Source organism: Acinonyx jubatus, chromosome C2, assembly GCF_027475565.1.
Source record: "Acinonyx jubatus isolate Ajub_Pintada_27869175 chromosome C2, VMU_Ajub_asm_v1.0, whole genome shotgun sequence".
Classification (NCBI taxonomy): Eukaryota; Metazoa; Chordata; class Mammalia; order Carnivora; family Felidae; genus Acinonyx; species Acinonyx jubatus.
In genome coordinates, this window is record NC_069384.1 from 71064541 (window position 1) to 71136629 (window position 72089).

A 72089-nucleotide genomic window follows, 5' to 3' on the forward strand; every position below is an offset into this window, starting at 1 on the left:
TCGTATATTTACTTTTATCTTTTTTTCTTACTCTCTGCCATCACCCCTTATTCTCAAAGGGGATAAATAAAGAAATATTTATTATTACTCTAGGTAGAGGCTGAGGATGACTCAGTTTATCCCATGTATGAGGTGCCCGTCTTTGAGACAGCATTCTGCTGTGTTTTGGTTAATGATAGTTGCCAGAAATTTGATTTCTGGAAGAATTAGGTGGCATTTTACATAAGTAGAGGTAAGAAATTGAATACGATGGGATTAATGAGGGCAGGGTTTGGGGGAGGTGAGTCTTCAGTGAAATCACTAAGGTAGTGACAATAACCTGGTGGAGAAGAGGAGATCCCTGCAGGAGGGACTTTGCAAGATGTGTATGGGAAATGCATCGTGGGTGCAACAGATCTTGGTAACTATGGTGAGAAGCAATGAAGAGGAAGAATGTCCTTCAGAGTGGTGAAATTTGCCTGAATTCAGCCTTTGCACTCAGTAGTAATAATTGGTTCTGACAGGTCAATCATCCTCTGTTGTGCTAGTGTGAGAAAAAAAAAAAAAAGATCACTCCTCCCTGTTTCCGCTCACCAGCTTCCCCTCCTCTTCGGACCCCACCCTGCCCCCAGCTTGTGGCTAAACTGCCCAACTGCCAATTAAAACCCACACTTCCCAGCATGCCTTGCACAACCCAGAAGCCCCCATCCCCACCATTGATTCTGTTCATCAGCTGAAAGCAGCCGTAGCAAATCAGCTTCCAGATTCAGGGCGCCTACCACAGGGCCTTTCGCTCTCTGGGGGCCTCTCCTCACTACCTCCCCTGACTGTGGCTGAACCTGCTACCACTTGATAGCAAACCACACTTGACACAGGAACAGGGAGGAGAATGGGGCCCAATGCCCTACGCCTCTACAAAATCAACAAAGTTGTGCTTCTTCTCCTCCCACAACAGGCTGCTTCTGAGCCTTCCGCCCTTCCTTCCTCTCTCCCAGGGTCTCAGGAGGCCTGGCAGGGCCCCCAGTGGTAGTCTTCTTTTTGACGTGTAGAGCTTCTGGGGGTGGGTGCGTGTAAAATGAATTGGAGAGCTTTTGACTGGTGCTCTGTAGCAGTTTGTATGCGCTTTGCCCCACGCCAAGGCCTCTTGGGTCTCCAGAACCAGCACTTTCTTCTCTCTCTGGTCCTCCCTCCCTTCTAAGGAACCCGCTTCTTGTCCTACAGCTGACCTCCAGACCTGAACCCTCCCTGTTTGAGGAATCCCACCACCATTTTTTTTTTTTTTTTTTTTTTTTTAGATTCTTTTGCTTCCCTCCGCAGCCAGGACCTGGTCTCATGCTTAGGCCTTTCTTTCTCCTGGCATTGCTAGAATGCCCTAGCTGTTGGGAAACACGGGCAGACTGTGGAGCAAGCCAGGCTTCAAATCCTGACACGAGTCCACCATTCTGAAATCTCTGAAAATCAAAGGTGTTTTTGTTTGTTTTGCTTTGTTTGTTTGTTTTTGGTGTCTTTTGTTTTGTTTTGTCTTCTTTTGGTGAGTTTGGCACAAACTTACTGGGTTGCAAAACCTGACCTGAACTGACAAAACCCTATTTTGCTCACTTTATCGTTTGCCCACTTAGTATAAATATTCATGTTTGTTGAAAAAATATTAATTTGTTGATTTCGGGGTGTGGTTCTAGACCCTGTTGAAAGAATTAGCTAGCATATGCACTGTGTTACCCTTGTAAATCATGAAAGATCATGATTTTTTTGAGACACTTTTGGCCCCAGAATTTTAGGATGGGTTATTTTGGACCTGTACTATAATGCCACACAGAAGAGGACTGGATAATTGTAGACATCCAAGTGAGAGAACACCACAGAGCTGATCAAAATCACAGCCATGAAAACTTAAGGGTATAGGAAAATAATTGCAATGCATTGTTATAAATTATTTATGTAAATTTTTAAAAGAACACATGGAATCTGAACTTTATATTTATTTCTGAGAGAGAGAGAGAGAGAAGAGAGCGTGCACAAGCGGGGGAGGGGCAGAGAGAGAGGGAGACAAGGAATCCAAAGCAGGCTCCAGGCTATCAGTACAGAGCCCCATGCAGAGCTCAAACCCATGAATTGGGAGATCATGACCTGAGCTGAAGTCAGTTGCTTAACTGAATGAGCCACCAGGTGCCCCTAAACTTTATATTTAAAAAAACATATTACTTATGCATAGAAGAAGCTTGGAATGCAACATACCATAATGTTAATAGAGAGTTGTCTCTGTATTGTGCCTCCATGGTTGATTTTCTTCTTTTTAGCCTTTCCAGTGTCTATGTAATGCTGTTATAGTCAGCAATTTTTTTTTAAAAAACCACTAACTTACTAAAAACAAGTTGGTACTAACACTTTTTACTTTGTGGCCTTGGGCAAGACATGCGACCAACCACATGACCCCAATTTTCTCTTCTGTAATTTAAGACTATTAGTACCTACTTCACAGAGTTGTTGAGGGACAATGTATGTACCTAGGCAGGTGGCCATGATTTTTGGACCTCATGTCAAGGTCTGCTTTATCCTCCACCAGACGTGGGCTGCCCGTTGTTTTGTTACAATAGCACAGGGCAAGTTCCCCACACCTTGCCTGCTATGACTCCTTGTAAGCAGGGATGATCAATCAACAGCCCATTCAGGTCTGTCTGTCAGTTGCCTTGCTGTCGTTGTAGTCTTCTTCTTCTTCTTCTTCTTCTTCTTCTTCTTCTTCAAGTTTATTTATTTATTTTGAGTGAAAAAAAGAGAGCAGGAGAGGGACAGAGAGGGGCCAAGAGAGAGGGAGATGGAATCCCAAGCAGGCCCCATGCTGTCAGCACAGAGCCCAATATGGGGCTTGAACTCACAAACCGTGAGATCATGACCTGAGCTGAACTTGGCTGCTTAACCGACTGAGCCACCCAGGTGCCCCACGTTGCCTTGACTTCTGCCACATGCAGAGGGTTTTCCACTCTGCCAAGTCTTATGCCAGTTGTGGACTCGATCCCATCTCTGCTCATCTCTACCTGATCCCTCTGCCAGGGAAAATAGATATATTTATATGGCACCGCATGCTTTGCGAGAGATATTCAGCACTGACCCTTCCTTCCTTTCATTTCACCTTATTTCTTGAAAGAGCAGTTGTCCCTCCCTGTGTTTATTTTCATATGCCTAGGCACTAATTAACCAGCACCCTGGCTCCTGACCCCACCCCTCTACTTAAAAACTGCTGCTTTGAAGATCATTCATTCGCTAGTCCATGTACACATACAAGCACCTGATGTGTGTCAGCAGTGAATAAAAGTTCTTTCCTTCAGGGGCACCCAATCTAGTTGGAGAGGCAGACAATTAGTGAGTACATTTATAAGATGTTAGCCAGTGACATGAATTTAAAAATGTTATGCAGAAAAATTAAAGTAAGGGAAAAGAAAGTGATGCAGGGGTGCTCTTTTAGATGCTACGTTCAAGGAAAGCCTCCTTGAGGAGGTGACATTTGAGCAGAGGCCTAAAGGAAATTAGGGAGTGTGGTGTTTGGCTATCTGGTGGAGGGAGAGGGCATTCCAGGCCTAGGAAAGAGCAAATGGCAAAAGCCCTGAGACAGAAGCCTGCTTGGCTCAAATGAGGAGCTATCAGGAGGACAATATGCTCTGAGTGGAGCAAATGAGGAGGAAAGTGTTAGGGTATGAAATCAGAAGGACAGAGAGGGGACCTGTAGGTTCACAGCCCTCCCAGGAGGGTAATCTGAAAGCCCTCCCTCGTGTAATCTGAAACTGGCCCCTGTACTCAGAGGGCAGGGAGAGACCTAAGAAAGGGCAGGCTGCTCAGGGTTGGTAGGTGGCAATGTTAATAATAGGTACGGGAACTTACATAAAAGTCCTGTCCTGAGCAGCAGCAGCAAGATGAATGGATCCCTGCACCCGCCCTCCAATCTGAAAAGTTTATAAGGAGGCCCCGACTGGGCACATAGATACCATGCAGGTGTTTTCAACATCACATCACCATCTCAAGGCTCTGTCCTTGGAGGAGACTCTGGGAGTGGGAAAGGAAAGTGGAACCCATATTCCAAAGGACAGGGGAGGGAAAGAGGAGCCTGTGAGTGCCTAGGTCCAGCTCATGGGTCTGTCAGTGATCATGTCTTTTTTGATCACATTCCCCAACAGAACCAGATCACGCAAGGCGTTGAGCCCATGATAAAGACTGGGATTTATTTTATTTTATTTTATTTTATTATTTATTTTGAGAGAGAGAGAGGGAGAGAGAGAATCCCAAGCAAGCTCCACCCTGTCAGCACAGAGCCCAACGTGGAACTCGATCACGACCCAAGCCAAAATCAAGAGATGCTTAACCAACTGAACCACCCAGTTCCCCCAGTAAGGACTCAGATTTATATTCATCAATTGTGAAGAAGGATTTCTCAATGACCAATAAGTGACTTTTCTTAAATCTTCAACCTCTCCAACTGCTCTAGGGCAAATGACACTTCAACTTTCATTCATTTAAGAAATTTTCTGTTGCTAGAGGCACCTGGGTGGCTCAGTAGGTTGAGCTTCTGACTTCGGCTCAGCTCGTGATCTCACAGTTCTTGAGTTCAAGCCCCATAATGGGCTTGCTGCTGTCACACTGTCAGCACAGAGCCCACATTGGATCCTCTGTCCCCTTCTCTCTGCCCCTCCCCCACTTGTGCTCTTTCCAAAAATAACAATAATAAACATTAAAAAAAATTCTGTTGCTAAAAAACAAAACAAAGAAACAAAGGTTCCCTGGATGGTTCAGCCCATTGGGCATCAGACTCAATTGGGCTGGGGTCATGATCTCACAGTTCATGGGATGGAGCCCTGCATTGGGCTCCATGATGGCAGCGCAGAGCCTGCTTGGAATTCTCTCTCTTTCTCTCTCTCTCTCTCTCTCTCTCTCTCTCCCTCTCTCCCCCACCTCTCTCTATGCCCCTCCCCTGCTCTCTCTGTCCCTCTCAAAATAAATAAGCATTCAAACAAACAAAAAAACGGAAACAGACTCATGCAGAAAACAATCTGGTGGTTGTGAGAGGGAAGGGGTGGGGCAATGGGAAAAATAGGAGACGGGGATTTAAAAGGTATAAGATACATTAAGGAGATGTAGTGCACAGCATTAGGGAATATAGTTAACAATATTGTAACAACTTTGTATGGTGACAGGTGGTAGCTAGTCTTCTCACAGTGATCACTTCTTAATGTATGTAGATATTGAATCACTATATTGTACCCCTGAAACTAATTCAATATTGTATGTATTGTTCGCCAACAACACTTCAATAAAAAGAAAGAAAGAAAGAGAGAAAAACCTTTGTTGGGCACCCACTAGGTGCTAGACCAGGTATTGCTAGGGATGCATACCAATGTGAACAAACCATAGTCCCTGCCTGCCAGGACCCCCTGCCCCCGGAAAGGCAGAAGTGGAACAAGACCTGCCCGTGTGCAGCACTGGACAGAAGAACCTTGATCAGACTCCTGCAGACGTGCAGAGAGATGCCATCATCTCTCCTACAGTCTCTCCTTGGCATGACTTTATCTCATGCATCACCTTCCTGATCTCTCCTTCAGTCTTTGACCCCACACCCAGTCCCATCTTGTAAGCATGCAGTTCAGACGCTGCCTTTTCCACAAAGCTTCCTTTGGAGTCACCCAATGGTCATGCACCTTTCTCCCATGACTCTCCCAGCACCTGTCTTTGCATGATTCATTCCCTCCCAACTCTGCCCTGAACTGAACCATGCCTATCGTGTGTGTCCCTCCCCATCAGTGTCACAGTGCTAGCTGCACCTTGGCACTGACAGGATACTTCTGCAGGAATCTTGTCATCTTTGCCCCACACGAAATCTTTGATCATATGTTGATACTGTCAGTATTTCTAGAAAAGGAAGAGGCAGGGGCAGGGTCCACACGGAGGTCAGTTACTGGAATTAGTGGCTGAGTGAGGCCATGGGCTCATTATCCTAGGAGAGCTTTGTGAATTGTGTAAGTCCCCACCTCATGGGCAACAAGGAGCAGGAGGAGCTGACCTGAGGATTTGAGACCCACCCCCTCCCCAAACAGTTACAGCAGAGGAGTAAACAAGCCAAGAAGGACCTTCAGCCAAGCCACCCTCCCTCACCCTCAGTCGTTGCATTGAACCCTAAGCTTTTCCAGGACTGGCATCATGAGGGGTTGAGTGGTTCCACTGTGGGCGGTGGCCTCTCCTCTTTCCGTTTTTGACTTTTGGTTCTTAAAAACTACATTCCAAACGAGGGAAATGAAACTACTGAAGACTCTCCCCCAGCAGCCGGCTGATGTGGGGCAAGAGAACAATTCCCAGTTAAGGCCCCAAAGGAAATCCCCTCCCTGTCATGTGCCGAGGCCAGGAAAGTGGGGGAGGCACCAGCTCATTGCTTGGCCAGGCCCAGCTACCAAGGTATAGGGCCAGATGGAAGGGCTGCCCTGTCTGTGGTTGGGGCAGAGAACCCAAGGTGGACTAGAAAACACCACAGGGAGATCTCGGTGGGGAGGCTTTGCAGAGGAGGGGAACCCAAGCAATGCCTTGGGGATGGGGAGGGTTGGGGTAGGCGGAGGAGAAGCCATTGCAAATAAGGGAAGCCTCTGACAGAGGGAATACAGAGTGGGGAACATTTGTTCTGTGTTTAGGGAAATTGTGAGCAGACCAGATTGGATGAACCCACTCTCTTCACTGAAAGGAAAGAAGGCTAAGAGGAAGAAGGTAGTCCCAGCCCCCACTGTCGTCAAAACTCAGGAGGCCAAGAAGGTGGTCAATCTCCTGTTTGAGAAAAAGCCCACAAATTTTGGCATCAGATAGGACATCCAGCCCAAAAGCGACCTCACCTGCTTCTTCAAATGGCCCCACTACATCTGGCTGCAGAGGCAAAGGCCTCTTCTCTAGAAACGTCTAAAAGTGCCTCTCATGGGGGTGCCTGGGTGGTTCAGTCGGTGGAGTGTCTGACTTTGGCTCAAGTCATGATGTCTCGGTTTGTGAGTTCAAACCCCGTGTCAGGCTCTGTGCTGACAGCTCGGATCCTGGAGCCTGCTTTGGATTCTGTGTCTCCGTCTCTCTCTGCCCCTCCCCCACTTGTGCTCTGTCTGTCTGTCTATCAAAAATAAATAAAATGTAACAAAAAAATTTTTTTAAAGTGCCTCTCATGCATGATTAACCAGGTCACTCAGGCCTTGGACCGCCAAACAGCTATTCAACTGCTTAAGCTGGCCCACAAATACAGACCAGAGACAAAGCAAGAGAAGAAGCAGATATTGTTGGCCTGGGATGAGAAGAAAGCTGCCAGCAAAGGGCATGCCCCCCCTCGGTGGCCACCTGTCCTTCAAGCTGGGGTTAAAACTGTCACCACCTTAATGGAAAATAAGAAGTCTCTGCTGGTAGTGATTGCACATGATGTGGATCCCATTGAGTCGGTTGTCTTCCTGCCTGCCCTATGTCATAAGATGAGGGTCCCCCACTGCATTATCAAGGTGAAGGCCAGACGAGGGCATCTTGTCTACAGGAAGACCTGCACCAATGTTGCCTTCACACAGGATAACTCGGAAGACAAAGGTGCTCTGGCTAAGCTGATGGAAACCATTAGGACCAATTACAACGACAGAAATGATGACATTCACTGTCACTGAGGAGGTAACGTCCTGGGTCCAAAGTCGATGGCTCACATCGCCAAATTGGAAAAACCAAAGGCTAAAGAACTGGCCACCAAACCGGGCTGAGTGTGTGCTGTTGAATGTTCTGTACATCAAAGTCATAAAGAGTTCTCTTTCAAAAAAAAAAACAAAAAAGACTGGTTGAAACCCACTTGTAGACACATGTTGAAGTGTGGGAGGTAACAATGACTAGAGGCTGGAGGCAAGACCAGGCTACAGGAGGCACCTGGACTTTCTCCCCCAGTTGACAAGTGTCCAGCTTCTTGCTTTCACCTCACATCTCCTCAGAAACCCTGGTGTCCTGCTTGACACTAAATTTGGCTTTGTTACAGTTGAGCAGGAGATGGGTACAAACTCACATATGGAGCAGGCTCAAAGAAAAAGGCTCAGAGTCCCCCAGACTGTCACCATCCCAAGGAGGGATGTGTTTGGCTAGGGCAGGGCTGGATGCATGGTTGAACTCCAGAGGAAGTACCCTGATCCCCTCTGTCTCGACCAGACTGCTTGGGAAGGGGTCCAATCCTGGGCTCTGCAGCCAGGGCTACAGCCTTGCTGGCATGAAAAGTGATCTGTCTTCAGCTGCAAAGCAACATTGGTTTCAACTGGAAGTCTTAGGTCCTTCCAGCTCGCTCTAGAGCTGTTGGTGCAATTTGCCAACAGACTGGCCTGTCTCCACACATCCATGAAGACCACTGGTTTTGTAACCGTTTTTGTTTTTTGAGGGGGTGGCCACTGCCTTTCTTGAGAGAAATTCTGTGAAGAATCTCAAAGCATAAAACATTTAAAAGTGGAATTGTTTGGGATGAGGAGGTAATGAAATGCCCGGAGTCCCACCAAGCAGTCCTTAGGCGCCTCTGAGGAACCCCTAAACTCGTTGAACCTGGTTTTAAGGTAAGAAAGGCAATGGCAAGCCGTGAAAGTGCTTTAAGCAGGGAGTGAGACGATCGGATACACATTTTAGAAAGACGCCTGCGGCAACTGGGTGGAATCTACATCGGAGACAGAGAGCCCTGACAGAGAGACAGGAAGCTACTGAAATGATCCAGACTGGAATTGATGAATCTAGACCCAGGACAGTGGCAGCAAGGATGAAGAGTAAGTTTGGATTCCGAGTTAGAATCAGTACGAATGGGTGGCCAATTGGATGCGAGGGGTAAAGTCTTCCCATGAACAGTGACAGCCAAACAGGGAGAGAAACTGGCTGGGACAAAGGATAAAAATTCAGTTTAGGATATATTGCGTTGCAGCCACTCTGGGAGGAGTTGACTGACCAGCAGACAGTGAAAAACAAAAGTCTGGATCCTATAGGGAAGATCTTGGGAGAGAACGTTGGAGCTGGAGATTGTAATTCAGGAGTTATCAACATACAGGTTGACACAAAAGACACGTGAGTAGAAAATGCATCCCACAAGAAGAAAAAGGCCTGGAAGAGAAACTTCGTTCTCTTCCATTTGACTTTTATTGAGTTTTTCATTAATGTCATCATTATTACCATTATGAATGAATATTTTACGGAGCAAAGACAATTTTCTGGGTATTTGGAGCAGGAACGACTTACTCTTGTTCTCTTAGGATGGACATTCCAAGAATAATAATGCCATACAGAATCACAAATCAATAGGCTATAAGAGATGTGAGCCAGCCCTCCAGGACACTTTAACTCTCTAGCTCTGATGGGAAAGAACAGAACTGAAGATCCCTTCCCTGACTCCTACTGTGGTTGCCTGCATTTCTCACTTGGGATGCAGCAGACACTATAAATATTTTGCCTTCTACACTAGATTCAAGTTCCTCGAGAACAGGAGCAATGAGGTAATGCACAGAAAGCTCTTAGCATAGTAGTGCCTGACAGCCGATGGTGGCTATTATTAGCTCAATTATTCTTTTGACCTCTTGGCAAGAGCTAGCAGGGAAATTTGTACATATAAGGAAAAAAACTTAATCCATGCAACCTATGATCAAGAAGTTCATGGCACTTGATGGGGAACCTGGTGGCTCAGTCTTTGGCTCAGGTCATGATCTCACAGTTTATGAGTTCGAGTCTTTGGCTCAGGTCGTGCTCTCGTGGTTCATGAGTTTGAGTCTCATGCTGGGCTCTGTGCTGAGAGCCTGCTTAGAATTCTGTGTCTCCTTCTCTTTCTCTCTGCCCCTCCCCCTCTCACATTCTGTCTCTATCTCTCACAAAGTAAATAAACATTAAAAAAAAAATTTTTTTTAAGTTCATGGTACTCAAAAAGTTCACCACAAAATAATTTCTGTGTGTTTTTCTTTTTTTGATATGTGGGACACATAAAAGGAGATTATTAATAAACTATCTGAGTGGATGACTCTTCCAAAGGTGGACTCTCTCCTGATTGGAAAAAAAATGCATATCCTACCAATATCCCAAGTCTGCTCCTGCTTGACCCTGGGCTATAACCATGGGGAAGAGTTTCTGGGTCAGCAGAGCTCATAGGAATTGGTTCACCACCCCTCAAAATCTCTAAGGCAAGAGAGTCAAAATGGATTAAAGACCTAAATGTGAGACCTGAAACCATAAAAATCATAGAAGAGAGCACAGGCAGTAGCTTCTCTGACACTGGCCATTGCAACGTTTTTCTAGATAGGTCCTTTGACGCAAGGGAAACAAAAGCAAAAATAAACTGTTAGGACTATGTCAAAATAAAAAGCTTCTGCACGGCAAAGGAAACAAGCAACAAAACAAAACTAAAAGACAACCTACTGAATGGAGAAGATATTTGCAAATGACATCTGAAAAAAGGTTAATATCCAAAATATATGAAGAACTTACACACCTCAACCACCCAAATAATCCAATTAAAAATGGGCAGAAGACATGAACAGACATGTTCATCATTACTTATCAGGGAAATGCAAATCAAAACTACAATGAGATATTACTCATATCTGTCTGAATGGCTAAAATGAAAAACATAAGAAACAACAAGTGCTGGCGAGGATGTGGAGAAAAAGGAACCTTTGTGCACTGTTAGTGGGAATGCAAACTGGTGCAGCCACTGTGGAAAATAGTATGGAGGTTCCTCAAGAAGATAAAAATAGAACTAACCTATGAGCCAGCAAAATACTGGGTATTTACGCAAAGAATCCAAAAATACTAATTCAAAGGGATATATGTTTCCTTATGTTTCTAGAAGCATTATTTACAATAGCCAAACTATGGATGCAGCCCAAGCGTTCATCAATTGATGAATGGATAAAGATGTGGTATATATACTCAATGGACTATTACTCAGCCATAAAAAAGAATGAAATCTTGCCATTTGCAACGTCATGGATTAAGCTACAAAGTATAATGCTAAGCAAAATAAGTCAGAGAAAGACAAATACCATATGACTTCGCTCATATGTTAATTTAAGAAACAAAACAAATGAGCAAAGGGGAAAAAAAAAGAGGGAGAGGCAAACCAAGAAAAACACTAACTATAGAGAACAAACTGATGGTTACCAGAGGGGAGGTGGGTGGGGGAATGGGTGAAAATAGGCAATGCGGATTAAGGAGTGCACTTGTGATCACAAGGGTGATTAAAATAAAACTAAAAAAAAAAAAAAAAAAAAAAAGGCTTTAAGGCAAGAAAGCCTGGGTAACCTTGGTTAGCAGTCCTGGGAGACCCCCCAAAATAACCGGATTCGTGGCTAACGTGCAAGCGGCCCTGCGCGGGGTGGGGGGCCCTGCGCAGCCGCCCTCTCCCATCCCCCTGTCAGCACCGCAGGGCAGTTCCCTCTAAGATGCCTGCTCTTGTGAGTGCTGAGTCGCTGAGCAGTTTGCTCTCCATGTGACTTCAGTTTCCGTCCGTTCCTTCCGCAAGTGCTAAAATAATCTGATGCCCCAGGGAGAGGAGGCAGCCCAGCCCCGCGTTCGGCTGCTCTCGAGGAGTCCGAAGCCCCGGGAGAGGATGCGCCCCGCGGAGCCGCCTGGGCCTGCGGGAGCCGTGAGTATTTCCTGCGGGACAGCCCTGCTGGGGTGGGCGAGCTGGCGCGCGGCTGGGTGGTAGGAGGTCAGCGTCCGTGGCTCGCAGCTCAGGACTGACGGGGAAGTTGTGGCTTGCTGCATCCAAACGCCACCGCTTTTGTGCTCGGTTTGGGGGCCACAGCTCCGGGTAGGTGGAGAAACCTCCCTCAGGGAGCACTTACAGCCCAAAAAGGTGGTGTGGTGCAGTGAAAGCAATGAAGGCTTTGGATTCCTCCTTTGGGGGTTTGAGTCCTGGCTCTCTGGGGAGAACACTTGAGCCTCAGTTTTTTCATCTGTGAAATGGGAACACTAATGCTCCCTTCCTGGGCTGAGTGACTGGAGGAGGTGATAAGACTCTACTGTGAACACTCAGCATGCTGAGTGCTTGGACGGATCTCCTTTCCTGTCCCACGACGTGGATTGAGAATCACCATTTCATAGATGAAGGCACTGAGACTCATTTACAGGGACACATATTTATGGATGTCTTACATGTGTCGGTGCCTTCAAGGTATTGGGGATAGAACTTGAATAAGACAGGCAAAGCCCACTCCCCAGAGTTTTTGTCCTTGGGAAATTCTATAGGGTGTTGTTACTCGGACCCACAGCTAGTAAGTATCAGAGGGAACCTAGACCCCAGGCTTTTCTGGCCCCTTGTCCAGTGCTCTTCTGTAGTAGCCCTGGTGGCCTATCCATGTGGGCCAGATTATAGAGGTTCAGCTTGTATCCCTGTGCACTTAGGAGCTGTCATAAGTAAGGAGCCACTGACCACGCTTTACCCCAGAGAGAAGGTGGCCACGTGCCCAGCTATGGCTGGAACTATAGGAGGCTGAGCAGGATCTTAAGAATGGAGCCCCTGGAGAGGGCTGGTCCTGAGTGGTGCACTTCCAGGGGACCCCACTGGAGGTTTCTTCCCTGATGGGTGCAGCCTACTGGAGTCTGATGGGAGAAACATTCAGTACCTAGAGCTGGCCCTGCGAGCCCCCATGTTGTGCCCCCTTCACCTACTGGCTGTGCTGCAGTAGACGCTGATGGTTTGCTGGGTTTTATAGCCCTGAGACTTATTTATTTTTCTTACACACCCCATAGGTTTGTACATGTATGTCTGAGAGTTCCTAGGGGTGATTAGAAAATCGTGGGGCAAGAAAAAAAAATTGAACAAAACAAAACCTTGATTATTGCCTTTAGGTTAAAAGAAAACAAAACAAAAGTCTGTTTCACAAAGAGGGTGCTTCATCTAGTGGGCGCCCTTATAGGAACTTCATGAAAACCCATATAAACCTGATCCCACATAGTGCTTAAACCATTCATTCAAGAGCAGGGACTTCCCAAACAGAAGGCAGGGCCTGGGGTCTTTGGCCTGAGGCCTTTTTAGGAATGCACGGACCTCTGTCGCTGGCTTGTTTCTTCCTCACAGAAGAGTGATGCCAGTACCCATTACAATTTTCATTCTGACTGCAGTGTGCATCCACACCACAAAGTGTAAACTAGACTCTTGGATGGACAACTAGATGTACCTCACGCTATCCTCAGACCCACATTATAACCACAGAAGTTAGGGGACAGTGGGCTTTCAACCATGACTGAAAAACCTTATCTTGCTCAGGACATGCTATATGCTCAGCGATGCTTACTGACATGCCTGGATATTAGTGACGAATCTTTCTTGCTTTTGATAGAACTCCTTTATTATACTCATTTCCCACCCCTCAAACTATTCTTCGCAACATCACTGATAAAATGTCATGTGCTCAATGTGTAGGGGCTTCTGGGCTAGGTGAGGGGATGATCTCTGAAAGCTCGGAGAGGAGAGGAGAAGGAAAAAGGACACTGGCACTTGGATCTTGTCAAGCTTCACAAGCAACTGTAAACCTGAGTTCAGGGGTCTTTTAGTTAGAAATGACAAAAACCTAACTCAGCCTGGCTTCAGGGGAAAAAAAATATTGTTTCAAATAACCAAAAAGCCTGTGTGAAATAGCTTCAGGCATGGGTGGGTCCAGGTGCTCAAACACTGCCAGCTTTGCCTTTTCCTGTTATTAGGCAGGTCCTAAAGTTGGTGGCAAAGATGATCCCATTCCTCCATGAATTCAAAGAACTGCAGCTCCAAGCTTAGTTCCCACAAGTTTGGCATCTGAAGGCAGGAACAGAAAGCCTCTTTCCCAATAGTTCTAACAAGAGTCCTTCTCTTGATTGTCATGGGCTTGTCATCTGTGATGTACCCAATGTAAACCCATCACTGTGGTTAGGGAAATAGGGGGCTCTGATGGGCCTGGTCTGAGGCCTCGTGCATAGGCCCCTCCTTGGAGCCAGGGACTGAGGTCAAACCCAAACAAATGTGGGCTTCTTAAGAAAGGAAGGGGGTTTGTTGCATGACAATGGAAATGTACTTAACACTATTGAGTTTTACGTTTAAAAATGGTTAATGGGGCGCCTGGGTGGCTCAGTCAGTTGAGCGTCCAACTTCAGCTCAGGTCATAATCTCCCAGTTCATGGGTTCCAGCCCCGCATTGGGCTCTGTGCTGATAGCTCAAAGCCTGGAGCCTGCTTCAGATTCTGTGCCCCCCTCTCTCTGTCCCTCCCCACCCGATGAATAAACATTAAAAAAAATAATAAATAAAATAAAAATGGTTAAGATGGTAAATTTTAGGCTATGAGTATTTTACAATTAAAAAGCAACAAAATAAAAAAGGAAGAAAAAGGAAGAGGTGGTTTCCTCAAAGGGGAATTGAGGAGATGTTACCAGAAGGAGAAATGAGTGTGGGTAGGAAGAACCAACTGATTTCCAGAGCAAATGGAGTCAGGTGCTGACACCAAAGCACATGTATCTTCTTGCTCTAATGCATGAGTGATTTCAGACCAACAAAGGGAATAAAGGAGGAAGTAGAACCCTGTCGTGTTCTCACCAGCGAGGTAGGCATAAGGAGCAGAGCTAGTGCCTATGATGGGCTGAATATGGCCACAAAGCCCTGTGAGGACACAGGGATGCCCCACATCCAGCCCCAACCCAGAAGGTCGCTGTAGTCAGGTGCTAGCTGTGTGCCCCAAGAAACTTTCTGCTGCCACCTCCAAGAAAAAAAAAGAATCAGGAGGGGATTTCTCCACAGAAGATAGCACTTGGGGCTCTGTCTTTTTACCTTGACTCTGTCCTTTTACCTTTTTACCTTGGGGCTCTGTCTTCTCAAGCAGGACCTAAATGTCTGAGGCAGCCCAGCACCCACAGTGCCGGCAGGGGCTCATCTTGATGTGCACATCATGTTCTCCAGTAACTTCATGTCACTCCTTTCTAGATGTCAGGCTGGACACTGGTTCCTTCTGGTCCTTCCTGTTGTTACTCCTCGTCTAGACCAGCTATGGTCCCTTGGGTCTCTCCTGCCTTTCCAATGTCTCCTTGTGGGTCCTACCAGATGCCAAGGCTGAGCTCTCTCCCTCAGGTCTTTCCTGGGTTGGCCCTGGGTCACCTCCTTCAGCTTTCAGACACGCTAACGGTCTCCTTATCACTGTCTAGGCTGACAGCTGTAGACCTCCTCATGGGACTCTCCTGATGGCCTTTCTCTTGGTCTAGGTAGGTTCTCCAGACTTTCCCCAATCCCTGAACTGAAGCTTCCATTATATTTAGTAATACTGGCTTCTTGTTTCCTTCTAAATTCCCAGGTTTTTCCCAGGCTTTGTAGCTCCTTTTGCAAACCTGTAAAGGCCTTCACCTTTGTCATAGTTACACTTCATGGCATTGACAGGTTACCCACAGAAGACCATGGCCCCATGAGCACTCAGGGGTACTTACTATTCAGAATATCAAACACTGCATGGCAGAGGCACTGACCAATCAGAATGGACATTGTCATTAGAAGCAGAATCCTGGGGCCCATGTTGGGTCAGGTGTTAACCTCCCTGGCTGCTCGATCATGGTGGGGCCTGGCAGTTCCAAGAGAGGGGCCAGGCTCATGGGATACCTATTTGCCAACAAATACAAACCTGTGCAACCCAGCTGAACATTCACTCAACATATATTCGTCCCAGGTAGGCGCACATCCAGCACCTCCTACCTGGGCCAGAACTTGAGTTTTGGCTTGTTGAACAATTGATTTGGGTCTTTCTGAGCCTTGGGCTTCTTATCTATAAAATGGAGATAATAAGCAGGGACTTGAACATAGATTTTCATTCCAGTATTCATAGCAGTCTTATTCACAGTGGCCAAAAGGTGGAAATAACCCAAATGTCCGTTGATGGGTGAATGGATAAACAAAATGTGATCTATACATACAATGGAATATTATTCAGCTACAAAAAGGAATGACATTCTCATACATGCTATGACATGAAGGGACTAGAAACCTGATGCTAAATGAAATAAGCCAGGCACAAAAGGGCAGATATTACATGATTCCACTTACACAAGGTACCTAGGATAGGCAAATGTATAGATAAAGAAAGGACTGTGGGAGCCAACCGACTGGATGGCTCAGTCGGTTAAACATCCGACTTCGGCTCAGGTCATGATCTCACGGTTTGTGAGTTCAAGCCCCGTGTCTGGTTCTGTGTTGACAGCTCAGAGCCTAGAGCCTCCTTCAGGTTCTGTATCTCCCTCTCTCTCTGCCCCTCCTCCACTCAAGCTGTCTCTGTCTCTCATAAATAAACTTTAAAAAATTTTAAAAAAAGAAAAAGAAAAAAGAAAGAACTGTGGTTACCGGGAACTGAGGGGTGGGGGAATAGAGAGTTCCTGTTAAGTGGGTACCAAGTTTCCATTTGGGATGCTGGATAGGTCTGGAGAAGGCTTATGGTGAGATCGCATGGCAAAGTGAATGTATTTAATGCTACTGAATTGTACGCTCAAAAAGGTTTAAAATGGTAGCTTATATGGGTATTTTACCACAGTGAAAATGGAGACAGCAACGCCTATTTTATAGAACTGTTGTGAAGTACTAAACAAGATCCAAGGTCGGTAAGAAGACTTTGCAACTTCATGCTGTTATTGCTATTATTATTCAATAGTGTTAAGTTATAATCCAATTGTTTTGGCTTTATCCAAGAATCCCCTAAGAATCATTGGTATCGGGCACCTGGGTTGTTTATTCGGTGAAGCGTCCAGTTCTTGGTTTCGGCTCGGGTCATGATCTCACCGTCCGTGAGTTTGAGCCCTGCATGGGGCTCCACGCTGACATTATGGAACCTGCTTGGGATTCCCTCTCCCTCTCTTTTTGCTCCTCCCCCGCTTGCGGATGCGCTCTTTCTCTCTCAAAATAGATAAACTTGAGAAGAATATTATTTTAAAAATCATTGTTATTTTTGGCGGAGGGGATTTCTTCTCTTAAAATCACATTATTCCCATTCCTCTGTGAATTCAAATAAGTTGTAGTGAAAAAAAAAGTCAGCCTTAGAACAGGCAGCCACCTTGTCAGTGCAATTTGAGGGATTTTGAGAAAGACAAAATCATCTCCCCTACCGTCCTGAACCTACACCATGAAAACTTTATTACATTTCATCATTACCGATATAAAAGAGCCTTGTATTAAAGAGCATATCCGTGTAAAGAGCTGTGAAGTGTAAGATACCCATTAAAGAGCAGTGTATTAAAGGGATATCAGTCATTTACACTGCAGTGTAGACAGCTTTCCTCCTAATTCTGAGGACTCTAAAGCAGTGATTGTCAAATCTTTTTTTTTTTTAACAAGACAAACTTTTCTCCAAATAGCTGACTTTGCAATCTCGATTAAATTAATTAGATTGATCTAGAAGGTTGAACAAGTAGTAGCTTCATTTTTTGTTAAATCGCTTGATATGCATTCTAAAGTTTTTAGGGGGAAGTATACTGATGACTGCAATCTATATCTTTTTTAAAAGTTTGTTTATTTATTTATTTACTTATTGAGAGAGCACAGGGGAGGGACAGAGAGAGGAAGAGAGAGGATCCCAAGCAGGCTCTGCACTGTCAGCACAGAACCCAATGCGGGGCTCGAACTCACAAACCATGACATCATGACCTGAGCCGCAATCAAGAGTCGGACGCTTAACCCACTGAGCCACCTAGGCGCCCTGACTGCAGTCCATTTATAAATGCATCAAAAAATGAGACGACTTGAGATCCTAGGTGGCTCAGTCAGTTAAGCATATGATTCTTGGTTTCAGCTCGGGTCATGATCTCACAACTTGTGAGTGCCAGGGCCATGTCGGGTTCTGTGCTGGCAATGGGGAGCCTGTTTGGGATTCTCTGTCTCCCTTTCTCTTTGCCTCTCTCTTGCTTGTGCTGTCTCTGTCTGTCTCTCTGTCTCTCTCTCTCAAAAGTAAAAAAACAAAAGATCTTAAAAAAAATAAGATGGATTGAAGGCTGGATAGAAGGATAGGTAGATCGATAGCTATGTGATAAAAACAAATATAGTAAAATGTTAATAGCACAATCTATGTGATGGGTATACCAGCAATCACTGTCAAATTCTTTCAACTTTGCTGTGTGTTAAAAATTTTCACAATAAAATATTGGGGAAATGTCAAATTACTCACAATACCTGGTTAACTGCTCATTTTGCTTTTCATAAACATAAAAATCGAATAACAAAAATATCAAAAAACTTCAATAAGAGCTGTAACTCTATGATATATTATTATGTTATATGGATCATTGGGTCATTGCTCAACTGAACTATTAGAATGAGATGAGGAGGTGACATATGCACTGGGCCTTGAAGGATGAATAGGAGTTTGGCAGCTGGAGAAGGCCAGAAAAAGGACCTTTCCCACAAAGGAAACAGTGTGTGAAAATATACAATTTAGTCATGGATAGCAAGTATCCTGGGTGGCTGGAGCTTGTGGCATTGGGTTGAATTTTGCTGGATTCACAGACTAGGTTTGAATCGCAGCTCTGACATTCTCTAACTATATGGCCTGAACCTTTGTGAGCCTCAGTTTACCATGTATAAAATGAAGATGATAGCATTTATCTGCTAGGATTTTGTGAGGATTATTATATGTAAAGCACCTGGCATAGCACTTATCCCAAGGTGAACCCTCAATAAACATTAGCTATTGCAATTGAGAGCCTGGGAAGCAATTTGACAGCTTGAATACCACCCCATTAAGCTGGTCAGTTGTCCGGAATCTACATCATTTCTTTCCTCAGTTGGGCTCTTTTTCAAGGGAACCAAGGTTGGAGGGGCGGAGGCAATATAGTTCCACTCTGGGCCATAAGCCTTGGTTCTCACCTATAACCCCTTCCCTGCCCATAGTCTCCCACAGACTTTGGGTGGTCTCTCCTCTTCTGAACATCTCCAGATCCACACTCCACAGCTCAGACGGATGGGAGAAGGTACTGCCACTCTTCTGTTTTATTTATATCAGTATGAGCTCCCTGTTTGCACAGAGGAATTCTGCATTTAATTCTGACATGACCTTGTCTTACCAATGAAGTCTGCAACGTTTCCTTATATTGACAAAGTTCTTCACACACATTCTCTCATTCAGGCCTGAAACAACCCTGTGAGGTCAGCAAGGCAGGTATTATTGTCACCTATGACCACATTGGAGTGTGAGAGAGAAACCTGTGATATTGAAAGGAAATGACAAGTTTGAAACTAATGCATTGTTGGTAGGGTTCCTGTCCACAAAGATTACGTGGGTCTCTCCTAAATGAAGGTGACAACACATGCCCACTACCACTAGCCATGTAAGAGCAAGGTGTTATGGCCCCAGGGGGAGCATATTTGCATTTTTTTAAAACCTGTGGTCATGGAACAGGACAGAGCGAACTGACCTCCATTGGTTCTAAAGGGCTGACCCTGACCACATAGGGAAGCCGGCTGACTCATTTGTAGCCCTGAGGCCACAAAGTCGGGCAGGAGGATAGTGTTTAAGCAGCATTCCCTCCACACCGGCTGCCAGGAATTGGTTATAGGTAGAGCCCAAGAGAAGAAGAGCTGCTGTGGCCTCCAGCCTCCCTCCAGGCAGAGACAGAACCCAGATGAAGACTCTTCCCCCAAGAGTGGGTAAAGCTTGGCTGATCACGTGTGCTAGGCTGTGGTGCAAACAAGAGATCTATCTGTATTTTAAACCAGTGCCTGGAAACCACTGCACGGTGTTCCCTGTGGCACCTTGTCCATATCATCCCATCTCTCTGGCCTGAGTGTTCTCATCTCTAAAATCCTGGCGGGTAGTTCCTTCAGAAATGCTACAATTCTCCTGAAGAAAAAAAAAAAGTCAGTTACTAGATTTGAACGAACATGCATGTGGCAGAAGAGTCATGTGCAACAGAACTGTCCTTTCTCACATAAATTCTTGGGGCCACACATCCAAGGAGCATTCTAACAAATTCAAATGATACTCCTCGCTTATTTGTGCAGGGGATCACGAGTTCTAGAAGTGGGATCCGAGTTCTGGAAGCAAATGCAAGCGGTATTTGCACGACCAGCTGCTTACAAAGCAGTGAGCTCCCACCTTGGGTGTGTTTAATGCCTCAGGCAGGTTGATTACCTGCCAAGGATGACACGTTAAAGATGACAAAGACTATTTTTGAACCTTCTTTTAAAACTTACCTTAATATAGTAGCAACCCTACCACACAGGCATTATGATTCCCATTTTACTGGGGAGGAAATCGAGGCCAAGAAATTGAGTGATGTACTGAAGGCCAGGCTTTGAATCTGTTCCATTTGTCCCCTTAGCCTGGACTTTGAACAGAGCCAGGCTTTGAACCTGTTCCATTTGTCCCCTTAGCCTGGACTCTTTCTTCACCCTTACAGTCACCTTTCTAGAAGCTGGAGTAAGAACACGCAGCCCAAAATCTAAATCCCTGAGGCCCTAAAAAAGAAAAAGAATTTCTATAAAACAACTTAGTTATTTTAGTTATTAGTCAATGATATTTTTCTTCCATTAACTCCAAATATCCCTTTAAGCACACTTACAATAATTTCAATTTTAAGCACCTATAAGAAATTCTCTATTTTTGTGATATTTGTTAGGCTCTGATTATAACATATATTTTAATTTCAATTAATAGTATATCGATTCTATTCTTTTAAAACTTGTCTTGGGGCACCTGGGTGGCTCAGTTGGTTAAGTGTCCGACTTTGGCTTACGTCATGATCTTGTGGCTTGTGAGTTCGAGCCCTGCTTTGGGCTCCACGCTGCTTGGAGATTCTCTCTCTCTCTGCCCCTCCCCTGCTGTCTCTCTCTCTCTCAAAATAAATAAATAAACTTAAAAAAAACTTGTCTGGATATAGTAATTGAAGTTGATTGTTGGAAAATTAGAAAACACTAAGAAACAAAAATACAGATGTGGAAAAAGTAAATATTAGGTGCTGTTCTCTCCACTGTTGAGATTCAGCTGTGTACCCTTTCAAGTATTTTCCATGCACATGCACATGAGTGCAGATTCCTTTAGCACACTTGGGATTATACCATACATTCTGTTTTGCATCTTCCTTTTTTTCTTAATATTTTATTATGACCATCTTTCCATGTCGCTAAATATATTGCCACTGAAACATTTTTAATTGTAGCACATTATTCCTATCATATAGTTGTATCATAATGTATTTAGCCAACCCTTTCATTGTTGGACTTATAGATGGTTTCCGCTTTTTAAAATATTATCACTAGGGGCGCCTGGGGGGCTCAGTCGGTTAAGCGACTGACTTCAGCCAGGTCACGATCTCGCGGTCCAGGAGTTCGAGCCCCGCGTCGGGCTCTGGGCTGATGGCTCAGAGCCTGGAGCCTGTTTCCGATTCTGTGTCTCCCTCTCTCTCTGCCCCTCCCCCGTTCATGCTCTGTCTCTCTCTGTCCCAAAAATGAATAAACGTTGAAAAAAAAATTAAAAAAAAAATATTATCACTAATATCTCACTGAATATCTCAGTAAAAATATCTTTGCGTACATTATAATTCCTTAGGATAAACCCCTAAGAGGGGAATGATTGAATCAAAAATAATCTACGTTTCAACATCTTTGATAAATTTTGTAAAATTGTCCTTCAGAAAAAGTGTGCCAATTTTCCCTCCCACCTTCAGGGTCTAAGACGATGCTGGGGGTGATGGGGACTCAAAAGCTATTGTGTTGCCTATGTTTTAACAAGTTCATTACTAAGAGAGAAAGCCAGAGAAGCAAATTGTGAGGTCTGAATTCACACATCACAGTTCTAAATGCCATGTTGCCCCAATCCTCAGTATGCAAGTTCTTTTTTAGATGTGTCCACCATCTCAACATTGATTCTATGCAAAATATAGGAATGTACTAATTCAACCAAAGATTACAGCTGGTTCTTCACTTTTATGACTCTTCTTTATTTTCTTTCACATATAATACCAAAACCAAATTTTAAACAATCTTTGGATTTAAAAGTCCACTGTTTGGACATTTATCCAAAGATATAGAAATAAGTCAATAAAGGCATGTGACTGTTCAACATCATTAGCCATTGGGGAAATGCAAGTCAAAATCACAAAGAGGCCACCTCACAACTACTAGGATGGCTGGAATACAAACGACAGAAAATAACCAGTGTTGATGAGCACGAGAAGGAAATGGAACACTCCTGCCCTGCTGGTGGGAATATAAAGTGTGCAGAAACTGGAAAACATTCTGGCAGTTCTTCAACGTCAAACAGAATTACAGTCTGACCCAGCAATTTCATTCCCAGTATGTATAGGCAAGAGAATTGAAAACATGGCCACACAAAGACTTGTACATGAATGTTCACAGATGCATTATTCATAATAGCCAAACGGTGGAAACAATTCAAATGTTCATCAGCTAATGAATTCATAAATGAATGTGGCAAGTTTGTCCGGACAATGAATATTATTCAGCCATAAAAAGGAAGGAAATACCGATTAATATGTGCTGCAACATGGATGAACTTCGAAAGCATTATTATAAGTGAGAGAAGACAGACACACATTGTATGATTCAATATACATCCAACATCCAGAATGTACAAATGCACAGAAATGGAAAGTAGACTAGTGTTTGCCAAGGGAGGGGGGAAGTGACTGCTAATGAGTACAGGGTCTCATTTTGGGGTGTTGCAAATGTTCTGGAATTAGACAATGGTGATGGCTGCACAACGCTGCGAATATACTAAAAACCATTGGTGAATTACATAGTATGTGAATTATGTCTCAATTTTTAAAGTATACCTGTGGCTTATTTGCAGGAAAAGAGAGCACAGAGTATCTTTAAACCTTTTTTAGACATGTTTAGTTTGATAGCTAGTTATCAAAGTAATCCAAACTCACTATTCAAAAGTTGAATAGTTTTTATCTTGAATTTATGTGTTTGTTTGTTTGCTTATTTATTTATTTATTTATTCATTCATTAACTTACTTATTGCCTCAATCAGAAGGACTCCCCCCCCTCCCCCCCCCGCCTTCTCATTTTGAATTTCAAGTTTGAATCAATGGGGCACCTGGCTGGCTTAGTCAGTTAGAGCATGCGACTCTTAATCTTGAGGTTGTGAGTTTGAGCCCCACATTGGATGTAGAGATTACTTGAAAATAAAATCTCAAACAAATCAAAACAACAACAACAAAAAACCAACATAAAGTTTGAGCCAAAATGTCATTCTTGCTTTTCTTTCTTTTTTCCTTCCTTCCTTCCCTTTCTTCTTTCCTTTTCCAGGCTACATTTTAAGCAATAAATATATCTTGCTAAACCATTTGCTTGGTGTCAGTACAATTTCTCCAAGCAAAAGTCTTGCAAATCAAGTTAGTTTTATGTGCAGATTCTTATAAAGAAGAAATAATGTCTACAGTCATCTAACATGATGATTTGTCAGTACTCAAAATAAGTCAGTTTTCCTGTAACAAGAATCTAATTAGTTTTGGAGTGCACTTTTTAAAAAATTTATTTTGAAAGAGAGTGGGGGAGGGACAGAGAGAGAGAGAGAATCCCAAGTCAACACCACGCTGTCAGTGCAGAACCCAACTGGAGGCTGGATCCCATTAACTGTGAGATCATGACCTGAGCAGAAATCAAGAGTTGGTCACTCAACTGACTGAGCCACCCAGGTGCCCCTAGAGTGCACTTTTAAAAACCATTTGTGTTTTTATGTGTTAATTTTTCATAACTTTTAGCTTTAAGTTTATTTATTTATTTTGAGACAAAGAGAGCGCACGTGCATGCAGGAGCATGCAAGTGGGGGAGGGGCAGAGAGAGACTCCCAAGCAGGCTCCACACTGTCAGCCGAAATCAATAGTCAGACGCTTAACCGACCAAGCCACCCAGGTGCCCCCATAACTTTTACCTTTGAAACCGTTTCTAACTTACAGAAAAATTGCAACACAACTAAAAGAATGCCCATAAATTCTTCACCTCTGTTCACCAATTGTTAAACATTTTGTCATATTTGTTTTCTTTCCCTCTCTCTCTCTATTTATTAAAATATATATATATATATTTCTGAATGATTTGAGAATAATGTTGCAGACATTATGCTCCTTTACTTCTAAATAATATAGTGTTTTTTTTCTAAGTATGAGGATAGTCTCTTACATAAATGTAATCAAAATCCAGACATTTAACTGGATGCCCCTTTACTTCTAAATAATATAGTGTATATTTTCTAAGTATAAGGATAGCCTCTTACATAAATGTAATCAAAATCCACACATTTAACTGGATCTCCACCATAAAACTGTTATTTTCACCTTTGCAAAATTAGTAAGGAATCTGTAGAGAGATAGTTTAAGACTACTGTCTTGTTTCCCAACAAATTTTTGCTCTTCAGTTTTCCTTTTCCTTGATAAGTCTTGCCTATAGATTGCACTTGGAAAAATACATTGCTAGCTTTCAGATTTCAGCCACTGTCTCTAATTTTCAGGTAGCATCATGAACCTTGCATGCATCTATTGTCCAGTTTTGTCCTTTGGGTTTAAAACTTATTAAAGAGCAAGTCCTATTTTAGTTGGCTCCTTTTTGTTGGCAAGATCCAACAGTAGGGCCAGCCTTTGAGGGGTGTTGCGGGGTACTATCATGAGAAAACATGGAGGTTGGAAATGGATCTGACCCTGCAGAGAACCATCAGGAACCCTAGAGGCGGCCTCAGAGCCCATTCTCACCACCCAGCCTGGAGGGCCCATCCTCCTGTCATTTTTCCTATCCTCCCTTCTCTGATCTCTGTTGAGATGAATGTTGACTGTTTTCATTCTTTTCTGTTCACACACCTTGTCATCTGACTCATAGCTTCTGCTTCCTCACAGCAAGATCCCTCAAAAATTCAATTCTACCTTCTCTCTGTGGCTTTTAGTTCCAATTTCCACTGCCAATGACCTAATTGTCTCCCTTGTCTCTGCGTTGGGATCACTCATAGGGTGCTGGCTGCATGTAAGGATTGACCTCCTCTGGTCAGATGCTTCCCCAAGATTCTATTAGCTTGTTGGAGGTGGAGGTGGAGGGATACGTAGAGATGGTGGTGAGGTCATGTGTCTCCCTTGAGGGCTGCCTCGCCAGAGGGACTGTAGGTGTGGTGGACAGAGCTATCGACCTGGACAGTGGAAGTTATATTAGTACATCAGGTCAGAACACGTGATCTACCACTCTAGGGCTCTTTTCAGATAAGAGAGAAGCAGCCTGGAAGCTCTCATTTGAATGTCAAATGTTCCAATTTTCAGGATATCTTTAAGGTTGATGTGTATGTGCATTTTTAACTTAACAAATGTTTTCTGAACACCTTCCTGAGAAGAATATTTGAAAAATATATGTTCCAGAAAATGCTGGGACAGAAAATTACCATAATTCCCCCTCTGCCTTTAGAAACCCCAACATTTATTTCATTTTCCCTATTAATTTTTATTTTGAAAAATTTCAAACTCACTGGAAGGTTAAAAGAAAGTATCATGCTAAATTTATCAGTTGGTAATATTTTCTTTAATTTTCTTCCTTCCTCTCTCCCTCCCTTTCTCTCTCTTTCTCTCTCAGGCCATTTGAAAGTAGGTTATATAAGTTGTAGACATCATGAAACTTCACCCCTAAATACTTCAGCGTGCATTTCCCAAGAATAAGAGCACTTTCCTACATGACCAAAAAATCATCACCGCACCTAAGAAAATCAGCAATAATTCGATAGTATCATTTGTACATAATACCATCTGAAAGCACATTATTCAGTACCTCAGTTGTCTCAAATTTTTCTTTTAGAGATTTTTGAAAATCCAAAATCTACTCAAGGTACATGCATTACACTTGGTTATTATGCTTCTTTATTTATTTATTTATTTATTTATATTATTATTTTTTTAATATATGAAATTTATTGTCAAATTGGTTTCCATACAATACCCAGTGCTCATCCCAAAAGGTGCCCTCCTCAATACCCATCTGCTTCTTTTTTTTTTTTTATGTTTATTTATTTTGAGAGACTGAGAGAGCGTGAGAGGGGGAAGGCAGAGAGAGGGAAAGAGAATCCCAAGCAGGTTCCACACTGCCAGCACAGACCCTGACGTGGGGCTCAGCCTCACGAACTGCAAGATCATGACCTGAGCCAAAATCACGAATGGATGCTTAACCAACGGAGCCACCCAGAAGCCCATTAAGCTTCTTACTCACTTGTAATCAAACCTTCCCCTTTTCTCCTCCACTGCCTTTTTTTTTTAATTAAAAAAGTTTTTTTAATGTTTATTTATTTTTGAGAGAGAGAGAGAGAGACAGACAGATCACAAGCAGGGGGAGGGGTAGAGAGAGACAGAGACACAGAATCTGAAGCAGGCTCCAGGCTCTGAGCTGTCAGCACAGAGCCCAGTGCGGGGCTTGAACTCACCCACTGTGAGATCATGATCTGAGCTGAAGTCGGATGCCACCCAGGCGCCACACCTCCACTGCCTTTCTTTCTGTTTCAAGACTCTGACTTCTTCCAAGGGCCCAAGCCAGTTGTCTTATAGGATGATGTATAGCCTGGATCTGTCTGATTGTCCCCTCATGACTGGGTCCAGGGCAAACGTTTTTGGCAAGCGTACTGCCAAGATGGGGCTCTGTGTTTCCCAGGGTGCCACATCTGGAGGCTCAGAGTGTCAGGTATTCTCACTACGGGAGATGCTAAGTTTGAACATTTGGTGAGGGCTCAAGTCACTTCAATTTTTTGCTACGATCAAAGAGACCAAAGCTGTTTGCCTGGGGCTTTCAAATACTTCTTGGTAGTAGGAATGATTTGAAGTGTTCACAGACTGGTGTTTCTGTTTTTTATTATCCATTCTCTGTGGTGTGTGACCAGCTGCCCTTCCCTCTCTCCCAGGACCCCAGGTGGGATTTGCTCTTTCCTTTTTAAACAAAGGCAGACTCCCTTCCTGTGGAACCCTCTAGCTAGCAACTGTACCTTTCTTCAAGGGTGTCAACGTCACACATTCACGCCCCGCTCTGCCTCTAGAGATTTCCTCCCCTCAGGCCAGTCTATAAATATTTGTTTCTGAGACCGGTACCTCTGAGAGTTACCATCTTTCTCCGAAGTCCTCTTTCTTTAAAGCATTTTCAGCTATTTGATTACTTTGAGGAGGAAATTCTCAATGACATGCTAATGTATGTATCACATTCTTAACACTGACTGATTGCGCCTTTAGCAAAGAGAGCGCAGTGTGCAGTCGCAGCTCTGGGGGCAGCGGCTAGAGCAGCAGCGGTGATGGGAGGTGGGGAGGTGAGAGTGTGGGAGTGAGGTGATATTCGGGGTGCCCCTGAATGTTAGAAATCCAGCATCCTTGCCTGAAAATGAAGCGGAGCTCTCCCACATTCATGTCAGGGTTACTCCTTAGCATTCCCAAACTTTTCGTACGAGGAGATCTTTTTATGGACAAAAATACCTGTAGATTAGCCTTTACTTGTGGTTGTGTTTCACTCCCAGCTGGTTAAGACGTTACATCATGACAGAAAGCTACTTGAAATGAATAACACTTAAAAAAAAAAAAGTCTTATTTATTTTTTTATTAATACAGGAAAATCGACATGCATTTGGAAAACAAGCAGTGTACATACATGTTTAAGTGTCAGGGGTGTCTAATAATACTAAGTGTGCTGCTGCACCCCTGGATGATTTTGATTTTTGTGAGGACAGGGACATGGAAATTTCAGGACTTCCAGAAGCAGAGACCAGTCAAAAGATTTCACTCACCCTCTCCTTCTGTCCTTCGTAAAAGCAAGCAATCTCCCACACATCCCCTTGCTGAAGCCATTCGTTGGCCTGCATGCTGCCACCTTCTTCCACTAAAGGCGTCCTGAGCCCAGAACTGATGTGGTTGGATATGGAAAGCGCTCACCCAGCATACAGTCAAGCTGCTGCTGGCAGGATCGGGACACCCTGTCCAAAAGGAGTAAATGTTCCCACCCCTTTCAGCCCACAGGGCCACCTACTCAGTCTTCTTTGACCTTACTTGGCTCAGTGAAGCAGGACCTTTTCCCTCCTACCTTGTGGAAATAGAAAAAGCAAACAAGCACACTTTCTAAAACAAGGAGGAACTTTTACAGCTGATGGGCATTCTTCTTCCTCACTGTTCGTGTTCTCTTGCTGTAGAATACAGTCTCGATTCATGTTGTTTTTGTGAAGTGGATCGGTTTTCACCACTTATTTATGTTCATCCTAGGTATGAACAGAGAAAAAATAGACAAAAAGCCATATTGCATTTCTGCCTGAAAAGGAACACTGTGTAGGGTAGCCTGGCTGGCTCAGTCAGAAGAGCACGAGACTCTTGATCTCAGGGTCGTAAGTTTGAGCCCCACATTTGGCACAGAGATTACTTAAAATAAATAAATAAACTTTTTTTTAAAAAAGGAACACTGTATGCACATGGGATTGATGTGGGTTGAGTCACAGTTTTCCATGATAACCAATTAGAATGCATAGTCTCAAGACCATTGGTTGCATAGGGGATGCCGTTGAGCATCGGAGGTCCTGATATTTCAAGGACTTCTAAGAGAAGTTTGTGATGACTGGACACAAACAGAATAGCTAGAAGATAAAGAAGAAATGTAAATTCAATACTACGAGGACTTCACTCTAACAGAAGGGTAGGATTTATAATCTCAATATCTCCAACTCAAATGTGTTACAGACACAGTACAGTACTTACGTCCTGCTAGCACCTGAGTCAATAGTGCCTTGTCTTTGAAAGCTTTTCACTGATTAGAAGCTGACAATCTCTGGCATCAGCCATGATCAGGAAAACCGTGACTGGATAAGACATAGAGAGACCTTATAGAAATTATTAACTGAATAAAAAAATGTAGGATTGTAGATTCTATATAGAAGAGAACAGGACTTACCATTTTTTTGCCTCTACACTTAGAAGGAACTCTTCAATTTTGTTACCTGGCTTAAGAAGATACGAGCTGAGTCTGTTAATGCCATCTGCCTCTCATGTCAGGATCTCAGCTTTCATATAGGGGAGTTTCCCAGTGGTCACCCAGACCAGGAGACGTCATACTTATTCAGACCCTACTTAGGGAATGATTTGCAGTTTCTTATGGCTCCAGTTCCTCTGTGGCTCCTCAGTGGTCATAGTCCATGAAATGGAAACCATGAATCCAGGACCTTTTAATTATAGTGAGGGGAGGTTCCAGGTTACCTCATTTAAATTATTAATTTCAAACGGCGCCTGGGTAGCTCAGTCGGTTAAGCTTCTGACTTTGGCTCGGGTTATCATCTCACAATTTGCGAGGTGGAGCCCTGTGTTGGCCTCTATGCTGACGGCTCAGAGCCTGGAGCCTACTTCGGATTCTGTGTCTCTCTCTCTCTGCCCTCCCTCACTAGCGCTCTGTCTCTCTCTCTCTCTCTCAAAAATAAACATTAAAAAAATTTTTAAAGTATTAATGCCACACTCGTGTGTCCTCCATTATAATTATTTTCCTTTCACTTCCCTTTCTCTACCCAAAGTGTAGTTGAGGTGATTTGGCTTAAAAAATGGATGTATTTTCTAGAAGATGCCAGAGAGATTGGAGCGAAGTGGGACAGTTACTTATTTGCCACAAGCTTAGATGCTCTCTTATAGCTCACCCAACTAAGGTTAATTGTGAGGAGGGGAAGCAGTCCTGTGCACACAGCAGAGGCTTCATACGATTTCCAGTGAGATTTGCCATCCAAACTCATCTTGTACTCTTTGCAGCTCCATGGCTCTGAGGAATCCTTCTGCATACTCTTGGAATAGTGTTTCTCAACCTGACTGGTTGAGGAAGAATAAAAAGACTTTTATTCTTTTCAGGGTCACTATATACCTTTTTTGTTTAGGACTGATCCAAAGCCATTCTCACTTACATCATTGTATCTGCCAGGGTCCAACCAGGAAACAGAAACACCCAGATTATTTGTTAAAGAGAAAATTTAGTGCAGGAAATTGGCTACACATGAAGAGGCTAAGAAGCTAACCAGCAAATAGACAATCAACCCAGAGGTTAGCAATTTCAGGAAGCTATGATCTTCCCTAGTAGGGGAAGGATAAAGTAGGGAAAGGATGGTGTTACTAGAGTCTAGGAGTCACCAATAGAAGCTCAAGGACTTCTCAGTCCAAGGCAGGGAGAGATGGAAAGATTCAGTCCTCCTTCTGCTGTCTAACTTCCCATAGTTCCTCCCATTGACCAAACCAGCCGGAGGCCAGCTGACACCCAGAGCTTGGGAAATAGGCTTCGGAAGTCAGTTCCCTATGATACAGAGCAGGGTAAGGCATCTATCTGAGGACAAACAGCTCTCAACCAGCATAGTCTTCTGTTACTGGAATTAACCTTGTTCTGGAATTTATTAACATAGAATTTTTAATGCAATCTTCCTGCATACCTTTCACACACCAGTTGGTATAATGATATATTCATTCTTACATCCAGATTTTTCATTCTTTTCCCTTCTTTGTGTAACTTGAATTACCTTGGAGATGACACGTAACAGCCACTCAACCAGCTCAATGGTGTTTGAAACTCATAAATAATAATTATGTCATTAACTACCTTCACAGTTAATGAAGCACTTTCACATATACTGGTTGATCTCATAAAAACTCTGAATAGTTATTATTATCCCCATTTTATGGATATCGGAGTCTTGGAGACTTTATATGAATTGAAAAACAAATCCTGGAGCCAGAATTCAAACCCTGGTCTGTCTGGCTCTAAATCTGATAATTTTTCCATGCTGCCTCATGAAAGAAGGAGTTGCCCAGAGGGAACAACAGTAGTTTTTCTGGGCTGGTTGGCTGATTTTAGGAGGAAGGAGAAAATATATTTTAAATTTGCAAAAATTTTCTCATTGACCCAGAAATTAAAATTATGCTCAGGGCATGACTTCGGGCCTAACATTCCAGTCTAAAGAATTATATTCTCCCTGAAGAAATCACAATCTTTCCCTGTACATATCTAGATTTGGCATTTCAGTATAAATTGAAATGGCTGTTCTGGAAGGGTCATTGTCACAGCAGCATGTACCATCCCAAGCCTGACAGAGGGGGTGAGGGAGGAAGGCAGTGGGGAAAGTCCTTGGTTTCCATTTCCCTGTCTGTTTTCAATAAAATATAGGACACCCAGTGAAATTTGAATGTCAGGTAAACAATGAATTTCTTTAGTGTAAGTATGTGCCAAATATTGCATGGGACATATTTGCACTAAAAAGTTATTTATTGTTTATCTTACATTCAGATGGCATCTCGTAATTTGCTAAGTCTGGCAGCCTTATTTCCAGTTGGGCAGTGATCCCAAGGTTGTTGTGTGTGTGTGTGTGTGGGTGCGTGTGTGTGTGTGTCCTGTGCAGATCCTAAGGACAAAGCCCATATGGCTCTGCTTCTGCCATCTGTGCCCTGTACATGCCATGAGGTAGTAGTACTTCCTGCACAGGTGCAGAAATGGAAGGAGGGCCGGGAAGGGGATTCCCAGTGTCCAGCAAATACTGATGAATTCTCAATTGGAGGTTCCCTTTGTGGTAAGGAGCGCTGACTTGACCTGAAGTGAAGGTTAAAGTTGATTTACCTGGTTTCGCTTTGCTTTTCTGTTAGTCTGTTTTCACTGGTGAGTATTAAAATCTGACCATGAAGTTAAAGTTAGCCTCAGAGATGTGTAAACTTATTCAAAGAAAGAGGAAGAGGAAGGGGCCCAAGATGGCCTGGGTGTGTGAGGCAGAAAGGTCTGTGGGTCCCATGGAATGAGTGAGGAGGTTCATTTCAGTGCTGGTGCTGCTGGCCTAGGAGAAGCCTAGGGAGCAGGCCCTGTGGTCCCTTCTGGGGAGATGTCAAGGAGAGGATGGAGCAGAAGACATGCTGGGGCCAGGCACTTGCATCTGTTTGTGAGGAAGCAGAGCTGAGAAAGGAATGTCACTGGGCTATAAGCCCTCCCAATAGGAGGGCAGTCAGTTCAACAGCGCCCTCAGGGAGAGAAATTATGCTGGTTACTCATCCTGGAGCTCAGGGAAGGGGACCTCGGTGGGGGCTGCTCTCAGCCCTGCTACTAAGTTGATCTGGAACCTTAAATAAGCCCTTAGTGTCTCTGGGCCTTTGAATGTTCTCCTGTAAAAATGCAATGGCAGAGAATATAATATATTTCCATTATGGTTTTGCTTAGTTCTAAAATTATATTGGTATATGTATAATTTTAAGCCTTCTCATGGTTCCTGTTCTGTGTTCACTGGCCAGGTAAGAGGGCTGGCAACCACACTTCATCAATAATCCTTATTATCCCTGAAGATTACTTTTCATTTGCCCCTTAGTTTTTTTCTCTTATTCAGGCAAACTATCAAAGTCCTTTTTTGCAAAAGGTTGTATTCAAATGAGTCAAAACCAATGAGACCTACCCTCCTAAAAGCCTCATGTCAACACAGCAATTAGTAACTCTACAGGACCAGAAGCTACAATTAGTATTTCAATCCCGGTTCACCATTCTTTTGTTCATTCATTCATTCATTCATTCATGCAGCAAACATTTACTGAGTTCAGGCAATGCATCAGGCAGATTTGAGCTTTGGGAGGAAAACTTCAACAGAACTACAAAATGTGGCAAACTCTGGGTGACCTGAGATCCGGTTCCTCAAGTCCTTTGCCTCTCTCTTCTGTTGGTGGGCTCTTAGAAGTTTCAGTACTCAGCCACCTGTCCATCAAGTGGTAGAGGCAAAACAAAAATAAGTTCTTGTCAACAGTTGTAGTGAAAGGTTGAAAGTATTGGCTAACTTGAGGTATTTGAATGATCTGTGGGTTTCCACCTCCTGATAGCTGTGGGCCTCTAAGACCAGACATAGCTGGGAACTGGCTCCTTCTACCAAGAGTGCAAAGCAGCCCTCTGGGATGTCCTTCTCTTACTCACTTCTTCCTTGCCCTCTGTCCACAGTGCTGCACTTGAGATGGAGTTACTGCCCCTCTGGCTGTGCCTGGGTTTTCACTTCTTGACAGTGGAATGGAGGAATCAAAGTGGAATGGCCACGGCAGCTTCCCAAGGGGGCTGCGAGTTGGTGAGTTTTCCAGGAAACTCTGTCTGTTGGTTTTGTCCTGACAGGGTCTGGTCTATTGGAAGACTGATGTATTGTCAGTCAAAGAGGGGAGGGAATGAAAGAGTCTGAATCACTCTGTAGCTGCCTAGCATGAGGCCATGTGCAAGCTGCTCCTTAACCAAAGGTTCAGATGACACCTGAGAAAGACCAGGCAGTCCCTGCCCATCTTCCTCATACCTGCTGAAGCCAGGAGGCCCCAGAGACAGGCACAGGTTAGTCACCTGAAACAAGAGCACCCTGTTAAAAATCTGGATGATTAAGCTCTACTAATGGTATCAGAATCCCTGAGTAGGGCGTAGTAAAATTGGATAAGCCCTGACTCAGAGCTTGTATATGAGCCAATAGCAAATGCTCAAACAGCTGTACTGCAGAGCAACATTCTTGATCACTTTCAGGCTGAAGACGATCAAGGGAGTGGATATCTGAGCTTTTACAGTTTACCCTCTCCAGGGCTTTCAGCCTCTATCTGGAAACAGATCTGGCTCATAACAACTGGGCACATTTCTGGAAAATTTCCCCCTTGCCTATAAGTCAAAAGTCTGCTTGAGAAACATATATTTCATAAACATTCCTTGAGTCCTATTATATACTAGGTACTAGAAAGACAAATTGGATGTCGGGGTTAATACCTACAATCAGAATTGTATTCTTAAAGCTGATAAATTTAAAAAACCCAGTTGGTCATGGTTCTTAACCACCTTTAGTAACCTCTGACCACTATGCTGTAGTATACTCTAGTACAGAGTGGGGGTTATGAGCCAGACCAGGTTTAAATCCCAGCTTGGGGCACCTGGGTGGCTAAGTCGGTTAAGCGTCTGACTTCGGTTCAGGTGGTGATCTCACAGTTTGTGGGTTCGAGCCCCGCGATGAGCTCTGCGCTAACAGCTCAGAGCCTGGAGCCTGCTTCAGATTCTGTGTCTCCCTCTCTCTCTGCCCCTCCCCTGCTCGTGCTCTGTCTCTCTGTGTCTCTCTCAAAAGTAAATAAACATTAAAAAAAAATTTAAATCCTAGCTTGCTAGCTGGTGACATGGGGGGAGGAGGGGCGCGCTCTGTGTCTCAGTTTCCTCATCTGTAAAATATAGAATAGTGGCACCAACCAATAATACCATAACACTGCATTGCTATGATGATTAAATGAGCTAGTGTATATAAAGCACTCAGAACAGGGCCTTGTTTGTACTAAGAGCTATGTGTTTTATCTGTCATTATTGTTGTTAGTCTCTGTTACTACAGACTTCCATTAATTCCTTACAGAGGCTATTAAAAATTAACTTCAGGGCCGCCTGGGTGGCTCAGCTGGTGAAGCATCTAAATCTTGATTTTTGGCTCAGGTCATGATCTCATGGTTCATGGGATTGAGCCCCACATCGGGCTCCGTGCTTACAGCTCTCGCTCTCTCTCTCTCTCAAAATAAATAAATAAATATTTAAAAACAACATTTAAAGGTTAACTTCACAGTAGCTAAATCAAGAGGGAATCAGAAAGTATGAGTTCTTTGATAGCCTTTCAGGGTTCAGGCTAGACTGCCTGTCTGACCCTCTCCAGCCTGGTAGGCAAGAGTGGATCACCCATGGCTCTTGGAAGGCTGAGAGTTTGAGGGTCCAGGTATCTCCGGTGCCCCGCCTTGCCTAAGCCACCTGTTATCATAAAGTGGACATGGTGAGATTTTCTTGGGCTCTGACAGCCACGTCGTCCTTTTGCAGCTTTTTGGTGGGGCCGCAGGGAATTGCAGAGGTTGACCCCATGCTTACAACAGCTGTGGTGAGACAGGGTCTCGTGGCTGGAGGAAAGCCCCTCACCACAACATTCTCCAGAGAGTCCCTGTCAGGGGGAGACCAACACTTACACAAATAAAGAAATGCACCTTGTTTCTGCATGGAGGGATTCAATTTTGTAAAGATGTCAGTTATCCCCTAATTAACCCATAATTGTAATGTAATCCCTGTCAAAATTCCAAAGACTTTTGAGGGGAGGGGAAGTGTGAAAGGAAGTTGGCAAATTCACTCTGACGTTCATCTGGAAATTAAAAACAACTCAAACGTGCAAAAACAGAGATTAATTAATCATATCTTGCTAATCATTATAGCTAACCTTTATTAAGCTCTTATGTGCCAGGTTGTGTATTAAGTGTTTTACGTAAACAATCACAAGGAAAAAAAAAAAGCCCCTATGAGAAAATTACAAGTATAATTTCCATGTTACAGGTGGAGTAATGAAAGTCCTGACTGGTCAGGTAACCAGCCCAAAGTCACCCATTTGATAAAAAGCAGAACCAAACTGATCTGACCCTAGAACTCTTGCCTTTAGCCACCGTGCTATTCATGCAACAAACTGAGATAGAGTTATATAACAGGATGTGATCAAATGTATTTTTATTGCCAAGACGCTATGTCTATACATTATCAAAGGTGGTAAAAGTAGATCACTGGACAGTTTGCAGAGTATGCGCTCATTAAAAAACTTTTTTTTCAGGGTGCCTGGGTGGCGCAGTCGGTTAAGCGTCCGACTTCAGCCAGGTCACGATCTCGTGGTCCGTGAGTTCGAGCCCCGCGTCGGGCTCTGGGCTGATGGCTCAGAGCCTGGAGCCTGTTTCCGATTCTGTGTCTCCCTCTCTCTCTGCCCCTCCCCCATTCATGCTCTGTCTCTCTCTGTCCCAAAAATAAATGAACGTTGAAAAAAAAATTAAAAAAAACAACAACTTTTTTTTCAACAATCATTGACTTTGTCCTACTGACCAATCCTGGGAAAGGAATGTCATTATTCTTCTATCTGATCACTTAAAACATTTTTCCTGGACACCTGACACCCTGTGACTGATTGTTTTTGCCAGTCTTGTAGAACATTGCGATGCGTTAATGCATCCTAAGCCCTGTGTGACCTCTGCTATGAGAACAGGGTCGTCCCATCCATCCTGCCTCCTTATGTTGCACAGCTGTGGTAGAACACATCCAGGAAGAGCACTGACTTGGGCGTTAGAAGTTCTGGACTCCTGTCCCTGCAATGCCACTGGCTCTTCGCTTCTCTCCAGACCCCACTTCTCTGTACAATTCAGGGAGATGTTGAGGACTAAAGTCCTTTTAAGCTGTAATATTTATCAACCTAGAATGTAGAGGAGCGTCCCAGGAAAAACTCCTTTGGGTGACATGAAGATGCCACAGCATGTTGGTTGTTTTGTGCTAACCCTGTTGGACACACAGGTGTTAGGGTAATAGCGATAACAATACAATAGCGACCGTTTACATTAATGGTGTTTGCTGTGTGTCAGGCTCTGTGCAGCCTCTCACCTAATCTCACTGCAATCCTCTGGGCTAGCTACTCTCTATCTTCATCTCCGTTTTTTCAGAGGAAATAACAGACTTAGGTTAAGTTACTTGCCCAAGGTCGTGTAGGAAACAAATGGCAGAGGTGGGATTCAAACCCGGATTCAAACCGGCAGACAGCCCTGGTCCTCAGTCCTTCTCACAGTCGAAACCAAACTGCAAGCACAGTTGTCACCATGCAGAACCCACGACACAGGTGCTCAGATTTTCTCTGACGTGAGGTGTGTTTTAAGTGAGGCCTGGAACTCAGCTCCTAGCTGACTGTTTCAATGTGAAGGTAAAGAACAAAGAAAAGTTCCCTTTTGTTCCACATTTTCCTAGCCTTTTTTTTTTTTTTTAAATTATGATCTCTAGAGTCACTCTTAGAAGCTGCGGTAAAAGTCAAGTGGATGAGTCACATTTCTGTACATAAACTTGTCTGCCTCCGAGGCCCTCCTCTCTGCTGACCAGTGTCTGTCTGATCCTAGGTTGATGGAGTAGCCAATTGCCGAGGGCAGAACCTTGCATCAGTGCCCAGCGATCTCCCTCCCTACTCCCAGATGCTCATCCTGGATGCCAACCCGCTTAAGATCCTGTGGAACCGTTCCCTCCAGCACTACCCTCTCCTGGAGAGCCTCAGTCTGCACAGGTGCCACCTGGAGCGCATCGGCCGAGGCGCCTTCCAAGGGCAGGCCCGTCTGCGCAGCCTGGAGCTGCCCGACAACTCCCTCTCAGAGAACTACAAGGAGACAGCGGCTGCCTTCCACCACCTGCAGGCTCTGCAGAGGCTGGACTTGTCAGGGAACTCCCTGACAGAAGACATGGTGGCCCTCATGCTCCAGAACCTCTCTTCGCTGGAGGCTGTGTCCCTGGCGAGGAACACCATCATGAGGCTCGACGACTCTGTCTTTGAGGGCCTGGGGCACCTCAGGGAGCTGGATTTGCAGAGAAACTACATCTTTGAGATTGAGGGTGGCGCTTTCGATGGCTTGACTGAGCTGAGACACCTCAACCTGGCCTATAACAACCTCCCTTGCATCGTGGACTTCAGCCTCACACAGCTACGGTTCCTCAACGTCAGCTACAACGTCCTGGAATGGTTCCTGGCGTCAGGGGGAGAGGCTGCCTTTGAGCTGGAGACGCTGGACCTCTCCCACAATCAGCTGCTCTTTTTCCCACTCTTGCCCCAGTGCAGCAAGTTGCACACGCTCCTGCTGCGGGACAACAACATGGGCTTCTACGGGGACCTGTACAACACCTCTTCGCCGCGGGAGATGGTGGCCCAGTTCCTCCTTGTGGATGGCAATGTGACCAACATCACCACTGTCAACCTCTGGGAAGAGTTTGCGTCCAGTGACCTTGCGGACCTACACTTCCTGGATATGAGCCAGAACCAGTTCCAATACCTGCCTGATGGCTTCCTAAAGAAAATGCCTTCCCTCTCCCACCTGAACCTCAACCAGAATTGCCTGATGACGCTCCACATCCGAGAGCACGAGCCCCCAGGGGCGCTCACTGAGCTGGACCTGAGCCAGAACCAGCTGTCAGAGCTGCACTTGGCCCCGGGGCTCCCTGGCTGCCTGAGGAGCCTCCGGTCATTCAACTTGAGCTCCAATCAGCTCATGGGTATCCCCACTGGCCTTTTTGCTGATGCCAGTAACCTCACTACAATTGACATGAGCCACAATCAGATCTCACTTTGTCCCCAGCCGGCTGGCTTGGACCTCCCGGCCCCCCCAAGCTGTGTGGATTTTAGGAACGTGGCATCTTTGAGGAGCCTCTCTCTCAAGGGCTGCGGGCTGGGGGCATTACAAGACTGCTCGTTCCAGGGGACTGCCCTCACCCACTTAGACCTGTCTGGCAACTGGGGGGTTCTGAATGGGACCGTCGCCCCTCTCCGGGGTATCGCCCCCACGTTACAGGTCCTGTCTCTGAGGAATGTGGGCCTCAGTTCTAGCTTCAGGGAGTTGGACTTCTCTGGGTTTGGGAATCTGAGAGACTTGGATCTGTCAGGGAATTCTTTGACCAGTTTCCCACGGTTCAGGGGCAGCCTGGCCCTGCAGACCCTGGATCTCCGCCGAAACTCGCTCACAGCCCTTCCCCAGGGGGCCGTGTCTGAGCAGCTCACGAGAAGTCTGCGGACCATCTACCTCAGTCAGAATCCGTATGACTGCTGTGGGGTGGAGGGCTGGGGGTCCCTGCAGCGCCTGCACGCCATTGCCGATTCGGCCATGGTCACTTGCAACCTCTCCTCCAAGGTCATTCGCCTGATTGAGCTGCCCGGAGGCGTGCCTCAGGACTGCAAATGGGAGCGGGTGGACATGGGCCTGCTGTACCTTGTGCTCATTCTTCCCAGCTGCCTCACCCTGCTGGTGGCCTGCACCGTCATCTTCCTCACTTTCAAGAAGCCCCTGCTTCAGGTCATCAAGAGCCGCTGCCACTGGTCTTCCATATACTGACCTGGCCACGTGCCGAGATTAGAAATGGGGTCTGTGCGTGGAAGAACCCTTTCTCTGCCAGATTTCCGGATCTGACGCAGAGAACAAATCCAGTGAATTGAGGTTTAAGTGAAAGTTTAAAATGTTTCCAGCCCTTAGTTGCCCCACGTTCTTCTTCCATCGTTGTGAATCATCCTCATCATCCTGGTAAAATATTTATTAAGTGATGTTCTGTGAAAATAAAACACGTGTCTCATAAATATTTTTTAAATCAAACTCGCCTTGTGTTTTTTCTTTCTTTAATGTTTTTTGGTAGTTTCACTTAGATTACTTTGCAGTGTCCTTCCCTTGGTGACATCCATGGAGCTGGCTAGAAAGGGTGCCAGTTCAGGCAAAAACAACCCCAAGAGCATGTCCTGTGGGTGGCGAGAGACAGTGCCCTGGGGGTTCACCAGTTCACCAAGAACAAGAATTTCAGAGCAGAGCCGGGAGTCTGAGGTGAGAATTCTCACCTCTTGTCTTGGCTTGCATTGTCGCTGCAGCCAGAGCAGTCCTGGGTCCTGTCGGAGTGCCCTGGGTTCACACCTGTGGTCTCTGCAGGCAGGCATGACCCTTTCATGGAAAAAAGAGAACAACACCTGGGCCCTGAGTTCATTCGTGTAGTGAACTGAACACCAGGCACAGCTCTTGTTTGAGGGAAAGTGAAGAGAAATGTAGAAAGGAGCAACTTCTGCTAACTTGTAGGCAGCCCCCACTCTTCACAAAAACCACAGACAACTACTCAGCCGACTTTGAGTATATGTGCACTCACTACATTCCTAGTTTCCTTCGCCTCCTTCCCTCAGCGAACAGGGAACGATTTCTGTGCTCCTCTGTGGGGAAAAGACAATGAAGACACAGGCCTCGCCCTTTCGGTAGTTTAGAATTTATGCTGTCCTTGCACTTTGTATCCCTGTTTATCAAATCATAAAGGGGCTACATGCAGGGGTGGGGGGGAGGGGGGAGGAGGTGGGGAGAGGATGGAAATCCCACGAGTTGATTACTATTACCGTGAAGACTACATGTCAGCAGAAATGTTTAGGCAAATCAGAGAGATAAAAACAGTGGTCTTAATTTGACAAAGCAGAAACTTCCCTTGGCCACTCTACAAAGGCAGAAAAGGCCGTTCCAGTCAGGCTCCGCACCCAAGCACTGTGTCAGCCTGTGTTAGATGTTGCCGGCATTGCCCCTCCATCTCTCCTGCCATTGTGTCTCTCTCTCCAGCCGGCACTGTCCCAGCCTCGAGCCTCGTATGTCCCCCAGGTCGCCTTGAAGCCTCCGTCCGGCGCTGTCCTGGGCGAGCCCCGTCACCCCAAGTCCATAAGACCAGCCGCCCCTAATTTCTTCCCGCATCAACACAAACACTTTTTTCCCGGGATTCTGCTGTTTCCCAGGGTGACAACCAGCTAATTAGACAAATGAGTCTATCTGCGGCTTGTACATTTACGGTTTCTCTTGAGTTAACGTGTCACCCCTCCTATCAGTTCATGATCTTAGTTTCTTGCAACTGAAGATGACTCTGTCTGATTTAAGCAGCATGGGGGTTCAGTAAAGGGATACTGGGAAGCTCCGGACTCTCTGGGAAGGCTGAGGGACAGAGCTGGGAAATGGGCAGAGACCCGGATGCTACACAGCCGTTCTGACTGCAGCCCAAATCATGCCACAGACAATAAATGTGAAGACATGACTGCGGCCACCCCTTTACTGCTGGGCACCACAGTTTGCCCTGCCGCCACGGACCGCTCTGGACAGGGCCACTGCCACAGCTGCCACCCACTGCCAAAATACGTGGCCTCCCAAATTCTGCTCTCTTGTATCACTAGCTCCTGATGCACGGTCTGGAGCAAGTGGACCTGGTCGGTTGACCTTAGGTCATATGCCCCTGCCCTGGTGGTAGAAAATGGGTTCTGCTTCCTATAAGTACTATACAGGGTGGAGTTCTCAAAACAGGAAGGGAAGTTCAATGTTGAGAAGACGGAAAAAAAAAAAAAAAAGAAAGACAAATGTGCACCACACCCTCAAGCAGCATGTACATTTTAGCAGAGGACTTCTTGAAGCAAATTCTTAGCATAAAGGAATGACTCAAGTAATGGAAACTTCAGGGAGGCCTTCAGGCCAGCAAGGGAGATAGTCTGGGGTCTGGCAGGCCTTTTGAAGCCACTCAATTCACACCGTGTAGCTCACCACCCACTCTACCTGTCCTTAGGGCCTAGTCTTGGAGAATGGCAAATTGCAAGGACGTTAGGACAGAGCTCTACTCCTGCCTGTGGTAGTAACTTCAGAAGGCTGTGGCCTTTTCTAAGTTGATTGGTCCATCGCTAGGGTCCAAAGGTGATTTCCTAGGTTTCTTTCAGTATGGTGAGAGGAATGACAACAGCAGGTGGATTTCTGCAGCCAGTCCTGAGCTATGATTCCCCAGCAAATTCTGTATCTTTATCCTCCTTTGCCCACCTCTCCCTCCACCTGCAGAGAAGAGTACTGTCCACTCTGGGTGGGTGATAGGCACGAGGACCCACAGAGCCTGTACTGAGTTCCCCGGCGGGACCAGAATGGTGTCTGCCTAAGGCCTCCCAGACAGCCAGATTGAGCACCAAGTGGTTCTTCCTCAGTGGATGGGAAGGGGGGGCCACCTCCAGCTGCTACATGCCAGAATAGACAGAATCAAAGATACATAATGTCAGAGATTGGACTATCAACACGAGTAATAGTAATTTGGACCTTGAAAACTCAGTCATAAGAAAAAAAAAAGCTTAAGATTTTTCTAGAGGCACAAAATGTTACTAGGAGAGGTCAACTGATTTTTTTTTTTTTTTTTGAGGACCCTCATTGCAAAAAATTGGGTAAACTATAACCTTGTTTCATATCACCGGTCATCTTTGGTCATCGTTGATCCATACAGAGCCCGCTTTGTTTGTTTAACGTGCCAGTTATCTTGCATTTGCCCTTCCAGATCCACTCTCCACCCTTCTCTGTCCTGCCCCAGGAGGTGAAACTAATGGGCTTCCTTGCTCTCTGGTTTCCGATTGTACTTGGCTAAGAAGGAGCCTTGGCAGATCAGAGAGAAGGAAGATAGTGAGGTCAGGGTGTTCACTCTCCTGTCGTTCCCTATGGATTTGTCTCGAACTGGCTGCACTCAAAACCAAAGTTCATACTCCTCTGAAGGTGGTCCTTTCTACACAAACCTCTGCCTTGAGGTTCTAGGAGCCACTAGGGACGGGTAACAGGTTTGTCATTACCAGCCCCGTGTCATTGCATTATGTCTCAGGTTTGCCTTTCCCTGCCTGTCCCTTTGTTTTGTTTTCTAATTTTTTTAATGTTTATTTATTTTTGAGAGAGAGAGAGACAAAATGTGAGTGGGGGAGGGGCAGGGAGAGAGGGAGACATAATGCTAAGCAGGCTCAAGTTGAGCCTGATGTGGGGCTCAAACTCATGAACCACAAGATCGTGACCTGAGCTGAAGTCAGACACATAACCGACTGAGCCACCCAGGAGCCCCTCTGACGGAAATCCACTGTCCCTTTGTAAGCAGTCTCCTTATAAATCCTCCTTCAGTTACCCTTGTTTGAATATGGTTCCCACATTTACCCATCTGGTTTCTGTTGGAACCCTGAGCAATGCAGTTTGTTATTTTATTTAGTAATACTGAAGTAAAGAAGTCTCAGTACTTGTGTCAGAAACCCACAGAAGGCTAAGGATGCAGCCTGTGGGTATAGAGGCCAATCCTTTGGAGACAGCTCTCCTTGTGATCTGTTGTGATTGGACATGAGGAAGAAGCTGGCCATCAGGAAGATGGCATACCTCATCATTTTACAAATAAATTCAGATGTGGCCCAGATTGGAGATGAAGAAGTTTCCAGCCTTGGAGACCTTCTTTTAAAAGTATGAGTAGTGGGGCGCCTGGGTGGCGCAGTCGGTTAAGCGTCCGACTTCAGCCAGGTCACGATCTCGCGGTCCGTGAGTTCGAGCCCCGCGTCGGGCTCTGGGCTGATGGCTCGGAGCCTGGAGCCTGTTTCCGATTCTGTGTCTCCCTCTCTCTCTGCCCTTCCCCCATTCATGCTCTGTCTCTCTCTGTCCCAAAAATAAATAAAACGTTGAAAAAAAAATTAAAAAAAAAAAAAAAGTATGAGTAGGAATGCCTGGGTAGTTCCGTTGGTTAAGTGTCCGACTTCAGCTCAGGTCATGATCTCACGGTTCATGAGTTCAAGCCCTGAGTTGGGCTCTGTGCTGACAGCTCGGAGCCTGGAGCCTGCTTTGGATTCTGTGTCTCCCTCTCTCTCTCTGTCCCTCCCTTGTTTGCACTCTCTCTCTCTCTTTCAAAAATAAATAAACATTAAAAAAATAAATAAATAGGGGCGCCTGGGTGGCTCAGTTGGTTGTGTCCAATTTCAGCTCAGGTCATGATCTCACGGTTCATGAGTTCAAGCCCTGAGTTGGGCTCTGTGCTGACGGCTCAGAGCCTGGAGCCTGCCTCAGATTCTGTGTCTCCCTCTCTCTGCTCCTCCCCTGCCCGCTCTCTCTCCCTCCCTCCCTCTCTCCCTCTCAAAAATAAAAAATAAACAATAAAAAAATTTTAATAAATAAGATAAAATAAAATAAAAAGTATGAGTATTGTGATGGCATGGAGCCAAAGAAAACAGACAATGGGACTAGGAAATAAGTGTTATAAAGAAAAGAAAAAGGAAGATACTCCTCGCTAACTAGTCATCTTCTATTCCATCATCACCCACGATTACTAAGTGCTTATTTTGTGCTAAGCTTTTGTAAGGATAATTTCACTTCATTTGGGAAAACCTCAGACTGAGAGCAGTTGAAGTTTTCCCAAGGTCACACTGAACTGTGGGAAAGACATTATTAGCATTAAGTTGAAGAAGAGAAAAGAGCTTTGGCAACTTTGTCTTTATCAAGTTCACCGAACTAAGGACAGCACCCCACAGGTGGCTGGTGGCTACTGACCAGCACAGGTTGGCTGATTAAATGGCGGATGTGGGAGGTTCATATGGGGCATAGATGAGGAAGTCCACAGTGCTTGAAGACCTCCGAGTGCTCAGGCAGCTCTTGGTCTCAGCGTTCCCATGTGTGGTAGTCAAGGGCCCCTGAACCCCAGAAAAGATAAACAGAGGAGAATTGTCACACTCAGGCCTCGACATTCCACATGGAGTCTCTCTCACATGGCACTTATCAAGGGCTCTTAAAACATTTAGTGACTATTCCCAAGAGCTGCTTGTGTATTTCACACTTTTAACTGTCCCATCGTCATGTCAGTGCAGTGACCGTCCTCAGCAGCCTTTTGGGCTGTTCTTGGTCCTGTGGACATTCCTCAGGTGCTCAGTCCTACACTCCTGCCACCTTCAGATCCCTTAATATGCCATATATGGAGGACTAGATTCCAAACTTCTATCCTATTTAAAACTCTTATCCCTGGACAAAACAGTCCCTCCCTTTGCTTATTTCAAGAATGTTTAGCTTATAAAGGGCAGCACATACCATTTCATGTATAAGAACATGCACAGCAATACTGATACCAATTGGGTCTGTATCACAATGATTAATCCCTAGTTACTTTAAGCAACAGTATCTCACATGTTGCTGAAACTGAGAGAAGTTTCTTGCATAATCTCACCATTTTAGGGGAGGTGGCATTAGCAGATCACAGTTTGAAAACAACCTTTCCCACAGATGTCCAAAAAACATTACCTAAGAAGAGGGTTTGGGGAAGGTATACAGCCAGACCAAATTGAAATGGGAATAAAATTGGCTTGAACACTGGACTGGCCTGAAAAATGCAACCCCAAAGGGGCCTCTAAGCCTCCAAGGGAGAAGGGGGGCCAACGTGGGGAGGGTGCAGAGGAGCAGGAGGGTCATGCATTCTGGAGGGTGGGTGTGTTTCTTTCTTTTCCGGCTACTGTTATCGATGCGGTAAGCACATCCCTTCAGCTGAATGCCCTGGAGAGGAAGCCCCGAGCTTCCTGTCGTCTTACCAGTGCTGCAAAATGCAATGTAGAAATAAAGAAAAATGGGGAAAAGAGGAAGAAATGGGAAGCTCCTCTGGCTAGGTCAGGAATTTCCAGGAGGAAACCTAGCTCTTCTTTTCCTGGAAGGGTAGAGGAAAAGGCACATCCTAGACGTCAGCTGATTCTCACATCAGTCGGGATCCAGCAAATAATCTCTCCATATATAAAAGGAACTTTATGAGGAACAACAGAATAGACAACAAAGTTGAAGATCTTGAAGGGAAGAATAAAGAAATGTGTATAGGGAGATACTGCCAGAAAAATATACCCATCCCCTGCGTTAATGCCCTTAAAATCCCTCTGTTTGTGAGACTCTACTTCCAAAGTTTTGCAGTGTTGGAAAGAATAGTTTTAATATCAGATTCCATTTTGTTTTGCTGCAACGAGAACCTTAGCTATCTAGGAGATACTTTGCAAGATTTAGCTGAAATAACACCCAGGCCTCCAGGGTGGATTAAACAGGTGGGACAACAGGTTGTCATACACCTATCTATCTATCTATCCATCTATCTATCATCTATTTGCTTATTTATATCATTAAATAATGTATCTCTTAGCAAAATAGTCAACCCTTGCCAGTTTTATCCCCATGGAAATCTTTGGCCATGTACCTTCCCCAAGCCCTGCTCTTGGAAATTGTTTTTTGGAGATCTGTGGGAAAGGCTGTTTTCAAACTGCGATTGGCTCATGCCACCTCCTCTAAGACTGGGATGATGCGAGAAACTTCTCTTAAACTTTTCAAGCCAACCCTGACTTTCCTGAACTAGATTTCTTTAACAATATTATCTTCCTCTATTGCCTGTGTTTCACATCACAGAACATCCTTCCTCTTAAAGAGATTAAAAACAACAAAAATTCCACTTTGATCAGAACAGTCGATTAGAAAAGGAAACTCCCTCCAGCTTTCTAACTTTTCAAAAATGTCATACTTTCCCCTTGAAATAGGAATAAGTGTTGCATCCCCAACTGCAAGTCCTACAGTTTTCCTAGCAGGCAAGTTAGGTGACACGTGGTGACAGAGGCAAAGGGGCACAGACATCTGCATTGCTAACATCACGTTACTTTCTTTTTTTGTTACATCCAGTTTTGTTTCTAAAGACAAAGTTTTCCTACTTCTCTCTACTCTCTTTGACTAGAAGCTCCAACGGTATTTAAATGATCTTCTGTACTGACAGTTCTGAAAGATTATCAGATATTCTGCAATATGTATCACATCCCAGAGAAAAGACTTGATATACGTGTCAAGGGACAACCTGAAGTGCAGAGGGAGGTGCCCAGCTCTCTCAGCTGGTTCTCCTTGGGAGTGGAGAGCATTGCAACAAAGACTAAGTTAAGTTTTCCTTTCTTTTTCACTGTTGACACAAAAAACTGTCATGAATTGCAAAAATGGCTACAAATTCTGCTAAAGCATTAATTGAAACAAATACAATGCAAGTGGTTCCTTAAGAAAGGAAAGACTGTACGGATACAGGGATTGAAAGCTTCCATGATCATGATATAGAAAAAAAAAAAAGGTGGAGCATCTGGGTGGCTCAGTGGGTTATGCATCTGACTCTTGATATTGGCTCAGGCTGTGGTCTCACGGTTGTGAGATTGAACCCCGCCTTGGGCTCTGCGCTGAGTGTGGAGCCTGATTGGAATTCTCTCTCTTCCTCTCTCTGCCCCTCTCCTGCTTACACGTGTGCTCTCTCTCTCTCTCAAAATATATAAATGAACATTAAAAAAAAAAGTTTCACATTATGTGGATTGGGTAGTAATGAAAACACAGTGCAACCCATGAGCATGACAAATTTTGAGCAAAATCATTCTATTTAATGCATCTAGAGACAGTAGTTGCCCAAGATAAGGCAAAGTCACACAGGCCTTTACCTAAGTTCTGGTTTCACGTGGATTTCAATGCCATTTGGATATGTGTATGAGGATAGACAGATGAAGAAATTGCATGTGAAGAAAAAATAAAAGGGGTGGGAAATGGGCTAGATGAGCATTGAGGAAGGCACTTGTGATGAGCACTGGGTGTTGTATGTAAGTGATGAGTCACTGAATTCTATTCCTGAAACCAATATTATACTGTATGTTAACTAACTAGAATTGAAGTTAAAGGATGAAATAATTAAAAAAAACAAACATAAAACAAAAACAAAACAAAAAACAAAAAATAGGAAGGTCCACAAATAGAAAAAGTGCGAGATCCCCATTTTATCAATATTAAAGGACAAAAGCTTAACAGAACAGTAGAAATTCAAAGTGTACAAAAAATATGAATAGTTCAGTGAAGATATTATCAATGGGACAAATTAATAACAAAAAAAGATGAAAAAGAGGGAAGAAAGCAAAAATATTCGATTTCATAAAGATAGTTTCATTCAGAAATGAAGGACGGTTTGCAAAAAGAATGTGTTCACAGGGGTGCCTGACTGGCTCAGTCGAAGGAGCATGGGACTCTTGATCTTGGGTTGTGAGTTCAAGTCCCACATAGGGTGTAGATTATTTAAATAAATAAATATATTTTTTTTAATCCTAAAAAAAAAAAAAAAAAGACCGTGTTCACAAACAAGAAGCTGATATTTGTGAAGTCACTCCCTGAATAGAATCCTGGAGAAAGGCATTCCTGCCACTATTCAGCTTTCTCTACGTTTGGGGGGCCCCAACGCCCTACCCACTTCCCGTAGGAGGTAGAACAACTTTGTACTTGAGTTTATTCAGACAAATGGTGAAATCTTTTGACAGCTGGATTTTATTTTCTTCTGATAGCTATTAACTTGAGTACTCCCCCTTTTAAGCATTTAAGATCTTGTATTATAGATACAATTCATTTCTCAGTCCTCAAAGGAAGAATATTGCTGATACTTGAATTATTCGAGAAGCTCAGCCTCTAGTCGCTGGCACTGAATTCCGTTGGGTCATCACTGAATTTATCATCTTTTCTCTTCCTGATTTATTTAATCTCCCCCCCCCCCCCCACCTAGTTTGTACCTCCTCACTTCCCTTCTTTCACTGTTAGGTGCTCTTCTTGGGTGTATTTTTGTGAGTTCATGACCAAATTTTGCTTCTTTTGGGGGGACTTAACTTTCCAGTGTTGATTTATTTGTCCCATAAATGTAAGTATCTGAACCCTGGCAAAATGTTGGACTTACTGTTTATTTTTGTATTTTGTTTGTAGCTTTAATCACTGAGTCATTTAGGGAGATGTATTTCTGTTGCATGGTTACCAAGATAGTGACTGTCATGGCTCGTTTGTTAAGACTTAACTGATGTCTGAACTTTCATGTCCGTAAAGTTTGTTCATTTTTAGAGGACAATTGAAGTTTGAGTTGGTAGATGAAACTACTAGTTCTCATATTACTGGGTTTCAATATTAAATTCTAGGTCCTGCTTAATTTCTGGTGGCGGATGACAGTGCTTGCTCATCACCTCCTTTGAGATGACTGAGTATAGTCTCTTTTGGGGGCTTATAACAAATGAGGGAGGGTTGCTGTTTGAATGATCCTGCTCCTTTGAGTCCTCGATGACTAACAATTTCTACCTTTCATGGGACGTGGTCTTCTTCCCAATCCCAACCTATTCTCTTCTACATAAATGATTTTTAAACTAATCATTTGATGATAAATTTTTCCACTGTCAGTTCCTGAGCTCTGATAGTAGGAAGGTAGGACAGTCTCAGGTCTGGCTGTTGAATCTACTTTGAGGTTATTCATGATAGAGGAGCAGTACTAGGATAACAGAGGAGTTTTAAACTCAGTTATAGCTGAGGTTATAGTCCCAGCGTGGCTTCTAACTCCACGTGTCCCCTTAAATCACATATTTCTCTCCCAGACTTCACCTTCACCACCTACAAAATAAGGAGGTTGAACTAGATTGTCTCTATAGTGCCTTGCAAAATCTAACATTCCATGGTTCTTAAGGAGCTTTCTGTTGGACTATGTGAATGAAGCCTGCAACTATTATATTTGTAAATAAAATATTAATTTTTACAATAAAATTAGAAACAGTGGGGGTCAGCTTAGGTCAGAAATGGAGTGATACAAAGGTGCCTGGTTTGCTAATGGCCCAAAGATGATAATGAAGCAGCCTTAGCTTCTGCTACACACTTTTATCTAATGGCATGTAACTGTGAGCTTCCAGAATTTTGAGAACACATGGATTTTTTTTTTTCTTGTTGTCTATGAGCCTTTTGGCCAATTTTGATCCAGTAACCCTTTGAGACTGGTGTGTCTCAGGTCTACCTTTCTCCTCAGGGTTCCAGGATCCACCTAAGGGATACTGACCAGAAACTTCCTGCTTAATACCCCTTAAATGGGTCGGAATTCCCCTCTGCACACAAACCAACTGACAGCAACTGAGGAGAACAGGGCAAGAGGAAGGTTAGAAGTTACCAAGCATGACAAGGGGTGCTCTGCTAGAGAACTGCCCACAGGTTTCTTGGTATCAGTCAACTGGAGTTTAAAAAAAAAAACAACAAAAAACAAAAAAACCCCAGCTTCATCACCCCACTGCCACATCCTTAAATTCCCAATTCCTAATAATTCCGAATCAGGGAATTATAGCTCAGTGTCTTCCCTATGATTTCAACATCATGGACCTTTTAGTTTTGCTAACTTTTAAGAATAGTCATTCATTTGCTTGGGGCTTATTTCAAGTTCAAATGCCCAGAGGAAATACCTCACTCCTTGTTCCATGCCCCTCAGTGTTCCACAGTGAAAGAATGGGCACAGATCCCCACGGCATTCATTTATTCAGCAAATATTTAGGGAGCCTCTGCTATGTGCCAGGCATTACTTACTTCTTGGGATATATACAAAGCTATTTTTCTTCTCATTGGTTGTCATTTATAAATAATTTTCTTTGGGTGCCTGGGTGGCTCAGTCGGTTGGGCGGCCGGCTTGGGCTCAGGTCCTGATCTCGCAGTCTGTGAGTTCCAGCCCCACGTTGGGCTCTGTGTTGACAACTCAGAGCCTGGAACCTACTTCGGATTCTGTGCCCGCCCCCCTCTGCCCCTTCCCCACTCGTGCTCTGTCTCTCTCTGTCTCTCAAAAATAAATGTTAAAAAAAAAATAAATACTTTTCTTCACTTCCCTCTCTTCAGCCCTCCACTGTTCTTGACTCTCATCAGTATCCATGAGAGCTGAGTCCATGAACTATTCTGGTGAGTACAGGGCTGAGGTACTCCTTGCTATATTTGGGCAGTTACAAAAAGAGAGTATCACAAGGTAGTATACACTCTTTTCTGTGTCTTCAGTTTTCTTAATTTAATGTGCTCCTGAAAGATGAAAGAGTTTCTGTTCCTGTGCCAGCCATTTATTTGCCACATAATTCAAATCTGCACAGTGGCCACTTCTTTACTCTTGATTCTAAAGCTGGGGGACATAGACATTAACCCATCACAGATCCAGTCATCCAAAAGATACTTTAGCCCAGGCTCTGAGACTCAGAATCTCAAAGAAACTAGGAAACAAGTAATATTGGCTTGAGCCCTGGTGCCAGCCAACTGCCTATTTATAGTAGTTTCATATCCATTCTTGACCCTTCCCTGTTTTGCTCTGGATCTATTTGCACTAATATAAAGAAATGATTGAATAAGTGAATGAAGAAGAGGAGATAAGTATTCCCCACAGAAGAATTCTAAATAATGCATGTAGATATACACCACTCCAAAAGGCAAAACTCAGCCCCCTCTCATCCCCCTTGCTTTTGAGTGCGGGCTAGAGTTAGTGACTGGCTTCTAAAGAAGATGGAGAGAGAAAAATAACAACTTTACAGTGGAGAGATGTGGTAGATATTACTTGAAGGGATCAAAGTTAACATCAACAGGCATGTCGTGTGGATATTATGCCTCCTCTGACATGATGTGATGCAATCGGCACTTCATCTCTGTGGCATTCTTTCCAAAACCCATAACCTCAGTCTAAACATGAGAAAAACAGAAGACAACCCCAGTTTGAAGAACGTTCTACAAATATCTGACCAGTAGTCTTCAAAACGTCAAGGTCATGAAAAATAAGTAAAAACTAAGAAACTAATAACTAAACACAATGTATTATCCTGGGTTGGATCCTGGAACAGACAAAGTCTGGTGAAATATGAGTCTGGAGTTTAGCTAATAGTAACATATCAATGTTGGTTTCTTAGTTTTCACAAGGGGAAACAAATTTGAAGGGATATGGGAACTTTCTGTGCTATCTTCACAACTTTTCTTGCAAATCTAAAATTATTCCAAAACAAAAAGTTTACTTAAAAAGTTTTCTAGAAAGACTGATTAAGAGGAAAAAAGCACAGATTACCAATATTGGGAATGTAAATAAAAATACTGCTACAGATACTACAGCTGTCAAAAGATAGTAAGATGAGAAAAGTATCTTTGTGCGAAAAATGAAATGATTTAGGTGAAAAGTAAATAAAATTGTTACAGAAGAAAGAAAAAATCTGAATAGTCCTATCAATTAAATCTGTAATTAAAATATTCCCACAAAGAAAATTCCATGTCTAGATGGTTTCACCAGTGAGTTACTCAAAATATTTATGAAAGATACAATATAAATATTGTTTAAATACTTTCAGGGGCACCTAGGTGGCTGAGTGCAGGTTCAGCTTATCATTTTGGGGTCACCAATTGTGGGTTTGGCTTTCGGCTTTGTCCAGCAAAGCCCACGACAACAGAAGGGATTACTCAAGACTCCATGCAAGTCAAGAGAGGTGAGAGGGAGGCTAAGGGAAGTCTCCCTGAGCTGCTCTCAAGCTCCCGTATTTATTAGGCATACACTATAGGGAAAACATTGCACAATGTTTTTGGTGACTACGTGCCAGTATGAATGTATAGAAAGCGTGCAAAACAACAACAAGAACAACAACAAAAACCAAACAAGGTGTTCCTAAGACTACAAAAGAGCGGATACCAAAAGCAGGGTGGAGAGCAAGATAAGATATTCCATAGATAACATGGTCTAAGGAATTCTTGAGCACAGGCAGGACTCAGTCCCTAAATATGCATTAACTAGATACCGGTCAGCTGTTTTCAGCAGGGTCAGAAAGCAGTGTAATAGGTTCCTTATAATCTCCTTAACAAGGATATAGCTATTTGATTTCCCATAGTTCAGTCAGACTCTTGATTTCGACTCAGGCTATGATCTCATGATTCATGAGATGGAGCCCTGCATCTGGCTTTGGGCTGACAGTGCAGAACTTGCTTGGGATCTTCTCTCCCCCTCTTTTTCTGCCCCTCACGCACACTCTTGTGCATGTGCTCTCTCAAAATAAATAAACAAACTTAAAAAAATACTTTCAAAGAGTAAAACAAAAGGGAATACTTCCCACTCTGTTTTATGATGCTAAGATAATCATGATAGCAAAAAACGAAAATTACATTACATTACATAAAAGGAAATTTTTAAACAATAAATATATTTCATGAACCTAGATATAAATAGGCAAACCAAAATATTCACAAATAAAATCCAGCAATATACAAATAAATTATATCACATCTTAATCAGTAATGCCATGTTTATTTCAGTAATGCAAGATTAGTATAAAAGTTGCAATCAATTGATGTAAATTTTACATTAAAGATTAAAGGAGAATAACCATGTAACCATCTCAATATGCAAAAAAGTATTTGACAGTTAATGATAAAACACTCAGCAAGCCATTAATTGGAAAAAAAAAACTTTTAATCTAATAAATGGTATCTATCTACACAAAGCCTATGAGTATCATCACTCTTAATGCTGAAATATTGAACACTTTCCCCCTGACATCAGAGACATGAATGATTCAATATTGTATTGGAGGTTCTAGCAATTACCATAAAACAAAATAACAAAGGCATACAAATGAGAAATAAAGAAATAAAACTGTGATTATTCACAGTTGACATGATAATATATGTACAAAATCTAAAAGAATCTGCAAATAAACTATTAGAATTCAAAAATGAATTAAGTAAAATTGCTAGATAGAAAAACAATCTGCAAAAACAGTTGTAGTTTTTTGTCTTATTATTTTTTTATTATTTTAGAGACAGCACTGAAGAGGGGAGAGAGAGAGAGAGAGAGAGAGAGAGAGAGAATCTTAAGCAGGCTTCAGGTTCGGCTCAGAGCCTGATGCAGGGCTCAATCAGACAACTGTGAGATCATGATCTGAACTGAAACCAAAAGTTGGATGCTCAACTGACTGAGCCACCCAGGCACCCCCCAGCTGTATTCTTATATGCTTCTACAATCAATTAGAAAGTGAAAATCTTAAAGATGAAATTATAATAACATAAAAACACCAAACGCCTAGAAATAAATATAATGAAGGATGTGCAAAAGCCCTATACTAAAACCTACAAAACATTGTTAAGAGAAATTAAAGACAACATATCAATGGAGAAATATACCATGTTCATGGATTGGAAGACTCATATTGCGAAGATGCTGCATCTCACCAAATTGATCTATAGATTTAGTGCTATCCCAGTCAAAATCCCAGCAAGATTTTTTTGTAGAAATTGATGGAAAGATTCCAAAATTTATACAGAAATGCAAAAGACCTAGAAGGGTCAATATATATTCAAAAAGAACGAAGTTGGATGAGTTATACTACCATATTTCAAGATTTAGTATAAATTACAATTAATCAAGACTGCATTGTATGGGGGTGAAGACAAACAAATTCATTCATAAGAGAGAATAGAGAATTCATAAATAAACTTAACACATATACTCTCACTTGATGTATAACAAAGGCACCACTAAAATTTAATGGGGGAAAGATGATCTTGTCAATAAATGGGACTAGAGCAACTGGTTATTCTCACAGGAAAAAAAAAAGGGCCTCTAACTCACATCATCTAAACTAAAACAATAAAATTTCTAAAAGAAATGAAAGCATATCATTATGACCTTGGGGTAGGCAATGATTTTTTTTAGGCAGAACACACAAAGCAATAAACAAAAGAAAAAAATTGATGCTTTAGATTGATTAAAATTAAGACTGTTTATCAAAGAAATGCAATTGAACGAAAATCTACTCTTATACTAGAGAGATTTTCACAATATGTATAGCCAACAAAAGACTCTTTATCAGAATCTAAAAAGAACTTCTACAAATCAATAAGAAAAAAACCCAACAATCTAATTTTTTTAATGGGCAAAAGACACAAAATTTTACAAAAGAGGATATCCAAATGAACAATGAACACATAAAAAGTTGTTCAGATAAGGAAAGTGCAATTAAGTCCACAATAATTTACTAATTGTCATTCACTACAATGGCTCAAATTTTTAAGAGACTGATAATACCAACTATTGATGAGTATATGAAACAACTGAACTCTATCCTAGTGGGAATATAGGATAACTTTAGGAAATTGTAGAGTAGTATGTACTTATGTTAATTGTATGCCTATCCTACAACCCAGCTATTCCATTCTTAGTATGCATCCAAGGAACATCTCCACCAAAAGACATGTGCAAGAACATTTCTAGCAGTTTTGCTTATAAGGGCTGAATACTGGCAACAAGCTAAAAGTGTATCCATAAAGGGCTCTATAAGCCAATTGTGATATATGCATGCAGTGGAATACCACACAGCAATATAAAAGAAGAATTACATACCACAGTGGATTATTCTCACCACCCTATGTTGAACAAAGAAACCAGATGCCGAAGAGTGCATACTGTCTAATTCAATTATATTTAAGAAAAGATGAAAACGATCTATGGTGGTAGTGGTCAGAGTAGTTGTAATCTTTGAGGGGATTGGGTATTGACAAGGAAGGGGCATAAGAGAGTTTCCTGGGGTTCTGGAGATGTGCTACACCTCCATATTGGTGGTATTACATATGTGTATATATGAAAATATTCACTGAACTGCACATTTAAAATTGATGCACCGTGCTAAACTTCAATAAAATAAAAAGAACTATGGAACAACAATAGTAACCAATCTAGACAATAACAACAATATGGACAAGAGATAAAAGTCAGGACCAATGCAGTAGATGTGGTGGATGTTTAGGTGGGTGGGGGGCAAGTGTCATACTTTCTGAGTTGACGCTTCGGGATTTAGTAGTATCAACAGTAGCAGCAACTCCTTAGAAAGAAAGAACAGTGTGGAAATAGCCATCTTATAGTGAGTAAATATATTTATTTCCTTTTCCATCGTATCTTGTATTTTAAGGGAGAATATTGCTTTGAATAGTTTTTTTTTTTTTTTTTTCAAAAAATGAATTGCCAAGTGTTACAACCCAGCTTAGGAAAATTTGCCAAAGGGGGCATGTTAATTACCTAACACACATGCAAATCCCTGTGTGAGGAAGCAAAAACAAAAAAGGAGGTATGGGGATCAGGCCTCTGTATAACAGAGGAGAGAAAGATGTTTCCTCTGGCAAGTGGTGAAAGCATGCCGTTAAGTATGTAGGTGACTGCACTTTTCCCTCTTGCAAAAAGGAAAGAGATGCAGATATATTTGTGGAGGGGATTTTTTTTTTTCCAAAGCAGGGTGTAAACAAGAATATTTTGAACCAACCTAAGGCAATTGGGCTGTTTATCATTATTAGGGTCGCTTTGGTAGATAAGAGATGAGGTTCCTACAATGAAAACGAGTCTCAACCCACAATTGGCCACACACACATAATGTTCATTATCAAGCAGGTATAAAAGCAGTCTTAAAATCTGTTTCATGGACTTGATGAAGCCGCGGAGCTGTTCCTTTAAGTACCCCATTTCACTTGAAACATGTCAAATATTATTCTCCTGTGAGGATTCAGCTACCATCTTGTCAAACTCAAAGGGCCAGAACTCTTCTGAATCAGCAGCTGGATCACAGGACCGCTTAGCAGACAAGCCCAGAGTGCCATTCTATGGAGTCTGGGCCACCAGCCTGTGACCCTGACCTTGCAATGACAGGGACGCTCTTCAGTATTTCCAGAGAACCCACATCTACTTAGGACACGACTAATTTCATCAGTGAAACATTTCTTTCTTTCTATTTTTTTTTTTTTTAAGTAGGCTTCACACCCAGCATGGAGCCCAGCGTGGGGGCCTGAGGTCAAGACCTGAGCTGAGATTAAGAGTCGGACACATAACCGACTGAGCCACCTAGGTGCCCCAGCAGTGAAATGTTTCTAACATCCATTATGCTAGTTGACAAAACCTCTGGTGTGGTCTGGACACAGAACTATTGGAAGCCTTTGATGACAGGTTTTGGTCACCACCCCCACCAGTGTATGTGTTCTTGTACAGGACATCCAACCATTCCTAGCATGTAGTTCAGTTCTAATCCACACACATTTACACCATTCTGCTGAAGTCTCTAAAGTAAATCATAGACAACAGAACAGAAAGGATTTCTTAACTGAGAACAGAAAGGCGAGTTTAGTGGAAGAGAACAAGGCACTCTCTGACATTGGGCACAGGGATGAAAGAATTATGAATGACAAAAATTAGGAATAAGTGAGAGAAAGCAGGACACAAGAAGCAGGTATAGAAACATTGTTTAAAGTTTTCTTAATTTACTGCCTTTAATACAAAGGGGTTGTAAACACTGGGGAAAAAAATGTAGAAAACATAGCTACGAACTCAAGTGAATTCTAAAAGAGCCTCCTGGATGAATTACTGAAACTAGTGTTCAAATCCTACCTCTGCCACTCACACAATGCTAGGTTGCCTACTATTTACTTTGCTCTGCCTTAGTTCCTTAATCTGGATAATCCAAACAGGAAATTCTCTGACAGTAAATCCAAACCCAGCAGAGTCAAATGTCTGACATTGGCACACTCCTGCCCCCTGGTGGTGATTTTTAAAACTATGTGGCTTGTGGTAAGGGCACAAATAAAATGCAAAAACAAAAATCATGAGATGTCTTCCCTGTAGTGCACACTAGCTTTTTGATTGTTAATTTTCTTGCTCCTTAGCGCTGTTTCCCTCCTAATACTGGTAGTCCAAACACACACTGCAGGAAATTTCCGGAGTCATCCAATTAGCCCAGAGGAATTGTGGTATATTTGTTTTCATTTGTATATTTGCTTCTCCTCCAGATCACATGGATTTGTGAAGCACAGCCATGTCTTTGTGCCATTAGCATGGCCTTTTTAGGAGGTGTGACCACAGAATTAAACAAAACCATGGGAGATATACAGAATCCACCTGGAGATCATTTAAATATTTTGTAAAACGGTTGTGGCCCTAGCAGATAGAATATGAAAAAAATTCAAGATTTAATGAATCAATAAATTGATGAATTGAATTTAATTAAGAAGTGAAACAATTGAGTTATGGAACTTCACCCATCCTAATTTGGTGACAAAGTGAAAAGAAGTTCAAAAAATTACCAAGGCTTTTTTTTTTTTAATGTTTATTTATTTTGAGAGAGAGCATGAGAGAATGAGTGGGGGAGGGGCAGAGAGAGAGAATCCCAAGCAGGCTTCGCACTGTCAGCGAGGAGCCCTACACAGGGCTCAAAACAGGGCTCAACATGGGGCTTGACACAGGGCTCCATCTCAAGAACCATGAGATCATGACCTGAGCCGAAATCAAGAGTCAGACGCTTAACTGACTGAGCCACCCAAGCGCCCCGAATTATCAGGGCTTTTATTGTACTTAAGGGAATGGGATTATAAATCTGACCCCAATGGTAGAGCATATTTCTTTTTATTTATTTATTTTTTAAACATATTTCTTCTTTTTTTTTTTTAAGTGTATTTATTTATTTTGAGAGAGAGAGAGAGAGAGAGCGCACTAGCAGGGGAAGGGCAGAGAGAGAGAGAGAGAGAATCCCAAGCAGGCTCCACACTGTCAGTGCAGAGCCTGACTCCGGGCTCAAACTCAAAAACTGTGAGATCACGACCTGGGCTGAAATCAAGATTTGGATGCTTAACCACTGAGCCACCCAGGTACCCCGCAAATTTCTTTTTAAAAATATGTCCGGGCACCTGGGTGGCTCAGTCGGTTAAGCGTCCGACTTCAGCCAGGTCACGATCTCGCGGTCCGTGAGTTCGAGCCCCGCGTCGGGCTCTGGGCTGATGGCTCAGAGCCTGGAGCCTGCTTCAGATTCTGTGTCTCCCTCTCTCTCTGCCCCTCCCCCGTTCATGCTCTGTCTCTCTCTGTCTCAAAAATAAATAAACGTTTAAAAAAAATTTTAAATATGTATTTTCCTGCTTTACATGACTGTGAATGTGAGTTTGGAGTAAGAGGGGATGCAAAGACAGAAGGGAAAGGAGTAGGAGGAAGGTCTCAGAAATGGGGGTAGGGTGCTGGAAGGGGTGGGAGCAAAGACCTTGGCACTCTGGCCTTCTGGTTGACCAGTACTCCTGTCATCTCACCCGGATATCCCTGGTCAGGACCTCATTGCTACCCTGAACATCTAGAGCCTTTATTGGCTAGACTTTCTTCCACCAGTGCTGATTCAGGCCTAGCCCTGGATAAGATTGTGATGTGGCTGAGGTATCTGGGTGTGATTCAAGAGTCCTGGAAGGAGAATTGAGAGTTTTGGCCTCCAGCGCCAACTTGATGATTTGCCAAACCATAACCTCCTGAAGACTTCATTTCCTTATCCGTAAAATGGGTATATCTTTTTTTCTCTAGCTCATAAGAAGTTGTAAGATCAAATGTGTAAAATACATGGGCAAGTACTTATAAAAGGCAAGACTCTTATCACTGTAAAGCAGCGGCATTAATAGCTAGTATGTGATAACCTGCTACCTCCAGCCTCCCCATATCAATTTTATGATATTCTCAGATTCTCCTTCCTGCCTGTCTTCCCCCTACCCCTCACACAGCCTGCTCTTTGTACATAACTGCCATCCATACCTAAATAGTATTAAATCAGAGATTTATACTATTAAATCTGAAGTAGTTACATCTTGTCCAGAAATATTTGGATATTAAACCTTATCTTTATTTGAGCAGTAAAAACATTTAGCCCTTGTTCAAGAAATGTTAATCAACAGTTTGTGGTAAGGAAGAGAAACAAGGTTTTCCTGTGCTCTGAAATCATTTATTTTATGCCCGAATTATCCTATCTAAGTTGGAATTCAGAGCGAACCTTTGGATCAGTATTTTAAAAGGACAGCTTTAGAGAACCTAGATTCCATTTTTTTCTATGCATAGAGTTTTTTTTTTTTAATTTTTTTTTTTTAACGTTTATTTATGTTTGAGACAGAGAGAGACAGAGCATGAACGGGGGAGGGTCAGAGAGAGGGAGACACAGAATCCGAAACAGGCTCCAGGCTCTGAGCTGTCAGCACAGAGCCCGACGCGGGGCTTGAACTCACAGACCGCGAGATCGTGACCTGAGCCGAAGTCGGCCGCCCAACCGACCGAGCCACCCAGGCGCCCCTATCGTTTGTTTTTTAGTTAGGATATTATTACACATACAGTTAACATGGTCCACTGAGAGATGTCCTGGTAAGAGGGCTTAGTGCACAAATTCTGGAGCCAGGTGACCTCAGTTCATATCCCAGCTCTTCCATTTATTACCTGTGTGGCCTTGGGTAGGCCATTTATTTTTTATTTTATTTTTTAACATTTGTCAGTGTTTTACTTTTATTTTCGGGCGGTAGAGGTGCAGAGAGAGAGGGAGCCGGCAGACAGCCCGATGCAGGGCTTGATTCACAAACCATGAGATCATGACCTGAACTGAAGTCAAACGCTTAACTGACTAAGACATTGGGTAGGTCATTTAAATGCTGTGTCTCAGGGGCGCCTGGTGGCTCAGTTGGTTGGGCACCTGACTCTTAATTTTGGCTCAGGTCATGATCTGACAGTTTGTGGGATCAAGCCCCACGTTAGGCTCTGCACTGACAGTGCCCAGCCTGTTTGGAATTCTCTCTCTCTGCCCCTGCCCTGCTCTCTCTCTGTCAAAATAAATAAAATAAACATTAAAAACCCCATAAATTTGTGTCTCAGTTTACTTATCAGTAAAATGGAGGAAATTGATAATACCTACCTCCATAGATTTATTGGGAAGATTACAGAAATCAATAGGTCTAAAATAGTGTCTGACCCTTAGTAAGCATTCGCTAGTATTTATTCTAAGTACATGTAAAATAATTCAAACTATTCAGAAATTCAATTTCAAAAATTAAAAATCGCACTTAGGCTTTCAAGCTCCCCACCTCCGGTGTTAATGTCGCTCCCCTTTACAGGAAACTGTTAACAGTTACCTTATGGTCTTCTCTCAAGAGTTTTTACTGATACATTTTTTCAAATCATGGGATTATAATACACTCACTTTGGCAAACTGTTTTTCTCATTTCACTGTATAACCAGGAGATTTTCCCAGGTAACTATGTCCAACTCGACCTCCTTTTTCCTATGTGCTTCACACTATGCCACAGCATGGACTCTAAATTTATTTAACTAGTGTTATATTATGTGATGCTATGTTATGATTTTTCAGTGCCTGCACAGGGACTTGAATAACCAATGTCTTGTTGAGGGGTGCTTATGGTGTTTCCACTTTTCCACTCTCAGGTTCACTTTTCATATATTCTTTACTTTTTGTAATTCAAAAACATCCAGCCGAAGCCCACGAGGGCTTCCTCATTTCACCATAGTAGCTCATTTCCTATTGAGCAAAACTTCTTCCTCAGGTCAGCTCTTGCCACACCCTGCAGGGGTGGGGGCTTTTCCACCGAAAGGAGAAGTGGAATCATCTATCCTGGGCTTTAGGAGTAAACACCCTCATTCCCTTAGTGGTGATGCCTGGGCCACACAGCAGCCCTGCCCCGGGGTGGGGGCTGCTGAACAGCTTAGCGGCCTGATAACAACAAAGTCAACATCATTTCACCTCCAGTGCAGTTGGCTGCACTTAGTAAGTGATAACAGTCCTGGCCATAGACAGGATGCCTTCCCATAACAATACTGCACCTCTTTGTAGAAGAGACGTGTGTGCCAGGGTGAGCCTGTTTCCTTAGTGTCATCCCAACACATGTTCCTGTTTTCAGGGGTCATTGGCTATTGGTTTCTTGTCGGAAAGGCTCCTTCCTTTCCATTCTAAACAGACAAATCTCCCTCTGAGGATGAACTGAAATCGGACCCCTTTTTTGAATATTTCCCAGTTTCTGCAGACTACACTAATCCTTCCCTTCTCTGAATTTCTTCGGCAGGAAGGCCTTCTTGGGCACCTGCATACCTCAGTCGGTTAAGCGTCCTTTGACTCTTGATTTTCGGTCATAATTCATGAGATGGAGCCCCACATCGGGCTCTGAGCTGGCAGTGTGGAGCCTGCTTGAGATCCTCTCTCTCTGCCCCTCCTCCACTCATGCTCCTGCACGTGCACACTCTTTCTCACTCTCTCTCTCTCAAAATAAATAAATAAACTTAAAAAAAGCAACATGAAAACAACTTATCCAGTTAACCTCCCAACCAGTGTCCTTAGACTACTTTTAGGGACAGCTAGATCATTACTTAACAAAGTCATCCTTGCTATTGCTGGAAGTTTTGATCCTCAGAAAATTCTTCCTTTCATTAAGGTGAGACTTGCTTCTTAAACTTGCACCCACAGTGCCTAGATTTTCCCTCTGGAAACACTGCTACATTTTTCTGTACAAAAATTCTTTAAATAATATGCATTAAGGGGCGCCTGGGTGGCTCAGTAGGTTAAGCCTCCGACTTGGGCTCAGGTCATGATCTCATGGCTCTTGAGTTTGAGCCCCGCATCAGGCTCAATGCTAACAGCTCAAAGCCTGCAGCCCTGCTTCCAGTTCTGTGTCTCCCTCCTTTTCTCCCTACCCCTCCCCTGCTCATTCTCTCTCTCTCTCAAAAATAAACATTAAAATAAATAAATAAACTACATTAAAAACAATCTTCTCTTTTGTAGGCAAAAACTCCATCACACCTCCCCATAGATTCTCATGTGACATGGTCCAGTTTGTCAATGTCCCTTTTAAAATGAGGCTCCTGGGGGCGCCTGGGTGGCTCAGTCAGTTAAGCGTCCAACTTCTGCTCAGGTCATGATCTCGCGGTCCGTGGGTTCGAGCCCCGCGTCGGGCTCTGTGCTGACAGCTCAGAGCCTGGAGCCTGTTTCAGATTCTGTGTCTCCCTCTCTCTGGCCCTCCCCTGTTTATGCTCTGTCTCTCCCTGTCTCAAAAATAAATAAAACGTTAAAATAAATAAATAAATAAATAAATAAATAAATAAATAAAATGAGGCTCCTGGGGGCACCTGGGTGGCTCAGTCTGTACTTTGGTTCAAGTCATGATCTCACAGTTGGTGAGATCGGCTTCTGTGCTCAGACCCTTCAGATTCTGTGTCTCTCCCTCTCTCTGCCCCTCCCCCGCTCACACTCTGTTTCTCTGTCTCTCTCAAAAATTAATAAACGTTAAAAAAGTAACAATAAAATAAAATGAGGCTCCTGAAAGAGAACGTGGCTCCAGACAGGATTTGGCCAGACAGCATACAACAGGCCATTCCTTCCCTTGATCTGGACATTGAACCTCAATTAGTGCCGCATGGGATTACATTAGCTGCCTTGGCGGCCGCTGCAGTCTGTTCAGACTGAATCCACTGTCAATTAACCCCCCTCTGTTTCATGTTAATTGCTGTTAAGTGAATTCCATCCCAGCCTGTGCTCCTGCAGTTTATTTTTTCTTAATGTAAGCTCTGGGCTCTACTTTGATCTCCATAATATTTCATCCTACTGGTATTAGTCCAGTCACTCAAAATATTATAAAATCATGATTCTGTTGCTCGGTGAGTTATTACTGCCCAGCCTCCGTTGCCTTGAATTTTAGTGTTACTTCTGTACATCTGGAAGACCACCCACATGTATCCACAGCTTAGGAGAGCAGCGGTAGAAGCAAGAGCCTTTTTTTTTTTCAGTTAAAAAAAATTTTTTTTAATTGAGGTATAGTTGACACACAAAGTTACATTAGTTTCAGGTGTACAACATAGATATGACACGTCTATGTTATGCTGTGCTCACCACAAGTGTGGCTGTCATCTGTCACCACATCCGCTAATACAATAGTGTTGACTCTATTCCCTAGGCTGTACCTTTTCTTCCTGTGACTTATTCATTCCATTAACTGGAAGCCTGCGTCTCTCACTCCCCTTCACTCATTTTGTCCAACTCTCCACACCCCTCAGCTCTGGCAACCGTCAGTTTGTCTTCTGTATTTATGCGTCTGTTTCCGCTTTTAGTTTGTTTTTTGTTTGTTCCTTTTGTTTCTTAGATTCCACATATAAGTGAAATCATATGATATTTGTTTTTGTCTGTCTTACTTATTCACTTAGCATAATACCCTCTAGGTCTATCCATGCTGTCGCAAATGGCAAGATCATTCTTTTTTTGTAGCTAATATTCCATTGTATATCATGGCTAATATTCCACATCTTCTTTGTCCATTCATCTATTGGTGGACACTTGGGTTGCTTCCATATCTTGGCTATTGTAAACAATGCTGCAATAAACAGAGGGGTGCATGTATCTTTTCAAATTCATGTTTTTGTTTTCTTTGGGTAAATACCTGGTAGTGGAATTACTGAACCATATGGTATTCCTATTTTTAATTTTTTGAGGAAACTCCACACCGTTTTCCATAGTGGCTGCACCAGTTTACATTCCCACGAGCAGTGCATGAGGGCAAGAGACATTTTTTTAAACTTCCATTTATTGAATACTTACTCCTTGCTATATTCTGTACTATGCATACACTATCTTATTTAATCTTCACACTCGTCCAATGAAAACAGGAATTAACATCTCATTTTACAAATGAGGAAATGGAGGGGAAGGGACAAAGATGAAGGTATTCTGTTCTCTGACGGGTCTTTCTCACCGGTCATCAGTCTGAGAGACAACTAGGCACACAGGTGCTCCAACGTGGCCACACACCACGTCAGCCTCCCCCCAAAAGGAGGCTTGGGTTCAGCCGTGGTTGAAAAGTTTTGGCCGCAGACAGGGAGGGCAGAAAAACAAACTCCTGGCTCCTTTTCCTTAGGGTGACATCTCATTAGCTTTTTGAAGAAGATGAAGTTGCACATAGGAACGGACAAAAATTAGAAACAACTAGGAAAAGACAAAATTGGATTTTTAAAAAAAATTTTTAATGTTTATTTATTTTTGACAGGGAGAGAGAGACAAAGCATGAGGGGGGAGGGGCAGAGAGAGAAGGAGACACAATCTGAAGCAGGCTCCAGGCTCTGAGAAGTCAGCACAGAGCCCGACACGGGGCTCGAACCCACGGACCGTGAGACCATGACCTGAGCCGAAGTCAGACACTCAACCTGAGCAGAACTCAGCCACCCAGGTGCCCCCAAAGTTGGATTTTAAAAACAAAGTCTATTGGGCATATAATGCTATAAAATGTGACGTGATCTTGGAAATTGTATTCATGGCTTTATCAGGATGACAGAATTTTTTTCCCCTTGTTTTCCTTTCTACACTCTGTAACAGTAACAGTGAATGATGATTAAGGGAAGGATCAACCCCATACAGCCCTACTTTAATTTACTTGCACAGCATTTACGGTCTTTTTATATATTTTTTTACAGCATTTATGGTCTTAAGATATGTTTCTTATTATTTCTCCCCACTGAAATGTGAGCTCAATGAATGCAGGGTTCTATCTGCCTTGTTCTCCTCTATATCACTATTACCTAGAATCTAAGTATGACATAGAAATCCTACCACTTAAAAAAAGATTATTTGGGGCACCTGGGTTTCTCAGTTGGTTAAGTGTCTACTCTTGATTTTGGCTCAGGTCATGATCTCATGGTTTGTGAGTTCAAGCCCCGCATCGGGCTATGCACTGACAATGCAGAGCCTGCCCGGGATTCTCTCTCTCTCTCTCTGTCTCTGTCTCTCTCTTTCTCAAAATAAATTAATAAACTAAAAAAAATAAAAAAGATTATTTAAAAACAATGTAAAGGCTGAACAAGTTTCACCCCAGCATTCACTCTGCATGTGGGTGTAGGCACAGTGCTTAAATTTTAAGAAAACATCACCAACATCCTTCCAGCGCTAAGCCAAACTGCCTTTTGAGAGGTAACACACACACACACACACACACACACACACACACACACTGCCCTCTAATGGTAGTGGGTTTTTTTGTTTTTAATTTTAGCAGCAATAGTTGAATATTCTAGTTCCCTTAAGATGGAAGTATGGCTATGGGTAATGGCAGAGCCAAAGAGTGGCCTGGGAGGGACTTTAAGATGCACAATGCACTTGCTATATGTGTTCAAGACAATTCTCCTGTCTACTACCCTTTCCCCAACCTTTCCAACCAGATTGCTTCCCCCAGCAGTCATATTCTGGAGTCCGACAGGTTAACTTGGCAGTGCTCGGGTAGGCCTACCCAGAGGTCGAGTCAGGAAGACAGTGACACAGCTTGCTTGCTAGGGCCAGCTGGGACACAAAGTGGGGTGACACTTCATATGGCAGTTGTCCTTTATTTGTTTGACTTCTCGGTTTGGCCTCTTTATCTTTTGCCTGTTTCCTATTCCCAGCTCCTCTCATAGGTGGAAATGTCAAAAGTTGAAAGTTTAAAATATGTCAGCCCATGATACCAAAAGTTTGTCCCCCAAAGACTACAAAGATGTTAATCTTCTTATCACATGGGCTATCAGGTGTCAAAGTATGATTAAACAAATTTTTAAAAAGGGGGTGCAGTTGGTTAAGTGGCCGACTTCAGCTCAGGTCATGATCTTGCAGTTCATGAGCTCAAGCCCCGCGTCAGGCTCTGTGCTGACAGCTCAGAGCCTGGAGCCTGCTTCATATTCTGTGTCTCCCTCACTCTCTGCCCCTCCCCGCTCACTCTCTGTCTCTCAAAAAATGAATAAATGTTAAAAAAACATTAAAAAAAATTTTTTTTAATGGAGGTGCATGGCTGGCTCTCAGTGGAGCATGCACATCTCAGTCTTGGGGTTGTGAGTTTGAGCCCCACATTGAGTGTAGATATTACCTAAAAATTTAAAAAATTATAAATAAATAAATACATAAATAAATATTTATAAAATTAAAAACATAATCCTCATAGCAGTATAAAATGAACACATGTTGGGGTGCCTGGGTGGCTCAGTCAGTTAAGTGTCCGACTTCAGCTCAGGTCATGATCTCACAGCGCGTGAGTTTGAGCCCCGTGTCAGGCTCTGTGCTAACAGCTCAGAGCCTGGAGCCTGCTTGGGATTCTGTGTCTCCCTCTCTCTCTGCCCCTCCCCTGCTTGGCTCAGTCTCTCTCTTTCTCAAAAATAAATAAACATTTTAAAAAATTTGTTAAATAAAATAAAATGAAATAAACACATGTCTAAGATTTATTAACTTATTGATGAAGGGGACCAATAAGATGGTAAATTAATTCAAAAAGTATTTTGAAGAACTAAGAATTTATAGGCTTCTACAAATTAATGTTAGAATAAGATTGCTAGGTTAACATCCTATAGGCAAATAAACCTATTGATTACCTTCTCTACTGGATGGAATTTTTTCATTTTTCATTTTTATTTTTTAATTTAATTTTAGAGAGAGAGCACAAGCAGGAGAGAGGGGCAGATGGAGAGAGAGAGAGAGAGAAAGAGGGAGAGAGGGAGAAACCCAAGCAGGCTCCATGGTCAACTCAGAGCCGGATGCTAGATTCAAGGACAAGACCCTGGGATCATGACCTGAGCTGAAATCAAGAGTCAGATGTTCAACTGACTGAGCCACCCAGGCACCCCAGAAATTTTTAATTAACATGTAAGTGTACCACATCTGGGCTTTAATCAAACAGTAAACAGCCAAGTCAAACACAAATACATTATCTTAGAAAATTAAGAATCTTTGGGAAAGCTTTTAAACAAGGCTGGCAGTATAATATCGAAAAAGATGAGTGGCCCTGTCTTTTCCCTTATTTGTAAGTTTTAGATAATTTTTAATGCAAGTTTTTATATTTTTCATATATATGTGTGTATTTTTAATATAAATTTTACATTTTTTATATAAAGTTCTTATATATTTCTCCTGTTTGTCTTTTCCCTGTTTTGGAGTGTGCTAGGACTTCTCATATAGTAAATAGTGGATATGAGAAGGAGAAAACATAAATCTCTCCAAACTTCTCTTGTTGTAAGTTGATAACTCATTTTAGGGAGAGAGTGTTTGTTGTTGAGTGGCAGAGACCAAGTGAGGGAAGAGGTGAAAAGTTTTGGGTAAAATGAACTTTGAGGATTACAATAGATTTTAATGTATCCATTCTATTTTGTAGTTCATGATCAGAAATAATGAATACCTTCGAGCTTCTTGGAAGTGGAGAACGCATTAAATCAAAAATGTGAAAATTATGTAGTATTTAGTATTTAATAACAGGGAAGAAGGACAATGGGATTAACAAACATTCAACAGTGTGATGACAGATGCTTGACTCTGGTTAAAATTTCCTTTTAAGTATCAAAGCATATGGTTAAGGTCAAGAAGGCAGCCCTAATGGAACTTGCTAACCTAAGAGTTCTTACCAGAAACTCAAAGGCTCCTGCACCCATAATCATACATTAGGGTGTCCATATTTAGGTTTGGAACAAGGAGCATTCATTCAAAGAATATCCTGCCTGTGTTGAACATGTACTGCCATTTTTTTGTTTGTTTGCTTCCAGTGGAACAAGCATAAGAACTTTCTGGCTTAAAACAACAACAACAACAACAAAAACAACACCTAATCTTTTATCACCTTTTTCCTCTGTACTTTTTCTCTCCCTCTTTGTATACATCTATTATTCACTCTGTCCTTTTACATTTTCTTCTTTAAATTATTGTTGTTGTTGCCCTGAACCATAGTAAGCATTTTATACCTAACCAATGATTTTAGGATCTGCCTAATTTTCTTCTGCCCTCTGCCCCTCATCAGTCTTCCCAGGACCTTTCAACATGTGAGCTATGGCCCCTCCTACTCTGTAATTTCACAAAAGTCCATAACCCTTTTGATTTTATGGACTTCCTTCTCTACCTGTTTTGGTCTGGAAAGTTCAAATGCTGGATCTCATCACTGCCAGCACTTGCTAAACTTCTGCGATCTCTTAACTCAGTACTTCACTTCTCTGACCCCATTGCTCTGTTTTCTCCCAAGCTCACCTGTCACTGCTTGCCAAACCTGCCCTCTGGTGCCACCCATTGTAGTACTTTTCATTGCTCAGCTCCTTTCCATTTGACTCAGTTTCCTTCTGCCTCCACAGGATTTCATCCAGCCTTAGATTCCAAGGTCCATGCTTTGTGTTCCCTTTGCCAGGTTCCTGGCCATAGTCAATCCTTTATGCTTTGCTGTCTGTTGTAGCAATCTCTTCCCAGAGATCTCTGGGCCTATCCTTGAAGCACAGGTGGTCCATATTGGGTCCAGAAATGAAAAAGGCTTGTTCCTTGTTAATGGGAGTTTTTTTTTACTGCAAAACCAGAAAATATCAATTTAAATTGACTTTATTTTTTTAAGTTTATTTATTTACTTAGATTGAGAGAGAGAGAGAGAGCACGTGAGCAGAGGAGGGGCAGAGGGAGAGGGGGAGAGAAAATCCCAAGCAGGCTCTGCACTCTCAGCACAGAGCCTGATGCGGGGCTCAAACTCACAAACCATGAGATCATGACCTGAGCTGAAATCAAGAGTTCGATGCTTAATCGACTGAGTCGCCCCAATTTAAATTGACTTAAAAAAATTATCATTTCATATAATAAAATGTCCAAAGGTAGGGCAGGCTCCAGGTGTAGTGTGCCAGGGCTCTGGCCCCCATCTTTCTGTGATTCCCTTTGTTTTGCTCTCATTAAATGGCAAGTGTTATCCTCAGGCTGGCCACAAAAGGATTGAAGTATTTCCAGCTGTCACATCCAGATATAATCATGTCCAGGGAAACAGAGAGGACTTTTCTTTTCTCCAACAGAGAACACCTTTTTCCAAGTCCTCTGGATCCTCTACACATGTTATTGCTATTACTGAGTAACATGCCCATCTCTAAACCAATCACAGACAAAGAAATGGGACCACTGGGATTTATTGAGACCAATCAAAATTTGCTTCTGGATCTGTGACTTATGTGGGAGGAATTATACCTGAACAAATAATATTGGGCCTCCACAGGCAATGAAGAAGGGGAAAAGGATAATGGGTAGGTAATCCACAATATCTGCTATAGTGAGAAATGGTGAACCACTGACAGAAGGACTTTATGGCCATAAAAGCTAAAGTTTTTGAGCTTGAAGATTGATTGTCAATTTAGCCATCCACACGCTCATGGTGCACGTGGGTAGCTCAGTCGGTTAAGCCTCCGACTCTTGATCTCAGCTCAGGTCATAACCTCAGCGTTCTGAGTTCAAGCCCCGCATTGGGCTGTGCACTGGGCATGAAGCCTACTTAAAAAAATAAATAAAAATAAAAACACTTTTGTAAATTTGACCACCAGAAGTAATTTTGTTTGTTTTTAGAAGAGAGGAAGTGAGGATGGGAAACATCATTTTGTAACTCCCAGATCACAGATTTTTGTTCAACCTCCACATTCTACTTTCTCTATGTTGAACACAACCAACATTACCCTTCCATATGAACAAAAGTTCTTCTGCTCATTTTCACCCCAATCTCAATCTCTCCTCTAGCTCCTCCTCACTATAATCGGATGGCTCTGCCAGGTTCATTTTTTTAAAAATATATGAAATTTATTGTCAAATTGGTTTCCATACAACACCCAGTGCTCATCCCAAAAGATGCCCTCTTCAATACCTATCACCCACCTTCCCTTCCCTCCCACCCCCCATCAGCCCTCAGTTTCTGCCAGGTTCATTAAAGAGAAGACCAAAATCATAAACTGTAGTCTGCTCCATATCAGTCTTCTGGACTTCAGATCTTCTGTCTCTCTCTCTTTTTTTTTAAGTTTATTTATTTATTTTGAGAGAGACTGAGAACAGGCAGAGAGAGAGGGACGCAGAAAGAGTCCCAAGCAGGCTCCACATTATCAGCGCACAGCCCCACGCAGGGCTTGAACTCACAAACTGTGAAATCATGACCCGAGCTGAAATCAAGAATCAGATGCTTAACTGACTGAGCTACCTGGGTGTCCCTACACACATCTTTAACTCTCTTACTCATTCTTAGAACAAATGATCTGTTGACATTGATTCTACTCTAGTTCCTATTTTTTAAGGGCTTTATTGAGGTAAAACTTACATACTTAAATATATATACACCATAAAATTCACCTGTTTTTAAGAGCACAAATCTGGGGCGCCTGGGTGGCTCAGTCGGTTAAGCGTCTGACTTCGGCTCAGGTCATGATCTCGCGATCCGTGAGTTCAAGCCCTGCGTCGGGCTCTGTGCTGACAGCTCGGAGCCTGGAGCCTGTTTCAGATTCTGTGTCTCCCTCTCTCTCTCTGACCCTCCCCCGTTCATGCTCTGTCTCTCTCTGTCTCAAAAATAAATAAACGTTAAAAAAAAAGAGCACAAATCAATTATTTTTAGTGAATTTTTAGAATTGTGCAAACATCACAAAATCCAGTTTTAGAGTGTTTACATCACTCTTATCATCCATCCACTGACCCACGTGCCATCAGTTCCCATTCCTCAGCTCTATCCCCAAGCAGCCACTAATCTGCTTTCTGTCTCTATAGATTGCCTTCTTAGCTATTTCATGTAAATGGATCGTATGATATGTAGTCTTTTGTGTCTGGCTTCTTTCATTTAGCATAATGGTTTATTGCTGGACAATATTCTATTGTGTAGATATTACATTTTTGTTTCTCCACTTGCCAAGTGATGGATATTTGGAGTGTTTCCCTTTTTTGGCTGTTCTGAACATTCGAGAACAATCTTTGGGTAGACATATGTCTTTATTTCTCTTACGTAGATACCAGGGGTGGAACTTCTGGGTAGTATAGTAAGTTTTTGTGTAACTTTTTAAGAAGCTGCCAAACTGTTTTCCAAAATGGTTGTACCATTTTACATTCCTGTCAACAATGTTCTAGTTTTTCTGTATCCTTACTAGTGCCTGTAATTATTTGTCTTTTTTGATTATAGACATTCTGGTGGGTATGAAGTAGTATCTCATTAGTTTTAATCTTCATTTCTTTAATGGTTGATGATGTTGAACATCATTTCAAGTGCTTATTAATCATATACATATCTTCTTTGGTAAAATGTCTATGCAGGTCTTTTCATTTTTAAATTGGGTTCTTTCTTTTATTATTGAGTTGTAAGAGTTCTTTTTATATGCTGGATACAAGTCCTTTTTCAGATTATGATCTGCAGATATTTTCTCTCAGTTTGTGGATTCTTTTTTCATGTTCTCAATTTTTTTTGAGTATAGTTGAAAATGTTCTCAATATTGTCTTTAGAATACAAAATTTTAAAATGTTGATGAAGTCCAGTGTATCAATTTTTCCCTTTTATAAATCAGGCTTTTGGTGTCAATTATAAGACCTCTTTGCCTAAACCTAGTGTCATGCACTAAATATTTATGTTCTCCCAAAATTCACCTATTGAAGCCCCAACCCCCAAAGTGATGGTGTTACAAGGTAGGGCCTTTGGGAAGTAATTACAATTAGATGAAATCATAAGGGTGGAGCCCTTATGAACAGGATTAGCGCTCTTAAAATGAGCCCCAAGAGAGCTATGCTCTGCTCTCCACCATGAAAAGATACTACAAGAAGTGGATAGCTTACAACACAGAGGAGGATTCTTACCAAGAAACAAACCAGGCTGGCACCTGATCTTGGACTTCTAGTCACCAGAACTATGAGAAATAAATTTCTGTTGTTTATAAGCCACCTGGTTTATGGTATTTTGGTATAATAGCCTAAAGTGAGACAACAAGGTCATAAAGATTCTCTCCTTTGTTTTCTTCTAAAAGCTGTAGTTTTAGCTTTTTCATTTAGGTTTATGATCTCGTGTTTCCTTCATGATATCCTGCAATTTCTATCCTATTCACTCCCTTAAAGTTTCATTCTTTTAAGTTTTATTTATTTATTTTGAGAGAGAGAGAGAGAAAGAGAGAGAGAGAGCAGGGGAGGGCAGAGAGATGGAGAGAGAGAATCCCAAGCAGGCTCTGCACAAGTGAGGATTGATCTCACCAACCATGAGATCATGACCTGAGCTGAAATCAAGAGTCAGACATTTAACTGACTGAGCCACCCAGGTGCTCCCCCCGCCGCCCCCCGCCTTTTTGTAAGTGGGCTCCACGGCCAGCATGGAGCCCAATGTGGGGCTTGAACTCACGACCCTGAGATCAAGAGCTGAGCTGAGATCAAGAGTCAGAAGGGTAACCGCTGAGCCACCCAGGCACCCCTCAAGATTCATTCTTGAATATTAAGAGACCTAGCTACCAAATCCAATGGCCTTT

The 72089-nt window shown here is 43.0% G+C and overlaps 1 protein-coding gene and 1 pseudogene across 1 annotated transcript; both read left to right on the top strand.

Annotated features, from left to right (window-relative positions):
* Positions 1 to 6648: 6648 nt before the first annotated feature.
* LOC106987462 (60S ribosomal protein L7a-like) lies at positions 6649 to 7721 on the top strand (annotated as a pseudogene).
* Positions 7722 to 11398: 3677 nt separating this feature from the next.
* Positions 11399 to 39049, top strand: NRROS (negative regulator of reactive oxygen species). Its single transcript, XM_027061114.2, has 3 exons — positions 11399 to 11605; positions 32877 to 32997; positions 36824 to 39049. The coding sequence occupies exons 2-3, from the start codon at positions 32890 to 32892 to the stop codon at positions 38792 to 38794; spliced, it is 2079 nt and encodes a 692-aa protein (XP_026916915.1). The 5' UTR covers positions 11399 to 11605; positions 32877 to 32889; the 3' UTR covers positions 38795 to 39049.
* Positions 39050 to 72089: the final 33040 nt, after the last annotated feature.

Excerpts from the sequence above, each read along its gene's own strand:
- NRROS (XM_027061114.2), top strand. The coding sequence starts at position 32,890 with ATGGAGTTACTGCCCCTCTGGCTGTGCCTGGGTTTTCACTTCTTGACA. Across the intron at positions 32,998-36,823 it reads CCCAAGGGGGCTGCGAGTTG|GTTGATGGAGTAGCCAATTG; the intron begins GTGAGTTTTCCA and ends GTCTGATCCTAG.